The sequence below is a fragment of the Pituophis catenifer genome, unplaced genomic scaffold (assembly GCF_029215685.1).
Source record: "Pituophis catenifer annectens isolate HBS135680 unplaced genomic scaffold, rPitCat1.0.hap2 SCAF_3, whole genome shotgun sequence".
In the NCBI taxonomy this organism is placed as follows: domain Eukaryota; kingdom Metazoa; phylum Chordata; class Lepidosauria; order Squamata; family Colubridae; genus Pituophis; species Pituophis catenifer.
Window position 1 is genome coordinate 26,120,188 of NW_027256883.1, and position 53,739 is coordinate 26,173,926.

The window sequence follows — 53,739 nt, forward strand, 5'->3', positions numbered from 1 at the left end:
ATTATTCCATCATTTTGAATGGTCTTGCACAACTTATTCTTGGAATCATTTGGGTGGATTTGGTTCTTCCTGAAACTCAGGATATGATGGTAACTTCTAAAAGCTCCTCAATCATGTCCACTTCTGAGAATTGTACTTCAACATAGCTTAAGGCCTCCATGTAGGAGAAAGCTGAACTCCTATCTCACACTGGGATTACATTAGGCTTGTGTGTGGTTTGTTTCCTTTTGATTTAATATGAAGCAAACCATTGTGGATTGAAAGCCATCCTTTCTGACACAGATAAAACCTATCTGCCACTTTCAGAAGTTTCCACAAAATTTTAATTTTTAATGTGACAAGAAAAAAATATTTAAATATGTGTATAATCTCTATTTAATACTTCAAATTTTATTTACACATACATGTAAATTAAATTAAATCAAATTTAGATTTTTTACTTTACCCTGCACTTTTTTAGTATATGAATTACTTATTCTTTAATCACTTACTTACTTAATTAATTAATTAATAGTATTTAGAATACAAATCAGCGGTTTGAATCCTTAGTGCCGCATAACGGGGTGAGCTCCCGTTACTTGTCCCAGCTTCTGCCAACCTATCAGTTCGAAAGCACGTGAAAAATGCAAGTAGAAAAATAGGGACCACCTTTGGTGGGAAGGTAACAGCGCGCCTCCATGCGCCTTTAAACATGCCAGCCACATGACCACGGAGACATCTTCGAACCGCGCTGGCTCTTCGGCTTTGAAATGAAGATGAGCACCACCCCCTAGAGTCGGGAACGACTAGCACATATGCGCGACGGGAACCTTTACCTTACTTTTACATTTAATTTTTGGAATGTTGTCAGCTGCATATCATTCAAAGATCAATTGCCTGCCATTCAGAGATCCATGCACTATGCATTATACTATGGATAAACAGGACACTATGACAAGATTTTCACATAACACAATGCCATTTAAAATAAATTGACTGCATTCATACATCATACTGAGACAAAACCCAAACAAATATTGCTGATTAGTTTAATGGTTTGTTTTCAATTATTTCTATCAGCATGGGTTGGGCCCAAGCTTAGCTTATATTTAGAATGGGATGAACAGCTATGTATGATAATTGTTTGATGTTCAGACAATTGTTTTAAATTATATGCCTTTTTGTTTGAGGTCATTTGATACATTTGGGGTCCTATTTTGAGTAGAGGACTGAGCCAAGACTCTTTTGGCTTATTATTTATTTACTGCACTTTGTTGCATTTATATCTCTTGGCAAAAGCTAACATGGCACTTCCAGAAAACTTCCTGAAATCAGTGGTGCACTTAGTTTGTAAGCAATGACAGCCCCCGCTTCCACCAAATCTCTCAGAGAGCCAGAAGCGATTAGAAATCTGGAGTAATATGAACATGTTAGTATTTTTAGGACATTTGCCTCAGTATCTTTCCTATTTATTTCTTTGTTTTGGTCACAGACCAGCACAAAACTACTGGAATGTTGGAAGAAATGTCCATCTGGGTTCACTTCCAAGTGGGGAGAAAGACACTGGAAAGATGGAGGCTGTTTGGAAAGATGGTTTAATGGTGGACAGAACCACATGGTTTGAGGTCCTGGGCAATTGAGCACATGGGTTAGAGAGAGGGGGCAACCCCCAGTGGTGGGTTGCCCCCGGTTCAGACCAGTTCGCAAGAACCGGTAGTAAAACCAGCGGGAGGCTCCGCCCACTGACCTGGATGTCATCATAGGTGATCTGCACATGCGCGGGCACAATGCGAACCAGTAGTAAAGGTAAGTAGAACCCATCCTTGATTTATACCCTTTCTTGGGCTTTGAACTTGTTTCCTGTTCCTGTGGCAAGGGCAGGGGTGAAATGCTCCAAGTTCGGACCGGATCGCCTGATCCGGTAGCGATGGCGGCGGGTGGTTCAGAGAACCAGTAGCAAAAATCCCTGTGCCCCCTCCCATGCCCAGTTGTACCACGTGATTATCAGAGCCTTTTTTTTTACTTTTAAAAGCATTTTTTCTACAACGTCTTCGGCCAAAAAAATGCTTTTAAAAGGAAAAAAAAAAACCCTCTGATGATTGTACGTCTCAGCTGGGATCGTCAGAGGCTTTTAAAAGCATTTTTTCTGCAACCTCTTCAGCCGAAGAGGTTATAGAAAAAATGCTTTTAAAAGTTTTTTTTAAAAAAAGTTGGCCACGCCCACCCAGTCACATTACCCACCACCACCACCACCAAGCCATGCCCACATAACTGGTAGTAACAAATTTTACATTTCACCACTGGGCAAGGGCATGTATTCTGATTGGTTGTCAGGCTCTCATGGGGCCATCCAGGGGTAACCTTGTAGGCTGTCTTGAGTCCCAGGCTTGGTTGAACCTTGCTAGGTGATGTAATCTTCCCAGGTGCTGTGTGGTGAGATGGGTAGAGGGCTAATCCTATTACGTCCTGAGGGTGAAGGTCTTTTGTTTTGTAGATAAGCTGGCCCAGCCTATTGTCTTGTAGATAGGTTGGCACCAATCTTTCTGGGGCTATTAACAAAGATGGGGGCTGCTTTCCAAGAGCATGTTTCTCCTTTTCTCATCTAAGGAGGTATAATATTCTGCCTTTTTAATATTTCCTAGGATATTTCATTCTTCTAGGAGAAGGGTGGGTGCTAACTTTCTATAGTAATAACATAACATTCACTGTACAACAGAAATTAAAAAAAAAACCACATAGGTCAAATAAAATAAAAATAAAACTATTAACACAAAAATTACCAGGTATAGGGATTCAAACCCAGGAGATATGTATAAAATTAAAATCAATAGTCTGAATGCTACAGATAACTGATAACTATAAAGGCATAGAAGTACTATAAAGGATTTATAAAATACTGAGAGGATGTGAAGCTATGCTAACTGACATTGAATCTAAAAGTTTCTAAAGACCTACTTTCTTATTTAAAGAGACACATTATAGCCACAAATTGGCCGGTAATTGCATATAATGCATTTTATTGCTTTTAGTTTTTTAATGATTCTCTGCAAAAGTGATAATTTCCAAGAAACATGACTATTTAAATGAGGAATCTTTTCAGACTACCAAGAATTATTCAGCAATACTGCTAACTGAGCCCTGTTCGTGCAACGCCCGTATATTTCTGACCTCACTGAGTGTTTCTCATTTGTCTTCTCCTTGCCCATAATTACTGTATTTCCTTCCTCATTTAGACCATGTATCTCTGAAGGGCTTATATTTGGCCATCGTTAAGCTCTGCATCCAAGACTCAATGCTGCCTGAACTTATTGTAAAGGAGACAATACAGTGGTGAAATCCAATTTTTTTTACTACCGGTTCTGTGGGCGTGGCTTGGTGAGTGTGGTGTAGCTTGGTGGGCGTGGCTTGGTGGGCATGGCAGGGGAAGGATACTGCAAAATCCCCATTCCCACCCTACTCCAGGGGAAGGAGACTGCAAAATCCCCATTCCCTCCCCACTCCTGGGAGAAGGATATTGCAAAATCTCCATTCCCACACCACTCTGGGGCCAGCCAGAGGTGGTATTTGCCGGTTCTCCGAACTACTAAAAATTCCGCTACCGGTTCTCCGAACTGCTCAAAATTTCCACTACTAATTCCCAGAACCTGTCAGAATCTGCTGGATTTCACCCCTGAGACAATACATGTAATCATCTACATTCTACCGTCAGCGGCCTGTGCGGATTGTAGCTGATTCTGACAGCGAGGAGGCTGGTGTGGTGTTGCGCCAGCAGCCTGTGCAGCTGACACCCAAGTCAGACAATGAGGAGCCTGGAGAAGATGTGGTGCCAGAGGCAGAGATTCAGCCAGGGCCTTCAGAACCTCCAGAAGCTCCTTTAAGTGAAGAGGACGAAGAGGAGAAGCCTCTTCTCGATGCACGGGTGCGCAGAGCTGCCAAAAGCAGGAGTGGCTCCTCAGGAGGAGGTCTCCTCGAGAGTAAGGCTTGGGGCTAATTGGCCACTCCCTTAGCCTATTTAAGGAGGAACGCCGACTGAAGCAATTTGTAGGGAACAACTTTAGTTCATTCTCCTTCGGGTCTGGATCTCTGCCAACCTTAGTAAGATTGTGATTACTTTATCTTTGTTTTCTTGTAGGCTGTTAAGGAAGTTTATTAACAGCCTTTGTTTGGAAAAGACTGAGTTATTTTAGTAAATTTAAGTTTTGTACAAACTTTGTGTGTGCTGTGTTCTTTGGGGTCCGTAGCTGGGGCAGAACACCATGGTTATCATACCTATTAATCAATAATCAATAATTTCCTATCACTTTAAACTGTGATTTGTTAAATCATCTCATGATTGTCATTGTTCATCTCATGGGATGCAGAAGACATGCCTTCTCTTTTATTATACCTCCCCTTTGGAGCAGCAGCATCCTGAAGTCCATATGTCCTGGTGGCCTACAAGAGACTCTTAAAGACCTGACTGTGTCCACTGGCACATGGCTGGAATGATCTGCCATTTAAGACTGTATCTATTTCCCACTTTCCTTCCTATGGCTCTTTTTCAAAAACTCATTGTTCTTATTTTATTTTAGCCTTCTGCAAGCCTCCTAGAGTCATAGGTGATATAACTGATATCATAAATAAATAAATAGTCAAATGAATGCTACTTTATTTATCTGTATATTTATATACTGTCTCTTTGAAAGACTCTGGTGCCTCACCATAAAACATTAAACCACGAGAACATTAAAACATTCTCAAACAAAAACACATTGACCTCTAAGCTAAATGTAAAATGGTACTTCCTAGATGCATTTCCTTCCAGTGATGTTTCTTTATTCTCCATCCCAAAGTGCCACTGGAAAAGCATGGTCTTAACTGCTCTCTAAAATTATAATAAGGAAGGATCTGCTACTGAACATAGTGTTTGTGGATTCCCTCCCCCTTCACATCTTGTGTGAGGGAATTCTCAGTCTGGCCTCTTACCCAGCGTGAAGGTGGCAGGAAGAATTTACTTGGGTCAGATGGTCCTGAAGATAACAAAGAATCTAAGTCATAAAGAGGTTTACACAGTGGTGGGTTATTCGGACCGGTTCACAAGAACCGGTAGTAAAATCGGTGGGAGGTTCCGCCCAACGACCCGGACGTCATCAGGAAGCACAGAAGTGTGTGTGTGTGCGCGTGAAGCAAGCGCACACATGGGCAGCCCCATTGCAAACCGGTAGTAAAGGTAAGTAGAACCCACCCCTGGGTTTACGGAACTATGTAATTAATAGCACTTTGACATGGAGGTTTACCCGCATCCATTGTGACCCTCACAGAATTGATGTTATTCTGTGGTACTGGAATGATTTATTAGCAAGTGGGCAGGTATATTTTGAACCGTTTGTAGCTTCCGAGCTGACTTTAAAGACAGTTCTGTTACATTTCAGCTGACTATGTTCATACATAATGCTAATCCATAAATCAGTTTCTGAAACATCCCCCCATCTCAAAAAATAATAATAATTAAGTTCCTTCAATATGTTAAGCCAAAACCAGCAAGCAAAACCCAGGACATTTTTTTGGTAATATAATGTGTGTAGATTAAATTATGATATTTTTGCTAGCTGACAAGATTGTGGACAGCCTCACACCCTGGGCTTCGGTGTCATGCATGCAGTAATAATCACATCAGTCTGGGATCAACTTGCCCATCACTACATATCCACTCCATAATTGTCTCATGATTTAGTGCAGAATATGGGGGCTGGCTCAGAGCTGGCTTTGAACTAGTACTTAACAGTGCCAACATTTTAAAGCGGGTGCAGACACAGTATGATAGCCCTAATCCATGTTGCCCACAGCAAGTGTTACTGTGGAAAACAATCAAACCTGTCAGCAATCTCCCCCCCAAGGCCCCCCTCATTTCCTGCAGAATTTTCTTCCCACACAAAGGACTTTATCCCTTTTCACTCTTAATTATAGCCCTCTAGCTAAATCTACTGATACATTCAGGAACACTTTCTGGTTTCCTCTCCTCCCCCCACCCCCTTTACAGAACTATGTGCTTTATCTTTTCTAATGAGATTTGTTTTGGCATATTCTCATAATACTAGTGTACTACTGGGTGTAAATATAAAAGCACAATTGATTCGATTGTTTATCGTGAAAGTGAGAAAATTAGTGAAAAGATGTAAGAGGTTCTAAATATGGCACAGGCCATTTTTTGTTAGCATCAAGAGAGGGTCTTGGGAGAAATAACTGGGATATGGAATAAGGGGGCAAGAATTAAAAAAAATAGAAAGTAAAATTACTGCAGGAAAAGAAACTACAAATCCTATGTGAAAAAGCAATAGAAGACAGATTAACCACCCAGTGGAATTAATAGAAAGTGGTCATAGGAAAAGCTTCTTAAAGAATTATGTTAGGAAATGCCATAAGAGTGTGCTGATTTATGTTAATGGAAAATATGAAAAAGGATGCTGTGTGGAACGAGAGAGTTAAAGAGACTGGCAATGAGAAAAAAAAATTGCTGTTAAGAGAGAGATTATTGCAAAAAATGAGGATAAAAGGAAAAATATTGCATAAATTGTAGAGGAAGTTACAAAGAGTGAAATCAGGAAGAGCAAAAGACTTTTATTATTTTAAAAGGCAGAGAAAAATACAGAACAGTTTTGACTGAAATAAAAAAGTGTTTTTGTAAGTGGATAAACATGCCTTAATAAGGAGCTTCCAGCAGCTCAAATGGAATTGAAAGTAAAAGTGATTAAATTATTTATGATGAAATTGAATGAACAAATGTTGGCGAAGTATTTTAGAAATTATAAGGGAACAATTGTGATACATGAAAAGGTTGAAATGAATGCTATAAATGTTGTCCAAAAATGGATGAAAAGGAAATTATGGATACTGAAATGTTGAACAAAAAAAAAGGCTATAGGAGTAGATGGTGTAACTGAAGAAATGTTAACATAAATTGTGGCTTTATTAATTTTTAACATGTGTGAAGGCTGCACTTCTACCTGAAGACTTCATAAATGTATCTTTACTGTTTTCCACAGAAAAGGAAATATAGCAAAGTGCATGCAAAAAATAGAGATTTGTTTCTTAACAAATTAGTTAAGCTTAATTAGAAGATATTTGACAGAATTCTGATTGAAAAGGTATAAGAGTTAACAGTCAGCAAATGTTAGAAAGTGCAACATGTATAGCAGAAGTACAGACCAGATTTTTACTTTTCAAGTCACCGAGAAAGGTATGAATGTCAGAAAGATTACTATTTGGTGATTTGCAGAAAGAACATAATGAAATGGGTAGGCAGGAAACATGATGGTTGTAGACTGTCATGTAATAGAATTCTTTCCCAAAACAGCTCATAGCAACAAAGATTAAGCAATTACCTAGTCTAGCAGTTGAACAGTCTTATGACTTTCACAGCGTGAAGCCAAAATTAAACAATCCTTGTTAGAGTTTAGTATGATATATAACTAAACCAATTTGTCTTTTGCACATTTGCAAACTAAACATGTTTTCAAAATTCATGGACATTTCAAGTAAATGTTATTCCTTTTGTCGGATATGTGAATGAATCACTCTTAGATTCCTCAGGGCTTCTTTTTAATCACCACTAAGGCATATGAATGTATCTAGAAAATAAGCCACTTATTTTAGTTGTTTCGATATTTAGGGCAAAGGATATTCAAAAGGATGCACTTCAGGATAATGGATGACTTCACCTGCACACTCTATGGATTTACTTAAATTTTTGTTTACTACAAACTGCAACATAAGCTTATGAGTCTGAATGGCAGAAATGATGCATGGTTTTTTTTAAACAAAGCACAAGACTTGATTGAGGTGAAATAAATGAGTAGATCTTAGTTAACTGATGCAATGCTTTGAGACAATATCAGCGGAACTTAAAATTGTTCTTTTACCAGATGATCATACATATTTGTGTCTGATTATGGATAACCCACATGTATCTGGGAAGTTTGTTCTTACACAAGATATGACATAATAGTTTTACTATCTTTTAGTTTTGATCCAATATTGTGTGCCATCAACTCATTTTTGTCTCCTAGTGACCAAATAGATATTTGAATAAGTGTTTCAATTTTTGGCTTATACCCAAAGCAGGAGTGGATAAGTTTGTCCTTTATATACTGTATTTCTATTAATATTTGATTAATTTATACAATGGCCAGTGCAATGTATTCACAAGTTATTACAAGTTGAAGGATTTCCTGTGCCCTACCCATTTTTAATTAAATGCCTTGCATTGGGCTTTTTCATGAATAATTTCCTCTTATTATATTGCCATAGAAAGGTGAATGCCAGGAAGATATATACCAGTGTATCTTCCCTTTTTCTAGATTCCTACTAACAATTTTTCCTGTGAAATTACTCCAATTTAAGTAGTGTCTAATAGTAAAAAACAAAACAAAAACCATAGTGCTTTATCCTTATTTTTATTTAGCTGCTGTGAAGGAATCAGGGGTTTATACTGTGGCAACTGAAACAAGGTGTTTTCCTTTTAAGGTTTTACATGTTTGTATGATACTATATTGAGTCATATTTTAGTTGAGTCAGGAGAAACTCAACTACCAGGGCACCCCGTTTTACTAGAATTATCTTAGTTGCTTTAAAGTCCCACTAATTTTGTAGTAGCGCTCTGGCTCACAATCCCTCTCCCCACTTTTTTATTTTAATATTTTTAAAAATTTTGATAAAACTTACAATGGTTTAGTTCAGCAAATTTTACCTATTTGGTTATTAAAAAATGATACATAAAAATGTTATTCCAGCTACATCTTAATCTTTGCGAAATAGCCTAAATAGTCAAGAAGTGATGGATGTGCGAGTAAAATCTTGATTGTGATATAAATCCCTGTTAATATTACAACCCTATTATAATAAGACATCAGAACTGCAATATTGTTCAAAATTTTATGTTTTCATCTTTTCTCTTTTAGCACTCAACTTTTTTTCCTTTTAACTAATTTGCAAAAATAGTCTGAAATATTACGAATCCAACAAATTATTTCAATTGTGTAATAAACCTATCACGTTTTCCATTAAATCCTTTGTTTACTATGGCAGTCTTCTATGATCTAAAATAGTGAATCTAATCAATGCCACTTTGTTCTCAATGTTTCTTAATATTTTTGGTTTGATGGTACATAAGTATTTGCCAACCATGATAATTTCTTTCCATATAGCTCATAATATATTTACTAGTTAAAAAAACATTTGGAAAATCATGAGGTTACAATGGTTTTTAGAATAAACTCTCTTGGACTTAATAACTGCTACTTTTGAGTAGACATATGGTAGAATTGCACTGCCACAATGCAGTCCCGTTATCCAAAAATAAGTTATACAATGGATGCTTGGTATTGCAAACAAATCTTTGAGGGCCTGTAAGTATTTTTGTAAAACATACCAGTCTGATTACAAACATGAGTGAATGTTTACTTATTTTGCTATGTTTTATTTGTTCCCTTACAGCTTTTCTGCAATGCAGAAAAGGATTTTACTTTCTTCTTTCTCTTTAGAATGTTTTTTTAAATGAATTTATATTGTTCTTGAGTTTCTAAAATATTGTCTGGCTTGTAATATCCTGTTGTTACACTATTGCTTTGTCTTGATGATATCATTTGGGATTTCTTTCATTCTTTAGAAATACGAATTTGACTTAACTGCTGATTTCTATTTCAAAGTGTGAGCATGCATTCTGGATGATTTTTACATTATTTACTCAAAAGTCTCTTATCTTGCTATTTCCCCCTCATGTACATCATCAGCTCTAAAACAGTACATATTCATGGAATCAGTTAATTCCTATGCTAAACAACTGCTTTTAAGATACTTGCAGTGAAGTGAAAATTAAAATCCAACCATAATATAATAAATATAAAAAAATATAATAAATATAAATATAAAATATAATAAATAGAAATATAATAAATAAATAAATAATACATTAGTCCTATAGTTTTTGTTTTTCCATGTATATGATTTTTCATTTATTAAGGAAAAAAGATCTCAATAGCCTTTATCTGTTTTTTTTAAAAAATATTTGTTTGTTTGTTATCAAATCTGATACTGTGGCCCAAGTAAAATCCTAAAGGAACAAACTTTCAGAACAATTCTGAAATATGTTTTGCTTACTTATGGAATAAAATTCAGAAGAATAAAAAGTGAGGTATAATATGACATGCTATCAAAAACTTAAAAATAGATAGGTTGGATAGTGTTGCAAGTAATTCAACTGACTGTTAGGTGGCAGCAAAGAAAGAGTTTTCTATATTTGTTTCTGCCCTCTGATGGTTGTCTGGATTAATGCAACCAGTTTGCCCTGGGTAAGAAATACATATTGCCTCATTGAAGTGTATCAATAATCAATCATTCTACATTTCAGAGGACACAGAGTCCATAAAATAGTCAATGCTATTTCTTGCTATTGCTGGTAATGTTGTGTTTTACAAGGAAGCTACATATTTAACTAACATCAACATTTCTCAAAATCTATCAAAACAACAGTAAGAGGAGTAAGGCATAATGGAGGAAAAGTTCTTTTTAAAAAATAAGCTAGTATAGTAAGAACAAAAACACAACCTTTGAGTGTTATATATTAATTCTAAGCTGGCTACACAAGATAGTTTGCCATCTTTAGAATCTCCTAAACTGCCTTTACTGTCCTAGTGAAAGAAATATCTTTCACTAGTCACTAGATGATAATACCTTTATCATCTTATTCCATAAAAACAACATTAACAACTAAATTTTGGGGGATTATCCGGATGACTCATTTACAATTAACTTTGAGCTGAACCACCATTTTAATTGAACTAGAGCCAAGACAGAAATTGCTTTGCCAAAGAAGAGGAAATCGGTTACCAGAAAGAAGACACATATTTCCACATAGTTTGCAAATGTTTATTCTGTATAGATGAAAATTGAGAAATAAATATAACTTAAATTTAATACATCTTATCAGTGGTGGGTTTCAAAATTTTTTACTACCGGTTCTGTGGGTGTGGCTTGGTGGGTGTGGCAGGGGAAGGATACTGTAAAATCTCCATTCCCACCCCACTCCAGGGAAAGGATACTACAAAATCCACATTTCCTCCCAATCAGCTGGGACTCAGGAAGCAGAGAATAGATGGGGGTGGGGCCAGTCAGAGGTGGTATTTACCGGTTCTCTGAGCTACTCAAAATTTCTGCTACCGGTTCTCCAGAACTGGTGAGAACCTGCCTGAAACCCACCTCTGCATCTCACTGTTGTGGCTGGAGACTGTGACTAGATGATCTTGGTGCTTCCTTAGTTTGCTGCCTATGCTTTTAAATAGACTTCAGACAGGACTCAAAATAGAAAATGCTGTCAAATAAAGGACAGTTCTCTAAAGACTTGCAAGCAGAGGTGTGCCTTTAGGAAAGTAGAACGTATGGTTGAAGGGCCAAGGCAATGAAAAATGAACAAAGGAATCTTTAACTCTGTGCTTATCAGTAGGAATAAAAACAGAAACTTTGGCAGAGAATTCAGCAAACCTTATTTGTTATGCAACTGATAGTTGAGGCAGTACTAGAGTTCTGCTGGATATCAGATAAGAAACTGCTGATCTGCTACTTTTGTTATTTTAATTTATTTATATGAAGAAATTTGATGCTGCCCTGCCAATACAGAATTTGATAGGTTGGTCTACAAATTGGTCTACAAAGTCAGCACAAATCCTACTGAGACTTTATTTCCAGATAAAGAATCAGATGTTTATCCCATTAGGTCTTTTGTATAGTTTATTCATAAATCAGAGGATCCAAATGTGTTTTCAAATTTTCAGTTCCCAGTACTGGGTATTTAGACTTGAATAGTATTCAGACTCTTGTTTTGAAAGTTTCTATAACATGTTCCAAAACTGATAAATTACTAGTATAACAATATAATTAATAACTAAATAAAATACAGCTATTTCAAGTGTTAAGAGGTGGTTTATAGATTATAATTAGCTCATTTTTTTTCTTGTTCTCATCCAGGTGGGTGAGAAGAAATGATAAACAAAATAATTCATTCAAGCTAACTTGAAAGGTAAGAAAGAAAAGAGAATTATTTCAAATTTTAAGTTTTTACTAAGAGACAGGATGGTCCTTGGTATTCAGGATATCTAATCACTATGTTAACCTGCAATTGTAAAGATACTACAGGATTTGTTTATTTGTGAATACCATGTTTCCCCGAAAATAAGACCCTGTCTTATATTTTTTTGGAACCCTGAAATAAGCGCTTGGCCTTATTGCCATGCACTCAAAAGCCCGTTTGGGCTTATTATCAGAGGATGTCTTATTTGGGGGGGAAACAGGGTACAATTATATAAGCTCACACTATAAATATATTAACGTAATACAGATCAAGGCCAAAATTGTGATAAAGTATAAAGTATATATATGTATATTTTAAAAAGCTGAACAAATTCTAACGTGGGCTAAGCAGACAGGTGTGTTAGGCTGCATCTCTACTTGCATTTCACCAGAAACTGGCCTGTCAAACTTTTTTCTGTCATTTCCCCATGATCTTGCCTTCCTCTCCACCCAACCCATGAATTACAGCAGTTAGCAGTTGAATTCTGGGAGTTGAAGTCCGCCTATCTTAAAAGTTGCTACGGTTGAGAAACACTGGATTCAAAGTAATATTTTCCACAGATGCCCTCCAGAAGGGCTGCTGCTCCATGCTGCCTAAAATCGTTTAGGTTTTGTCATTCCCTGGAAGAAGATCAGGCTACCAGCCCTTCCTGGGATCTAAGGAAATCAAAAAGGAAGAGCAAAAGGGCCCAGCAAATTTCAAGCTGCCAGGCGGTTGTTTTTTTTCCACCCTGGAGCAAATGTTACCACAACTTACTAGCGGGAACGACCCCAAGGGCTCCGCTTCGGGGCCAGCTGCTCCTTTGCGGCCCCTCTTCCTTTCCTGGGCCAAACGTTAAACGCATAAGGTATATTTATGGGAGCGGAGACAAGACTAGCCTCGGCCTCTGGAAGGCACTTTCTTCTCTGATCTTCGCAAGGAGGGCTTTGCTTCTTGTCCAGCCGGTCGGGGCAGCGAGAAGGGAAATGCAACCCGGCCGTGTTCTGCGAGGAAGTCGCTCTCCCCGAGTCCCCTTCCTCCGGAGGAGCAACGCGGGGCTGCCTGGATCCCCAAGTCCTCCCCCTGGACGCGCCGCCTCGCAGGGAGAAGGCAAACTTTAAGAGGAAATGCCGCCCGCGCTGCCTCCCCTGCACACCAGGCCTCCTCTTTCCTCCTCGCCGCCGCCGCCGCCGGCGGACAGACACCGGGTTCAACCCCCAGGCGGCCCCGCCTCGTCTGTGAGCTCAGCGGAGGAGCGAGGCGGAAATCTCCCTCTCTGCGGGCCAAGCCCAGCCCTTCCTTGCCTGGGGCCTGGCAAGCCTCTCCTTTCCCCCTCCTCTTCCTCCCCCTTCCCCGCCGCTCCCCCCTCTCTCCTCACACGCTCGCTTTTCTTCTCCCCTCAAAGGCGCTTCCTGCGCGGCGCGGGGCGGCCGAGGAGGGCCCAGCCGTTTGGGGTTTGCCTCCGCCGACTTCAAGGTACCGGGAAGGGCGGCGGGAGGGATTGTGGCGACGGCTTCGGGGGCTCCAGGAGCCCGTGTCCGGAGCTGGCAGTGGTGGTGTTGTGGGGGGGGGGGGTGAGGAGTCCCGCGGAAGCCGCCTGGCAGGCAGCGAAGGCGGGAGGGCTTGCTCGAGCCAACGGGCGGCGGCGGCGGCTGGAAAGGAGGGACGTTTCGCTTTCGGGGCTCCCGCTCGGCTCGGCTCCCGGGCGCGGAGAGGGCTTAGGCGGCGGCGGCGGCTCCTCACATTGCTGGGGAGTGAAGTCATCGTGGCCATTGTCTCCCCTGAGCTGCCCGCTGGGCGGCCAGAGGGGGGACCAGCCGCGAACCGTGGGGCCCGCCTTGTTCGCCGAAGCCGCCGGGCAGATTCCCCCCCTCAGACCGTCCCGAAGAGGTTCGTCCCTCAGGCTGTGCCCCGACTCTCCGCCCAGAGCATGCGAGGGGGTCTCTTCGGGGAAAGCGAGTAGTCCCTGCGGATCGCAGGAGCACCCCGATAAGTTTTCCGGGAAAGAACTTCTCAGCAATCGACGCCCTCTTTTCCCGGCCGAGTCTCTGAGGCACCTCTCGCTTGCAGGAGGAGGAGGGCGGCGTAAAGCAGCGCCACCTTAACCAAAGCCTCTGAGTAACTGGGAAAGAAAGCCGCGCTTCCTACAAAATAGAAAGGTAACCCAGGCCAAAGAAGGAAGTCCATTCCCAAGTGACAGGGGAAACGTTTTCCACATTCAGCCTCAATTATTACTTTTTTTTTTTTTTGGGTGGGGTGGGGGGTCGAGGTACAATAATCATTTATGTCTAGAAAGGCGGTATGACTTCTCCTTCCCCTAAAAATACAATTTACTTGAAAGGAATTCAGGTACTTTCCCAATTTAAAAAAAAAAAAGGTGTATAACCGTCGTTGTAATTCCTTTGGAAAACTAACCTCTAAGGGGCATGCTTAAGTAACGATATTTTCCTGGAGTTGTACACTAATGCTTTAATTGGTAGTAAAGGAATACCAAATATTGAATTGGAAATATTTGGTATTCAAAAGACAGATTAGACCAGCCCTTGAAATAGTTGACATTTTACCATGCTATTTGAATATTTTTTAACAGGTTTGGACGATAGTGGTTTCAAATTGCCTTACAGAGACAGGCTAGCCGGCTAGCACAGGTTGAAAAGGCAAAAGAGAGATATAAGTGGATGCAATGTGGGAATTTTAATGCTTCTATTTACACCTAAAGTAAATGTTTTTTAAAGCTTAGGTCAAATAAAAAAGCTGTTTCTGAAGTACACAGGATGTCAGCATAAAATAAGGTGGAATTTTCCTTTCCTTTTCATTAGTCAACAGCTGTTGGCTGTTGACTGTTCTGCTTAATGGAATTATTGTTAGCTTCTGTGTTAGAAACACAAGTTTAAGGAAGTACCTTCAGTGATCTGATTAGAATATTGCTGCTGGAGAAGCAAGAGTAAGTGAGAATATCCACATAATAGTATTGTATAATATAACCTATTGTTGGCAGATCAGCCTTACCACCTTAAAATGTAGGTTTTGGTATATTACGTCAATTCCTCAACACAGGTCATCTTGATAGTCACTGAGAAGACAGTAAAAAAAGTGAGTAAAAAGTCAGATGGTTGTTCAGAACTAGCAATGTAGGAGTGACGGTTAATCTTAAATAGTTTTATTTCTGTCATTCTTTTTAAAACTGACATAAAGCATTGTTGAAAAATAGAAGTGGAAAGCCTGCTCAAACCAATTTACTAATATGAATAGTTGATTGGGAAACTTGTGGTTGGTTTAGAAACAACCTTGCAATAGTGATTGTTGCAAGATTGTTATATTAGAACTGAAGCCAAGTGCACCTCATTTCTTTATTTCAGTTCCCTGTGGAATTCATATGCTTATATAGTTTAAGAGTACACAGGAGTAAACATTCTATCATGCATAATTTCTGTCTCAAACCACAAACTAGTTATTTACACTTGTCCTAATATGGCAATACAGTAATTAAATCAGAATTAGCATATTCATAGTATCAATTCTACACCTCAGAATCTTGTTGGTAGTGGCATGCATAGTTAGATGGACTTAAAAAAAACTATGTAAAAGGGGGTAAATTGTTAACACAAATGCTCTTGAATGTTAACATTCTTGGAAAATTGGCTTTTTGTTCTTACCACAGTGATATTTGTAGTGAGATTTAAGAAATGAAAGGGGGAAAAACACTGCCTTAAATACTTTGTATTTAAGTCATTGTGGTCAGAATTCCCTACATAGCCTGGAAGGAAATGTAAGCAAGAAATTCTTAAGGTGGATGTTTCTGTGCTTTGTCTTTGAAACTACATTATCCAGAACTACAATACAAAACACTTATGAAAAGAAATTAAAATATTGAAATTGTGATTGTTTGAATTGGAAGCAGTTATCTGAGCACATGTTATCTCTTTTTCAAGACATATGCATTTTATTTTAAATACATATTATCTTCTACTCGCACAACAAATCTGCTTGCACATTTATTAATTTAAAGACTTTTCCTTTAAATTAGTGATTATGGCTAACTGTGCAACATGACTGCCCCTGCTCTAATGCTTATCTAAAAGACATGACAAAGTTAAATGAATGGAAAAGGAGGGGGAAAATGAAGCTCAGACACCAGTGTTTATTTATTCTGTCAACATATGGACATAGTAGGTAGCTTGTTAGAATTACTGTCCATAGGTAATAGTTGGTGGAGAACCAAAGCAGGGTGTTTGCAATATGGAGAAGATGGAATAGTCTTTCTCTTTTCCTTCATTTTGCAGCCAATCAGGTGATTGGCAAATATGAGAGGAAGTGTAGAAAGATACAGCATATTTTATTTATTTATTTATTATTTATTTATTTTATTGAATTTCTATACCGCCCTACTCCCGAAGGACTCAGGGCGGTGCACAGCCATGAAATAAAACACATAGATATACAAAATTTAAAATCGAATAAAATGAATTAAATAAGTTTGGCTGAATTAATACCCATAATTTAAGATACCCATATTTTAAAATACATTAAAAATTTAAAATTTAAATTTTAAGATATTTTCTTATCTTTTTCTGATGTGACATGTGATTGTACTGTCCACAAGTGTTTATCGCCTTCTTTCTCTGAATTGTTTAGCTTTCCATGGCTGTTGACAGGTATTTGCTTGGTTGGAGGAAAATGGCCAAGTTTGCAGAAAGTTAGGATTATTTTTAGGCCTCATTTTCAAACTTCCATTCTCCAAAATATTGTGAGCACAATTGGTATTTTTATTAAATGCCAAGAAAAAAGAAGAAAAGTTTTACTAGTGTTTATCTGAATATCAGTTATGACTTTTCCATATTTCCAGTGTGCACTTGTGGCCTTGTTTTTACTATATTGTCTAATAGAGAATTATTCAAAACTTGAATGCTTGAATTCTATTCAGTAAGCTTGAACTGGACTAATAAAGATTTGGTTCAGTATTGCTTGGATTTTTTTCCTCATCTGAGGAGATATTTTCACTTTTTGTGCAATTTGTAGTCTGTGCTGGGAAAATTAATAAGGTATAGAATTAAAAAATCAAACTCTTGACAGATCTAGTAACTTGACAGTTTTGTATGTCTTAAAGCAGGGGTGTCGTCTTAAAGCAGGGGTGTCAAATCCATGTTGTCAGGGCAGCGTCACGTGACGTATTGTGACTTTTTCCCCCTTCGCTAAACGGTGTGGGCATGGCCAGCACATGACGCAGCCCAGGCCGTGAGTTTGACAGCCCTGTCTTAAAGCAATCCAAACATTTTTGCATAATAATAGAGGGGAACTTCTATTTTACTTCTTTGTCTTCGTTTCAGATTCAAGATTAGTTTTCATGTTAACTTGATAAGGCATAACCAACTAATTTATTACATGGCTGCACTACAAATTTGAGCATGATCTTTGAGATTCTATTGCTGGCTGGCACATGGAGGCTTATTTCATTCATTAAGGTAATGTCTTGATTTAATTATATTAATTACACTTCATTTTCATCAATTTAGAAATCTGATATTTTCTGTTTTGAAATAAAGGATATACTGTATGTCAGGGGTGTCAAATTGGTGGCCCGTGGACCGGATGCCTCATCACAACTTTTTTCATAAAGGGAAAAAAGTTGCGATCCATCACGTGATGGCAATGTGACACAGCGAGTTTGACACCCGTGATATATGTTGAGTAAACAAATTATATTTAACATGTAATTTTTCTTAAATGTGACACATTCATGTTTAAAATCTCTGTGAAAGTTGTTTCTTCTGTTATTTTTAATTTTTCAAGGTCTCTTATAATATACTAATTCATTATTATAGAATAAATGTTAGTTTTAACACAATTTAGAGAATAAAAGATAAATTGTTAACAAAATTTTACCAACCACCTTATGTTCTCATAATCTCTGTGTAGAAGCATAATGGAGATTTCCAATTTACAGTCTAAATGATCAAGAAGAAACTCTGGTGCTTTGAGCAAGCACCCTTCTAATTCTTAAGTCCTGTACTCAAGCTTTCATTATATCCCACAAGAACCATGCTTGGTCATTTCATGCATTCTGTCTATAGCACAAAGTGAAACAGTTTTAGCATATTTATAGCCAAGAAGTAGACCTGTCAAGACATAGCCTACTGTTTTTTTCAGTCCTACCGAAATCTTAATGAGTCCGGTTATAGCATTACAGGTAATTCTTGTTTAACAACATAATTGGGATCAGCATCTTAGTCGTTGAGCAAAGCAGTCATTAACATCATTGCTTCGCAACAACCACAATCCCAGGACTTTGGATAGTGAAGTAGATGGCTGGAAACTGCTGCCTGTCAGGGGATTTCATCCTGAAATGTTCCTGCAACTCTGCACAGAGGGGAAATCCTTATTGGGGCTGCAGGAACGAGCTGAAATCTTCAGAACTTCAGCTTTGATCCTGCAGCCCAACAAAGAATTTCCTCTGCACGCAAGATTTCAACTCCATTTTGTAGCTTGTAGAAAGATTTCAGGTCCCCTCCACTTGCAACCTTCCCTGCCGGTTTCTCCGTTGACTTTCTGGGAAAGCCACAGAGAAGATTGCAAATGGCGATCAAATGATTGCAAGGTGTTTGGGGATTGCAGATGTGAGCCAGTTGCCAAGAGCCCAAAATGTCATGTCATGTCAGGCTGGTGGAGTGACATTTTACACAATCTGTTTCAGTGGCCATTGTAACTTAAAACAATTGTTAAACAATCCAGTAGTGAAATCCAAATTTTTTTACTGCTGACTTGATGGGCGTGGTGTGGCTTGGTGGGCATGACTTGGTGGGCATGGCAGGGAAAGGATACTGCAAAATCTCCATTCCCATCCCACTCCAGGGGAAGGATATTGCAAAATCTCCATTTCCTTCCCACTCCTGGGGGAAGGATATTGCAAAACCTCCATTCCCACCCCACTCTGGGGCCAGCTAGACGTCGTATTTGTCAGTTCTCTGAACTGCTCAAAATTTCCGCTACCGGTTCTCCAGAACCTGTCAGAACCTGCTGAATTTCACCCCTGAATTAGTCCCAAGTCAAGAACTGCCTGTATAGGATTTGCAAGAGTTGTATAAGTCAATCAGAATAGAGCTGGAAGAGAACTTGGAGGTCTTCTAGTCCAACCCCCTGCTATAAGTAGGTATAAGTAGGAGAACCTATATCAGTGATGGCTAACCTTTTTGCCGTCGCATGCCAAAAGCGGGGGAGCACGGGTGTGTGTGTTACATGTGTGTGTGCCTACATCCATAATTCGATGCGCCCCGTGCATGCGTGTGTGACCCTCCCCGCGCTCCCCCCACTTTTGGCACGCGATGGCACAGTGGGCCTGGTAGGCCCGTTTTTCACCCTCCCCGGGCTCCAGAGGCTTTCTTGGAGCCTGAGGAGGGCAAAAACAGCCTTCCCCACCTCCTCCCGAGGCCCTCTGGAGGCCGGAAATGGCCCATTTTCCGACTTCCAGTGGGACCGGTAGGGCAGTTTTTTGCTCTCCTCAGGTTCCAGAGGCATTCTAGGAGTCTGGGGAGGGCGAAAACGGCCTTCCCCACCCCCTGGAGGCCCTCTGGAGGCCGGAAGCGACCCATTTGCCGAGTTCCAGTGGGCCTGGAAGGCCTGAAAATCAGCTGGCCAGCACGCACATGCGCACCGGAACTGAGCTAGGGCAACGCTCACATGCCCACCGGTATGGGTCCGTGTGCCACCTGTGGCACGCGTGCCATAGGTTTGCCATCACGTATATATACCATTTCAAACAAGTGGCTGTCCAGTCTTTTCTTAAAAACCTCCAATAATGAAGCACCTATAACTTCTGAAAGCAAACTGTTCCACTGGTTAATTGTTCTCACAGTTAGGAAGTTTCTTCTTAATTCCAGGTTGCTTCTCTCCTTGATTAGTTTCTATCCATTGTTTCTTGTCTTGTCTTCTGGCGCTTTGGAAAATAAGTTGACCCCCTCTTCTTCGTGGCAGTCCTTCTGATACTGGAATACTATCATGTCACCCCTAGTTCTTCTTTTCTATAGACTAACCATACCCAATTCCTACTACCATTCTTCATATTTTTTGTCTTCAGGTCTTTAATAATCGTAGTTGCTCTTCTTTGCATTTTTTCCAAAGTCTCAACATTTTTTTTGTAATGTGGTGACCAAAATTGGATGTCATTTGTGTTATTAACTGAAATAGTGTATATGTGTGTGATGTGCGTGTTTGTAAAAATATGTAAAAATAAATTTGAATATATCTTTTAGAAGATATTAGATTAGGTTCCCAGTTGTGAGATACAAAAACATAACTTTTTGATCATTCTAAACTGGAATTCTCTTATAGCAGTTGGTGCTTATACTCAGTAATTTAGAAAGAAGGTAAAGCATGTATTCTTATTTTTTTATATAAAATTAAGCCAGGGTTCAAATCCATCATAAAAGTAAAATATTTAACATTAAATAGTTTGGATTTTGTTAGAAATATTTTATTATTGCATATTTTATCAGTTGAATTTAGGCAGTCAACATTTTCTTTATATGTTGCTTTCCCATAATTGTGCCCAAAGCAGAATAATCCATTGCAATATTTAAATATTTGTATTGTAACAGTAGCTTAGCAAAAGTTAGGGCTGGGAGACCTACAAGTTGATCGTAAGACTACATTTTGATACAAATTTGTAGTTTTACAACTGGAAATACTAATGACGGGTTGAATACCACTTTTTGAATAGTGGTGGGTAGGATAGTTTTAAATAAGAAACATTGACATTTTTATCTTTGCATTAGGAAAACCATAAAAATATATTAGACTAGGTTTTATGATTTTTAAAAAGGAATAACAAAATGCAGAGAATATCTTTTCAAAAAATGAAATCTCTGAATAATGCTTGATAGGGATCCCAAAATTATTAAGAATTAAGCTTCATAAGCATATATCTTTAACTCTGTTGTTGAAGGCTATAAGATAAAGGCATTTTTGTAAAATAAGTTAAACACTTAATCATTGATTTATTGTGGAGATTTATAAACTGCTTACTCACCAAACAAATTAACCCATAGTTCTGATTTTTTAAAAATTTTGTTTTAGAAATTTATAAGACTGCCCATCTCTATAACACTGGGTAGCACAATAATGAAAATAAATACAGTCAGGTCCAGAAATATTGGGACATCGACACAATTCTAACATCTTTGGCTCTATACACCACCACAATGGAGTTGGAATGAAACAAACACCATGTGCGTTAACTGCAGACTGTCAGCTTTAATTTGAGGGTATGTACATCCAACTCAGGTGAACGGTGTAGGACTTACAGCAGTTTGCATATGTGCCTCCCACTTGTTAAGGGACCAAAAGTAATGGGACAGAATAATAATCATAAATCAAACTTTCCCTTCTTAATACTTGGTTGCAAATCCTTTGCAGTCAATCACAGCCTGAAGTCTGGAACACATAGACATCACCAGACGCTGGGTTTCATCCCTGGTGATGCTCTGCCAGGCCTCTACTGCAACTGTCTTCAGTTCCTGCTTGTTCTTGGGGCATTTTCCCTTCAGTTTTGTCTTCAGCAAGTGAAATGCATGCTCAATGGGATTCAGGTCAGGTGATTGACTTGGCCATTGCATAACATTCCACTTCTGTCCCTTCAAAAACTCTTTGGTTGCTTTTGCAGTATGCTTTGGGTCATTGTCCATCTGCACTGTGAAGCGCTGTCCAATGAGTTCTGCAACATTTGGCTGAATGTGAGCAGATAATATTGCCCGAAACACTTCAGAATTCATCCTGCTGCTTTTGTCAGCAGTCACATCATCAATAAATACAAGAGAACCAGTTCCATTGGCAGCCATACATGCCCACACCATGACACTACCACCACCATGCTTCACTGATGAGGTGGTATACTTAGGATCATGAGCAATTCCTTTCCTTCTCCATACTCTTCTCTTCCCATCACTCTGGTACAAGTTGATCTTGGTCTCATCTGTCCATAGGATCTTGTTCCAGAACTGTGAAGGCTTTGTTAGATGTTGTTCGGCAAACTCTAAACTGGCCTTCCTGTTTTTGAGGCTCACCAATGGTTTACATCTTGTGGTGAACCCTCTGTATTCACTCTGGTGAAGTCTTCTCTTGATTGTTGACTTTGACACACATACACCTACCTCCTGGAGAGTATTCTTGATCTGGCCAACTGTTGTGAAGGGTGTTTTCTTCACCAGGGAAAGAATTCTTCGGTCATCCACCACACTTGTTTTCCGTGGTCTCCCAGGTCTTTTGGTGTTGCTGAGCTCACCGGTGCATTCCTTCTTTTTGAGAATGTTTCAAACAGTTGTTTTGGCCATGCCTAATGTTCTTGCTATCTCTCTGATGGGTTTGTTTAGTTTCTTCAGCCTAATGATGGCTTGCTTCACTGATAGTGACAGCTCTTTGGATCTCATCTTGAGAGTTGACAGCAACAGATTCCAAATGCAAATAGCACACTTGAAATGAACTCTGGGCCTTTTATCTGCACATTGTAATTGGGATAATGAGGGAATATCACACACCTGGCCATGGAACAGCTGAGATGCCAATTGTCCCATTACTTTTGGTCCCTTAACAAGTGGGAGGCACATATACAAACTGCTGTAAGTCCTACACCGTTCACCTGAGTTGGATGTACATACCCTCAAATTAAAGCTGACAGTCTGCAGTTAACGCACATTGTGTTTGTTTGTTTCATTCCAACTCCATTGTAGTGGTGTATAGAGCCAAAGATGTTAGAATTGTGTCGATGTCCCAATATTTCTGGACCTGACTGTATGTGGCCTAGTTTAAAAAAACCCAAATGCCAGAAAGAGAGAAAAAACATTAAAACTAGTCCAAGGCCTGCCACCCACTTTAACCCAAGGCCTTTGGAGAGAATCAGATTTTCAGAGCTCTTTTGGACTTGGCCAAATAGGGGCCAGATGTATCTCGGAGGGAATGATGTTCTGAAGGGCAGGTACTTTAACAGAGAAGGCATCCTTCCTAGGCCCATCAGATGATTCTGTTTAATGAATGGCACCTGGAGCATGCCAGTTCTGTCCGTGTAAAAAATGTAATAAAACAATTCCATATAAAATAGAGTACTATCCAAAATATCTTCTCTTACTATCAACTATTGAGAACCTTCCATTCTAAAAGCCCTACAAAAAAGAACTGTTCTTGTCACATCTAAATGAAGTAAGCAGATATCTTGACTTTAATAGGCAGACTCTGTGAGCATGAACAGTAGAGATAATGAGAAAGCTGTCCTCTAGGTTCTTGTTTCCTTCATGTTTTGGGTAAATACCCACAATCCCTTTTCTGGCTTAGACCATGTCAGGTAGGCAGATTCCACTGATACGACATCTTTCAAAAAGGTAACAAGAACCAAAGTAATGACAACCTGTATAGGTAGCCAGCAACATCTTGAATAGAACCTGGTGGCGCAATCGTTAGAATGCAGTATTGCAGCCTAAAACTACTGGGTCCTCAAACTTTTTAAACGGGGCCAATTCATGGTCCCTCAGACTTTGGGGGACTAGACTGGCTGGGTGGGCGTGGCTAGATCATCATGTGACTGGGTGGGCATCACTAGGTCATATGACTAGGTGGGTGTGGCCAGTTTAACAGTCCATTAAACAATGCACACAAATTAAACTTTAATTTGTTTTGCTTTTGTTTGCATGTTGCTCTTTGGTTGACTTTTCTTTTTACTAGATCATTTTTTCAGTTGTTTAGGAGTCTAGTGATCCACTTCAGAAAACTCAGTTTTGCAGCAATTTTTCTCAGCTCTAAGGAGCTTACAATCAAGTCTGTGTGTGTGTGTGTGTGTGTCTTGTCTCTCTCTTTCTGTCTCTCTCTTTCCTTCCTTCCTTCTCTCTCTCTCTCTCTCTCTCTCTCTCTCTCTCTCTCTCTCTCTCTCTCTCTCTCTCCCTCTCTTTCTTCTGGAGGTGAGGGAAGTGAAAAACAGGCAGTTTTCACCCATTTTTTGGCCTCCTGGGGCATCTGTGCACCCCATTATCACCTCCCACATCTACAGCAGCATTCTGCAGGCCAAAAACAGGCAAAAACGACCCAATTTTTGGCCAAAAATGGGCCATTTCTGCCCATTTCTTTGGCTCCTGGGGTTTCTGTGCACCCCATTTTTCACCTTCCCCACCTCCAGCAGCATTCTGCAAGCAAAAACAGACAAAACCGGCCCATTTTTTGGCAAAAAACAGGCCATTTTTGCCCATTTTTTGGCCTCCTGGGGCGTCTGTGTGCCCCATTTTTTATTTCCCCCACCTCCAGCAGCATTCTGCAGGCAAAAATTATTGGCCTTGCCTTTCAGTTCCAGCTTGCAGGGCTCGTGAAGGTTAAGTCCTGCGCTCGGCTGAAGGGTGGGTGGGGCGATGTGGGTAGGGCAGCCTTGTGGTCCTGCGCGGGCCAGATTAATGGCATGCGGCCCGCGAGCCGTAGTTTGAGGACCCATGCTATATATAAATTTTAAGTGGTAGTGCTAATATACTCCCTCCAAAGCAAGAATTATTCTACTGAATTGATTAATGCAAGCCAGTAGGTGAGCAGCTTCATTTTGTGCCATTTGCAGTTTCTGGGTTATCTTCAAGGGCAGTCCTATATTGAATGAATTGCATTAATCTAGCTGACCCAATAGCATGAGTCGCTGTCTTTTTCACGACAAGGGACTGAGTCACTGTCTTTGTCATCTTCTGCTCCAGGACAGATTTGAAATGGCTGAGCAACTGAAGCTGCCAAGCATCTTCTGGGCATGGCTTCCTCTTGCTATTCTAGCAAGATCTGTAAATCTGAAAGGACCCCCAGATCAAAGTTCTCTTCGAGAGGAGTGCAGCCCTATTAACAGTAATAAATAGAACTCCCATGCAGCTGGGTTGCTTTTCTCTTAATAACATATCTATTTTACTGAGGTTCTGTATGATTCTATTCCACCCACCAGTCCCTCACAATTTCCAGGGCACCGGTTTAAGATTTCTATTGCATTTTCTGTTCAGACTGAGATTGAGTTGTAATACTAATACATGTAATCCTTGTTTAGCAACCACAATTGGAATCGGAACTTGATTGTTAAGCAAAGTGAAACCACAACTATGCTTATGATCTTAATTCAGCTTACCTTCATTTTAGAGACCCGTGAAGGTTGTACATGTGGGCATTGGTCACAAAGTTTCTTTTTCATCACTCCTGTAACTGTAAATGGTTGTTCAAGGCAGTCACTAAATAAGGACTACTTGCATTATTCAGAGATTGATAATACCTAACCCAAAACAATAGATGAACTTGCCCAGAAACTTCAGGTAGAGGTTAGATAGAATACAGGAGAAATCTCCACCCTTGGAGATTCCACACTGAAGTGCCCAAGGGCTTGATTCTCTTATAAATTCCCATTGGAACTACCAGCTCAAGAAAGAGCAGAATATTGCCCCAGTCCCTAGTTTCAAAACAATCCAAATGGAGCCATGATAGATAGTATCACATGCTGTTGAGAGATCTCGCAAATCTACAAGAGTTAGGGGTTCCCATCCAAGTTCTGTCTCATTCATCCATAAATAAAACCAGTATCGTTTCTATCTCATGCCTCAGTCTATATCCTGAATAAAAAGGATGAAGATGGCTGTCCAGGACCTCTTCAGTTATTTAGGGGTTTGTTTGGTTTTTTTTGTTAATTATATGATTTATAAGCTACCTAACTCCCCAAAAATCTGAGCATTTTACAGTAGCATAATCCAAAGAGTTTCTCAAACTTTACTTTAAAAACTATTTGAAAATTGTTTAGCGGGATTTATCATTTCCTGAAGAGCTGTGTACCATTACCTCCTTCAAGACTGACAATATCAACCCTTTTTTTCAAAGTTGTATTTGTCATTTTCTCTATCCATGTGCCTGGAGCATGCCTTCTTAATTGATCCATCCCCTTATAAAGGTTGGTGGAGGCTATGAAACTTAGGATGATGAGACTGTGATAAAGGACTAATGTTAAAATGCTCAGTTTCAGTTAAACCTTCTGATTATTCTAAAGCAAAGACAAGATGTTATTTCTGTGTGTTCTTTGTGAATCGTACCTGTGCTGAAAATAGGAGAAACCTGCGTTGGCTATAAATTCCTGCACTACTCCACATCCCATCCCCGGAGTAGGGAGGTCAAAATACCGCAGAACCAAAGCCTGGGGCATTCTACTACCAACATGATGATGATGATGACCACCACCACTGTTTTTCTAAGATTATATCCCACTCAATATTCAACTGATTTTGAGCAGTTTGCACTCCTATCGTACATAAACAAAATCATCAAAATAAATGTTTAACTATAAACAATATAAGTAATATATTGTATATGCTGAGGAATAATAACTGTATATAAACATATATTCTTAAATAAAAGAAATCACTGTTATAATCTCCCTCGAAGGCTTGTTAAAGTAGCCAGGTTTTAATAGGTCTCTTGAATCCTAATAATATCAGGGCAAGTTGAACTTTTAGGGTTGAGGAGCTTGGGAAGGGAGTTTGCCAAGGAGGAAAGATATACTAACAATACCCATTTTTATGCATGTATAAGATCTCATATCTGGTAACTTGCTGAGCCGAAGATCTCATTACAAAATATCACTACTCCTCACCTGGCTTGGTGTTGAAGAGTGATGATCTATCTGAAATCCTGCCATGAAGATTTTAGGGAGAGGAACCTTTCCATCCTCATCCAAATTTCAATGATACGTGCCAGGCCTACTGTTTCCATAAACAGTTAATGGAGAGAAAGAATCTATGTGGGAAATAAAATACTTTGTAAAATATTACAAACATAAAATTTAGGACTAAGGAAACCTGTAATATTATATTACCATAAATAAATTTATGTTGTGCTACTATAGAGGTAGAAATGGAAGGTGGGACTAAGCGGCTGCTTTAACTTAACAGTGGATTTGGAATTGGATTGTTCTGTAAGTGATATCAGTGGTCTCTTAATTTGATATATAAATAAATAGACTTGATCTTCTAGGCCTGTACCTGTTTTCTTAATAAGGAGTCTAGGCTACCTTAGCATTAGAAGGCCACTTCCACATTTTGAAAGCTATGATAAGTTTCAAGGACTTTGTATGTTCTTCAAATCCCCATGTTTAGGCTTTATTTCACACTTCACTTAGTAGATCTACATTGTGATTTTGATGCCATCTGTTAAGCAAGCTTATGAAATGGCCTTTGCTGGGATTCTTCTTGCAAAAGCTATACATGGTCTTGTAACCTCCCCAGCACATCTGTGCTAGAAGCTTGCTACCTGCTTGAGGCTGCCTAATCTTCTGGCTTTCTCTTGAGCCATATATGTAGTGGGGGTGCATATTCTGTTTTGAAAACTCTATAGAGCTGGTCCAGGTCAGCTACCAACTCAACTCTGAAGAAGTTATGTCAACGTCTGCTACTCGGGTATTCATCAAAACATACAGTTTGACCATGGATATTTAAATATAAAGGTTTCTGCCTTGTATTTGCAGCTATGCTATCAACATTTCTTTATAGAACCCACACTGTCATTGACTGCCTCAACAGCCACCATTTCTCCAGTGGCAGGAATTCATTTTAATTGTGTTGCTTCCGGTATGACCAGCGTAAGAAATTATTGGGATTACAGTACATATCTCATTTATTTTTCTTTTGATCATAAAATATGTGAGTCTCCTTCTATATATGCTACAAAGGTTGCTTGGGCTGACAAAGCTGAAATGGTACCAATAACCTTCTGTCCTAGATGAGAACGTTATTTTTCTGTGGCTAGTTTGAGTGAATTTGCGAAGATGACGTAGATTGTTCTTTCACTAACTTGCTCAGTTTTTTCCTGAAACTACATTGCTCCAAATATTCCTCACTGCAGAATTCTAGAGCAGGAGTTTAAAGACTAAACTGAAACAAATCTATAGTAGACTATTTGAAACTATTCTAATTATTGATTTAGCTGCATTTGACTGTAAATAACTCATAGATCAGTTGTCTATATTCTTTTTAATAATCAACACTTTCCTTATAAAAGTAATTTCTTTTTATGTCTGAATCACATGCTTTCCAATCCATGTGTTTTAGGTTTAATAGTTATAGTCTGAGCCATTTCCTGTTTTTCTGCTGTTTTGCTGCCAGGAGTAGAAACTGGCCGGTCAGCCATTTTTAAAGACTTTGCAAGTAATATAGCACTGTTAATTGTGAACAGAATTTCTAATGATTGTTTTGTCTTTCAATTTTGAAATGTTGCTTAAAATGGGATTCAATTGAAGTCCAAACAAATAATCTGAAAAGTAGAATAAAGTAGATGAGAGCAAAGAAATCTTGTTGTTCAAGTATTCTTTTAACCTCTGAAATGCCTATTTCTTTGTTAGTATTATTAAACTTCAGAATTTTTACTTCTCCGGCAGCCTCAAGTTCAATAGCTTTTGTTATGATGAATGTGCAGAATTTGTAGCTTGCTCTTTCCTTTACATGGTAATCACACCTGGTAGACTACAGTAGATGAGAACAAGACCATCTTCCACCTATTTTTTTTCTATGCACAGAAAAGATAAACATGTACTTTTACAGCAGTAACCTGTGTCATATAATAATTGAGCTACACTATTATTAATGTTAGCAATTTGATAAGAACTAACAAATCAGCAATACAAAAAAGCACAAATAAAAACAAAACATTATTTAAACAAGCCACAATAATAGCATAATGAAGAAGCAGATTCTTTGACTATACAAGCCAGTGGAAGAGGTTATACGTCAAAGTTCACTAGAGGTCTTCAAACAAGTTGGATAATCATCTCTCAGAGATGCTTAGTGTCTTATTCTCCAATCATGGGGTTAGATTAGATAGCCTCTAAGGAACATTCTAATTCTATAATTCTGTAAGACTAATATTAAAATCAAAGACAGAATCAAATTAGTAGGAATAGAGCAGCCCTGACTTCCCTCACAAGAAAATTTCATAAATGAAATACTTGCTTCATTCTTTTTTTAAAAAAACTTATTGCTTTATAATAGGTGGGTGTTGAGAGTTTCTTAAATTGCAATTTAATTATCCAAGGTCTTTTTAAAAAATTACTATCCGGCAGAAGAGCTTGCAAAAGCTTTCTAAATTTGTATGTATTGTAATTCAGGGGTATTCGAATATCAAATAACCTGAGTTCATATTAGCCAAAGGATTATCATGTACTACTGAAATATGCTTACCCTGAGAACTGTGTTTCTTTGGTCTATACTGCTGCACAAGTAGAGGTTTAGCTAGTCATAGAATTATATTGCGTATGATGCTTTCAGGCTGTTTACCTAGGTACTCTTTTATAAGTGGATATATAAGCTGTTCAGTTGAACTGCTCAAAGGATTTTCCAATTATTTAAAAGAATCTGAGATATGTAAAAAAATTATTCAAAGAGTTGCACATAATATAATTGTCTTTAGATTTTTTAAGAGAAAGGATATCACCATTTTAAATTTTAAAATCACTTTAGCAAATATACTGAAGTAGAATACTGTAAAAAAGAATCATAAGTTAATTGCATTCTGTAAATCACAGCCCCTGGCTGCAATTCAAAACATATTTTCAGTTTGGAACAAATTTGGATAATTTGGCAGGAGAGAAAGAAATTCTTTTGGCTTCCAGGCTTAAAATAAATGACCAATAGCCCTGTCTGTAATAGACATGTTCTCTCATGTTGAATCTGGTTCCTTAATTAGTTTCTAACTGCACAAGATTGATCTATTATTGCTTTTTTAATTTTTTGGCTATAGTATAACTTAGGAAGGATCTATTATCATAGCCTCCTCCCTTTATTTCTGAACTTCAATTACTACTACTGTAACAAATGACCTATTTGGAAATTTGACTTTTTAAAGGAACTTATTAATGCAAGGAAACATTTTCTGTCATTTTTAGTTGCAAGAAATAAAGGTTAATTACTGTTTTAGATTAGAAGCATATTGTGTCTTTCTCAGAATTTCTAAATTACTTTCCTTTCTCCATATGTAGAAAGTTAAACTAAATGTTTGTTCCTCACAAATTCATAGCTGTACATTTTTGATTTTGGTTTGGTTTGGAAGAAATAATAGAAGAAATCAGTAGTTTAATTTTTTTCTCTATATGATAGACATTTTAGATGTCACTATTAAGTTGATTTCCTGTTCATTTCTTTTTCCTTATAATGATAGCTTTGACCTGAAAAGCCACAAGCAGAAACTAAAAATTACTGTGTGTAAGTTTGTGGAAAATCTTTCAAGAAAGCAGCACCTAGCATTCTTATACTGTCAAAAACCCTACTCAATGCAGGGCACAATTTCTGGAATTCTTTCCATCCTCTTTATCAAATGCATCTGTATTTTATTCTGTTTCTGTTTTCTGGCTTGCACCAAGCTTGGTCCCATTGTGTTCAGTTTTGGAGAGAAAGCTGTGGCAACCCACTTTCATTCTGTTACCAAGAATACTGTATTGGTGCTGTTACTCAGAACTGAAATCTTGAAAGATGTCTTTAACTTTAGACATATCACCAGAACACTAGATTTTATTTTTTTTATTTTAATTGGTGCTGTAAATATTTCCCATTTGTAAAGTTTAAAAAATGTCTGTCTGGATTTTTCTTCTTCTAATAGTATCAATTTTAGGATTGGCAATTCACTGGTTAAAAATCCTAGAAAGTGAGAACAAACCTTTCTTACAAAATAGATTAATACCTACATATGTTGCCCCATGACTATCGTTTTTTTTCTTTTAAAATGACAACTGGGAATCTGGAAATTTCATTTACTTGCTCTCTTGCTAATTGACAGACATGCAACAGGTGGATGAAGCAAATAAGGTGGGGTGGAGGATTAGGTAATTGTAAAATGAATAAGCAGACTAATATCAAGCCTTTGCAAATAACAATGGATCTAAATGAATGGGGCATCAATTTTTATGTGTCTCTTCTATCTCTTCCAGAATTGCTGAGGAGCATTTTGGGGTCGATTACATATTGTGAAGAATTTGCTGAATGAACAAGATCTGACCATGCATAACAAGACTTAAGTTACCTTTCCTTCTGTGACTTAAATATGCTGCTTTTCAATAGTGCTTTTGTCTTTAAAATGGTCATAGCTGCATGTATTCTTTGATCCATTTCTGATGAATGTTGCAGCCATGAGTTTACATCGGCAAATGGGATCTGATAGGGACCTGCAATCTACTGCCTCCTCTGTAAGCTTGCCTTCCATTAAAAAGGCACCAAAGAAAAGAAGAATTTCACTGGGATCTCTTTTTCGAAGGAAAAGGGATACGAAACATAAAGCCAAGGATATAAATGGCGGCGTCGATGGGATTGCAAGTATTGAAACTATACACTCAGAAATATGCCCAGACAAGAACTCTATTTTATCTGCCTATATGTCATCAGACAGTGGAACAGCCATCTGTAGTAAGCAGACGGGAGATTTCATAGAATGTCCCTTGTGCCTTTTGCGGCACTCTAAGGAGAGGTTTCCGGAAATAATGACTTGTCACCATAGATCTTGTGTGGATTGCTTGCGTCAGTATCTCCGGATAGAAATCTCAGAGAGCAGAGTTAATATCAGCTGTCCAGAATGCTCTGAGAGATTTAATCCCCATGACATTCGATTAATTTTAAATGATGACATCTTGATGGAAAAATATGAAGAGTTTATGCTTAGACGGTGGCTTGTTGCAGACCCTGATTGTAGGTGGTGCCCGGCTCCAGACTGTGGGTAAGTGATGCATTTTTGTACCCAGAGCTCTATTTTATCCTTTCTTGATTATTAAATTGCTTGTATATAATGTCTTGCTTACCAGAATGTTCTGATTTTGTACTGTATTTCAGGTTTTTGATTCTTCCTTTTGACATTCAAAAATAACTTGCTGTTACTTTAATAGCAGAAAGATTAGAGAAATGAGAAACAGATTCCACTTCTCCTATCTTCTCATGCTAGCACTTCACACTGCAGAATATTAAAGGAAGTTGTCAAGTTTTAATGCAGCCTCTAAAGTAGGTAGCTTTCCACGCAGATTATTTACTTGCTGCGTTCTGGAAGAAGGTCTTTGTACGTTAAGCTCATAGAAAGAGATTTCCCTCTCCTGTACTTCATATCCTGAATAGGTGGCCCCACTCTTCTGTACCAACCCACCCTCTCATCTGTGTGGAATTCTAGCTTATCCTTTAGTGCTTAAACATTTTTAACTTCACATTTTTTATTTTTTAATAGCAAAGTTAAGAGTTTTTAGAATATAAATTGTGAAAGTTGGTATAATTATAATTGGCAACAAAAATGTTCATATTACAAGAGGCAACTGTTAGATCAGAGTAAAATTTTAAGAGAGCAAAATCCACTTTTTGCTTAATGTCAGAGGAATGTATTTAAATATTAAACATGGTTTCATATTGTTGCAACTCTTTTAAATACTAAATAGCGAAGAAAATAATAAACTGTACATTTTGAGACTGAATAGGGCAATTAAATTTGGAAGGCTTTATAGTTTACATTCATATCCATGCTGCCTATATTTTGTATAACATGTTTCTCTTAGGATAATTATACTTGTTTCAAAATATTGCAGATAACTGCAATTATGTGTTTTTATCATTTATGTATGGTTCTAATACCACATATGAATTTATTAATTCATAGAATTCCGTTCACATGCACACAACTATAAAAGAACTTGATAATTTGTTCTAAAGTATTGTGGTTCTTTAATACTTTATTTTGATATAACATTTAAGGCAAAATCCTACTATTGCATATAAAATATAATCACTACCACATTTCAGATAAGATATTTATATATCACATAATGTTGGCTTGTTAGTATGTTTTACAATATAATATTTTCATAGAACTTTTGATTAAAGTTCAACCAGTAATAATCCAATTATGACTGTGTGAGAGAGACAGCAAATTTTTTTCTGAATTCTCAGTTTTTATTTTTTTTAGCATATGGCATCTACAGAAGTCATGCAGTCACTAATATACAAATATACTGGATTGTCAGTAACAAGGCTGAAGTTGCTTGCAGACAGTTCTTGATTTATAATTGGATTTATAACTGCAACTGGAATCTGTTGCTTAGCAATCCATAAAGCATGACCACATTGCTTAGCGATAACCATTCCTGAAGTCCTGCTTGCAGTTTTTCACTGAATCCCCTGGTTATTAGGTGAGGCAACTTCCAGCCAGCTTCCCACAAAAATAATGAGGAAGCTGGCAGCAAGTCCCAGGCCTTCCAGTAGACAAATGGCTGCTGCTGAGTGGGGGAAGGAGCATAGGGGTGCAAGGAGAGGCACAAGTAATGCAGTGCAATGAGGGATGGGGAGGAAGGTGAGAGGAAGGGTCAGGGTGGATGTGATGGGGTGCACAAGAGGTGCGGCTTGAGTTGGTAAGATGTGAAGTGTGCAAGAGACGCGAGTCAAAGAAGATATAAGTGGGTGAATGAGAGGCACCAGGGCATGAGAAGTGCCACGTGAGTTGGTGAAGGTGTGAGGAGTATGCAAGAGATGCTGTGTAGGTCAGAGTGGGTGCAAGGGAGGTGCAATGAGCATCAGAAAGGGTGTATGTAGGAGTGCTTGGCTGGGACAAGCAGAAGGGCTATGGGAGGGTATGTGGATGGGAAAGATTGTCCCAGTGACTTTCTGGGGAAACCAATAGATTGTGATCATAGACAAGGCCCTTGTCAATTGGTCATAAGTGCAAACAAATTATCAAGCTTCCAGATTGCAGTTATGTGACTGGAAGGGTGTTTGGGAATTGAAACTCCAAGGACTGATCGTTGCCACCATTCATTCATTCAGTACTTGTATCTTGGAATGGTACTGACCATGGGTGTGTAACTTCAAGAACAGGTTGTAAGTTTTTTGGGGGCCCATCATAACTTCAGTCGTTAAGCAAAAACTATATTTCAATTTATTTTATTTGAAACAATAATTTCAATCTTGCAGAACAGCACAATGATGTTTGCTGAATTAGAGTCGAGACCCAAAATAGCAATAGCACTTAGATTTATTTACTGCTTCACAATGCGTTATAGCCCTCTCTAAGTGGTTTATAGTGTCAGCATATTGCCCCTAACAAACTAGGGCCCCAAAAATATATCCTATGAGATTAACTAGAGCTCTATAAATGTTATTGTGTTTTTACTTTTATAAAGGATGATGTTTCATAATAGCAACTCAGCTATTTAAATTGGCAGTCTGTAGAACTGAGAAAGTGGCAGCATATGACAGTACCTGATTGACTTAGGCTGTTTTCAGTAAAGTTAAAATTAAAAAAAACTAGTTAATACTTTGATAAGAGTAAAAATTCCAGGCTTAGAGTAAACTAGGAATTTTTTGCGGGGGGAATCTTAGAAGAAGGCAATTCCTGACTATTTCTACATTGTTGCCAAGAAAACATGGATCTATCCACATAATTGCCAGACGTCTAGAATAATTTGAGGGACGCTTTATCTTAGTACAGAGAATAAATACTCTTCCATCTATTTTTGAATATTTAAGGTATGCAGTCATTGCTTTTGGCTGTGCAAGCTGTCCAAAACTTATGTGTGGGCGTGAAGGCTGTGGAACTGAATTTTGCTACCACTGTAAGCAGATTTGGCATCCTAACCAGACTTGTGATGCTGCTCGTCAGGAAAGAGCCCAAAGTCTACGTTTACGAACAATTCGTTCTTCATCCATTAGCTATAGTCAGGAGTCTGGAGCTGCAGGTATTTATTGTTTCAATCTAAATGTTAGAAATATTTTTACATTACATCTTGAGTTGCTAGATTACTCATCAGTTACTGATACTGAAAAAAGGAAGATACAAATCTTTTCTTCTGTATGTTGATATTAGTGCAAAATTGTACAGTTGTGTAGAATGTACTGAAACAATGTGCTGCTAGTATTTGGCATGGTGGATATAATTAGCTTATGCAATCAATGAAAAGATCTGACAACTGATAGAACTTTTGGTTTGAAATGTCTGGTAACAGATCACACACTGGCTGAGTTCAGATGTTAGGATAAAACAAATATTTGCTTAGTTTTGACTTGATCCAGCATGAAGGTTTATAAAACATACTTTCTGATTCAGAACAAGATTGGAAAGTTTATGTTGGCTCCCAAAGCACCCCCTAAATTTTGCACAGCATATTAGTAACCATATTCAGAAGGTGGGACAATGACAAAGATTCTACTTGAGAGAAGGTTTTGAGCCTTAAAATGTGTGCCTTAAATATCTGGAAGGCTTAAGGCATTGGCTTTGTCCTTCAAACTTACCAGAAGCTGAACAGAAAGCCACTTTATACTGGAGGGATATGGATATCAGCCCATTCTTTTTGCACTCTTCATTTATTATGTCATATGAATCTAGAAAATTATGGTTTCTTAATGTCCAAACTTAGGTTTTTGTTATGGGGGCGTGAGTTGTTTAAACTATACGAATATTGATTTAACTGGAATTTGAAGAGATAGAGTCTCTTACAGCTGAGATAGAGAACCACTGACATGCAAACTTCTAACCTAGGCCCTTGATCTGTTTATATTCCCGCCTCTTGGAACATGAAAAAAGGGAGTAGTTACTTTGTATATAACTCAGCAAAAGTTCCTTATGAAGAAAAAGGAAATAAGCCATTGAGAGAATCTTTTGCTCTTTTCCCTATGAAGAAAATAAGTACTCTGAAAGATGGGAAATAACCTGAACTGAAAAGAATGCTCTTCCTTCTAATATCACTATTAATTGATATCATATGGACTGATTAAATATAGAATGGGAAGCACTTTTAAAATTATTTTAAAGAGGTTTTTTATGCTTGCATTATCATTTTGCAACTTGAGCTATATTATCTATGATAGTCTGCATTTTATGCTTTTACATTGGATATTGAAAAAAATCTCATCAGAGTAGTTTTGAATTAAATGATTGAGTATTTTAAAGCTGAATAATTTGTAAAGTTCTGTGTAATGTTTACGTTAGAGTTTTACTTAAGTATATTTAATTATCTTTCTGTATTGGGTGTTTGTTGGATCTCAGATGTGATATATTTTTAATTTTTATTTTTCTTGCGATCAGTGTTGCTATTGTACTTCTTTATTTTAAACAGCTGATGACATAAAGCCATGCCCTCGCTGTGCTGCTTATATCATAAAGATGAACGATGGAAGTTGCAATCACATGACATGTGCTGTCTGTGGTTGTGAATTCTGTTGGTTATGTATGAAGGAGATCTCAGACTTGCATTACTTAAGGTATGTATGGGAAATAGTAGGAAATAAACATGCAAAGCTAGTTCAAAACTGCTGTTTTTCTGGAGTTAGATAAAGCATTTATTTAGAAAACTTTTATGGCTGCCCATAACTCCAGGAGAAATGGAAGGTCACCTCAATCCCCACAATGGATGCAATGGCTGCAAACACTGATGGAGTTGGCTGAGATGGCTAAATTGATTGTTTTGATTAAAGAAAAAAACACAAATACCTTTATTTCTATTTGGAAACCACTTCTGGATTTTGTGCTTGAGGTGGGAAAAAAATGAAACTGATTTTGGGTTTTACCGATTAGATAGATTTGTTGTTATAGAAATGGCCAGTTTATATTATTATGAAAAAGGTAGATGCCTTATTTTACTGCACCAAAGGAGTCAGAAGTCAATGCCTTTTTGTTCTTTTTCGCTTGCTTTCCTCCACTATCCACTCCCCTTTTTCCTTCCCTAATTTCCCTAATATTTACTTTTTTATTCTCTTTGTATGTCATATTACAAATTAATAAAAAAACTATATTAAAGATTAAAGAAAAATATATAACTCCAGGCAGCTAACAATCAATTTACAGATTCCCTCCCATAGCAACCCCATTAAAATAAATCAGTACCGAAGGGGAAAAAAAGAGGCAACACATTTATTTAAAACATTTGTACAGTTGTCCATTTTATATCAGATTGACAGAAAGATACATGTATATTGGGTTCTTCTAATAGCTTCTCCCTAATGCCTGGAGGGAAAAGCCAGGTTTTAACAGCCTGCAGGAAGGTGCAAAAGGGCAGGGCCCTCTGAATCTCTTAATCCATTTTGCATGGGCATTTAGTGAAATGAAGTATGTGGTTTTTGAGGATTTTGTATGTATTAAAGGACTGTATAGTATGATGAGCAAATGCAGAGAGACCCATCTATTTATAGCAGAACATACGGAAATAACTTCCTGCAGGGGAATACTGTATGTCACAGTACTTTCCCTTTGAATTCCTGTTCTGCATGTTCAGAGAAATCTTTTGCAAATTAATCATTCTTCTTGTTAACAGACTATGCCAATGTTGAGATCATGCGGTAGAGCCAGTTTGGTCTACTGGCTGAGGCAGGGGAATAGAAACTGTGAGGATATGACCTATGTTTCTATCTTAATTTGCACAAAGCCAGCTGGATGATCTTGAGCCAGTGATTCATTCTCAACCTTAAGAAGAAGGCAATGGCAAACCACTTCCAGAAATTGTACCTAAAAAACTGCAAGAGCTAGTCCAGGCGATTGCCAGGAGTAAACACTGACCCAGGGCCCTTCTCCCCACCCTAACTGATCCACCAACAAACAGTATTAGAAATCTTGAGGATTAGTTGAGAACATGCCACTTGTTTATTGGTTAAATTTTAGAAGAGTCAAATCTCAACTGACTATTCAGGTTTAAAGAGATTTTTATTTAGTTAGATTGCAAGCCAGCTTGCCTAATATTGGGTGAGAGTGTTGTAAATTATAATCCCTGTGTCTTTGGGCACCAGATAGAGGAAGGCTATGAGACTAAGAAATGTGTCTTTGGGCTGAATTTTGTTACTCTGATGTACCTGACAAAAAGATATGATTTGATGTCCATATTTTAAAATGCTATTTGCTGAGACTGTATATATCAAGATGATATTGGATATTGACATGTTAGTATATGGGTTAGTAATAGTCTAAGTTAAAGGATTTGATTACTGAAGATTTTTCACTGCTTAATCTTACGTATGGAAAATTCACAGTCCATCAGGCTGTACATTCTGGGGGAAAAAACCATGGAGTCGGAAGAAGAAAATTCTTTGGCAACTTGGAACACTTGTAGGTGCACCTGTAGGAATTGCCTTAATAGCAGGCATTGCTATTCCAGCAATGATTATTGGAATTCCTGTATATGTGGGACGTAAGGTAAGATAACTGAATTGCTTTTGAAATCTACATGTTTTTCAATGGAACTTGCTTGTTATTATAGCATACTCTGTTTATTAAAGTATTTTTTTCATATAAGTTTTTACTTGTTCTTTGTCTTCTTTTTTAAATATATTTTTCCTCTGGAGTATCAACCTGATGAGGTTATAGTAGACATTGAAGCAATACAAGGATGAGAGTTATTAACGATTCTAGCCAATTATTCTATAGCTGTCAATTCAATTTCCAAGTGCAATTGAACATTCTGATTTTGACTTTTGAAAACAAAAAATAGTGATACAGTATTTTACTTTAAAAACCACATTTATTCTTCACTGTCTATCATCCAGATGAAATTTTATTGAGGCTCCAAACATTATGAAATATGAAAAGTATTTATCATGGATGAATTCTTTTCCAATGGTGGTTCCAAACCTTGCTGTTTCTTATCTAGGGACACTTATCATACCATCTCATTGCCCTTCTGATAACATGCATTTTTTTTTTATTTTAATGGGATTCATGTTATGACTATGCTGTGACATAACTTCATAGCTTAGCGTTAAAAAAAAATTTCTTGCAGTAAAAACTGTAGAAGTCAGTCACTTGCAAACTTGTCAATTTTCATGGAGGACCAAGTGACATCCTTAGCTACCAATACAAAATGATTCCCATAAAGTTCTCTCTGGTCACAAAATGTTTTCTGTCAGGCTCTTCCTAGTCCTTTTCCCACAAAGAAAAGTGATTTCCCAAGAAATTATTGATAAATATGGGATTTGAACCAGATACCAACCATATAGTTGAACATGCATGGCATAGTGTTTCATAACTATAATCAAAGAAGACCATTTACATCTATGAATATAAATTTCTGGCTTGGGACAGGAATCCATATTAAAGGAATTTACCATCCATTTCTGACCAGTGATTCTAGTATTGTTGGGAAACTGCCAGCAGTCAAAGAGGAGAAATCAATCAGGGAATTAGCCTTGAGTCAAGAGACCTAGAGAGAAGAAACTAACCAAAGACTGTAAACCCAGATTAACAGAGTTGGAAGGGACCTTGTAGGTCATCTAGTCCAACCCCCCACCCAAGCAGGAGACCCTACACCATTTCTGACAAATGGTAATCCAATCTCTTCTTGAAAGTCTCAAGTAATGAAGCTCCCACAACTTCCGAAGGCAAGCTATTTCATTTGTTGATTGTTCTCACTGTCAGAACATTTCTCCTTATTTCCAGATTGAATCTCTCCTTGATTAGTTTCCATCCATTATTCCTCGTCTGGCCTTCAGGTGCTTTGGAAAATAGCTTGACCTGTTCCTCTCTGTGGCAGCCCCCTAGATATTGGAACACTGCTATCATGTCTCCCCTTCTCTGGTCCTTCTTTTCACTAAACTAGCCATGCCCAATTCCTGTAACCGGTCTTCATATGTTTTAGTCTCCAGTCCCCTAATTATCCTGGTTGCTCTTCTCTGCACTTTTTCTAGAGTCTCAACATCTTTTTCATAGTGTGATGCCCAAGATTGGATGCAGTGCTCTAGGTGCGGTCTTACTAAGTCTTTCTAGAGTGGTATTAGTACCTCACTTGATCTTGATTATCCCTCTGTTAATGTAATTTACGATTACATTGGCTTTTTTGGCTGCGGCTGTACACTGCTGGCTCATATTTATCTAGTCCACTAAGACTCCAAGATCCCTCTCACAGTTACTGCTATTAAGCCTGGTTTCACCCAGTCTATATATGTACTTTTGGTTTTTTTTTCCTAAGTGTAGACTTTACTTTTCTCTACACTGAATTTCATTTTGTTAGATAGGGCCTAGTGTTCGTCTGTCAAGATCCATCTGGATCTTGAGCCTATCATCTAGAGTGTTAGCTATTCCTGCCACCTTAGTATCATCTGCAAATTTGGTAAGTTCCCTTTCTTATTCCCTCATCTAAGTTGTTTATGAAGATATTGAAGAGTACTGGGCCTAAGACGGAATCTTGTGGTACCCCACTATTTCCCTCCATGTAGATTTAGACCCATTAAGGACTACTCGTTGAGTATGGTTTGTCAGCCAGTTGCAAATCCATTTGATGGTGATGCTATCTATCCCACTTTTTTCTAGTTTACCAAGAAGTAGGTTGTGGTCTACTTTGTCGAATGCCTTGCTGATGTCTAAGTATATTATGTCCACAGTATTTTGCTGGTCTACTAATTTAGTCATTATGTTGAAGAATGAAATAAGATTAGTTTGGCATGATCTTGCTTTTAACAAACCCGTGCTGACTGCTAGTTATTACTTTACTTGTTTCTAGATGTTGGCAGATCTGGTTTTTTTATTATCTTTTCCAGTATCTTCCTGGATATTGATGTTGGGCTGATTGGTTGATAGTAGAGGAAAGGTTTAAACAGGAAAGGAAAAGAAATCCAAACAGATTTTTTTACATTGTTTGCTCATCTTGTTTGATTATACCAATGAAATCTTTAAATGCATTAATTTAAAATGGCAAGTAAATAGATAAAGATAATATTGATCACTCCTGTATATCATTTCTTCTACCAGTTATTAAATGGAATTTGCTCTAAAATATCTTCATTTTTCCTCTTTCTTATAAAGATTCATAATCGCTATGAAGGCAAAGACATGTCAAAGCATAAGAGGAACTTAGCCATTGCAGGTGGTGTAACCTTATCTGTAATTGTTTCACCAGTTGTAGCTGCAGTCACTGTGGGTAAGTATAGTTTCTGACAAAGTCTAGGAATATCTTTTTTTCTTGAATACAGTAATTTATATTAACATCATTATATTTTACTAAAAAATTACTAAAAAAATATTATTGATGAGTAATCTAGCAGTGAGACTATTTTTTAAAGTTTGTGCTTGAATAGTTTGAAAAATGTAATTCTTCCTCCAAAGTTTGCTTGTTTGTTTAATTATATTTGCTAATCACCACTGTCAGCAGACACTTTGCGTGGCTAAGCAACCAGCAATAAATGCCAGAGGAAAAGCAGCATCCTAACTGTGGTTACTCAGCATTAATAAGAACAAAAGACACAGTAGAATAAAATGGTTCCTTGCAGAATGAAAGGGGTGAAGAACCTAATTATGGCTGTGCAGGGGGAAGATCTTCCAAAATTGTGGGGAATTCCAAAAAAGCTCCACATGGGTGATGGACACTTAACAGAATCTCCTCAGAAGTTCAGATCAGACAAGCAGAATTCATTTTAGGAAGATAATGTCTAGTTGTATCCCAGTGCTCTGCTGTGTAGGGCTAAAAGTTACCCCATAATAGCAAGGTTATTTTACTAGCATTCTGGCTTCTCTATTATATGCACTTCTAAAGGTAGCTTTAGTAGTCCACTTGAATGGTGATTGTGGTATGAATTACCATTGCCAAGTCTTCTTTCTTTAGGTAGGGATGTAACTATTATGCCATCGAGAACAAGGCCAAGACCCTCTTGGTCACAGTGTCCACCTACATTTTAAGCAGTAGCTGCAAGTCCAAGAAAAACTCAGACAATCACTTCTTTCAAAGGAAGCATTAATCTTTCAAGAATAACTGCCAGTGCCAAAGTTTTCAGGTGACCCACAGGAACTCCATCTTACTGGTTCACCTCATCCTAACAGCCTCTAATTATTGATTTAGGATTTCTGTGGCATCTCCATCTGACTATGCTTCGCCCAAAATTGATGAATGATTTGTTTTAGTAATTTCATACAGATGTTAAATAATTTGGGGTAGAACATATAGTACCCTACGCTAGAATGATCAAGAACATTCTCCCCTATGACTGCCATTTGAAACTGCCCACATTGATAGGAATGGAACCACTAAAAAATAGTACTCAATTCTTACAGGTGATCTAGAGGGAAACTAAATAATGCTGCATGCTGCTGAAGAATCTATTAGTAACATGGAGAAAGGGAACATCCCTCATCAAAGTCCTAACAGAGATATTTTCCTAATGTGATTGATCCCATTTCTATCTCATGCCTGGACCTGAACCTGCTTGGAATAAATCTGTTTCCCCTAGAATCTTTTGTAATTGCTTCCCCACCAGCTTCCCTCAAAAGAGAAGTCTGGAGACAATGCAAAGCCTTCTCCAAGAGACAGTGCTACCAGGCAGTATAGTATCTAAGTAGCACTAACTATCTCTTGAATCCAGAAAATCCAGAATCTTCTTGAGGGATACGGTCAGTCACGAAAGCTTTAACAGACGAAGCTTTAACACACCCTGCTTGGCAGCTTGAAGAAGCCAGGAGGGCCATAGATATTTCAGGACCCATTCTACAGGAAACTTTTCCACTTAATCATGTTCCACAAGATCAAATCCTAAGGAATTACTTTGGTCATCTTAGAGGACTCTGCCCAATGGGATCAAAACCAGAGAGGGTATAAGCTACTTCATCTGCAAGGAAACCTGTAAATTAATTCCAAGAGTCTTCAGGCATTTTGCTCCACCCATCCTTCCCAAGAAGGATCTGGGTAATTACGAATAAAATTGGTATGCAAGAATTTATGGCCACAATAAATATAGAAAGCCCTGGGAGCTCCAACATCAGTCCAAGATGGTACGCATAACCAGCCCTAGCTTATCTGTGCAACTAAGTTTCATGCATAGTTACTTATAATCAGTCATAATCTTCCACCTAGATTTCACTGGAGTTGGGCGGCCAATAAATTTAAATAAAATAAAATCTTCCCCAACCTCAGCATTGTGACTGAGGCCCAGAAGAGCACATGGCTCATTCCCAACTCTGGCTAATCAGGTCTCACTATCACACATTAAGTCTGCATTTGATGGTGTCCATAGCATGGGGGCATGAGATCTTATTTTGCATAGATCCAGCATTTATCAACAGCAGTCTAAGACCTAAGAGCCCATCTGTTCTGCCAGCAGAGCGCAGGTTTGGGGTCACTGGTCTAGAAGGAAGGTGTGCAAGTTTGGTAGAATCCGCTTTGGAAAACTAGAGTCTTGTAGTGTTTCAATCTAAATCTATATCTGTATCCTTATTAATATAATCCCAAAAGCCATGATAAAAGGTTGTGCATGCAGACCTTATTGCTCTTGAAATGAATAGAGAACCAGAAGACCTCAGTGTAAATATGAATTCTTGAGACCAGGATAAGTTTGCAGAATTTGGTTGACTGTCTTTTTATATCCATGATGAAAATTATATATCTATGATAAGAATTACCTTTTTGTTCTATTGTTCTATCTTTGCTAAATAGTGGAGTTAAAAAATACACAGTGATCACTAAAAAAAAAAAGACAGGTGTGCTAATCCCAGTATTATACATTGTTTCCCTTATAGGTATTGGAGTCCCAATTATGCTGGCCTATGTGTATGGAGTAGTTCCCATTTCTCTCTGCCGAAGTGGAGGTTGTGGCGTATCAGCTGGCAATGGGAAGGGTGTCAGAATAGAATTTGATGATGAAAATGATATAACTGTGAGTGGAACAAATGCAGCAGCAGGTAAGAAAGAAAACCTTTATTTAGTTATCATATTTGCCTGGCTGCCTGTCTACAAAAGCATTTTTGGAGAAGCATAGAGGCCTTTTTGGAGAGAGGTAGAATAGAATAGAATAATAGAGCTGAAAGGGACCTTGGAGGTCTTCTAGTCCAACCCCCTGCCCAGACAGGAAACCCTACACCAATTCAGAAATGTAGAAAACATTTTCAATTGGAAATATTTCAATCTTAAAATAGTTTTTTGATATCATAGGAAGTATTCTTATGCTGTTGTTACCCTACCAAAAAAGAGCACACCTTGAAATGAGGACTTTTAAATTTGAAATATTTTGCATATTTCTGTTTTTGATAGTTGCTGCCCTAGGTTTAGCCAGTTACAAGCTTCTATAGACCATAATCCACAGATAGCCAAGTTGTTTCATATATACATACACAGTTCAGAATATATTTGAAAGAAGTAATATTCCCTATTGGTCAAATATAGTTAATATCCAGACATGTTTTTTTTATTTGCAGTGTGTGCTATGTTCTGTAGTGATTTGCATAATCCTACACTTCCCAGAAAAAAAATCAATTAGTAGCAGCCTTAAAGGATACCTTCTTTTATTGATGATATCTTAAACTTTCCCTGTATTAATTTATCAAGGCAGTAAATAGATGAAATCATTTTCTAGATACTGTTTCTTCTCTTAATGTTCTAATGCCATTGATTCAATATTAGTGTCACTTGCCATGCTGTGATTTTGATTTGGTAATTTTTTATTGAAAATGGTGGATAAAATAATGTTAACTAGTGAAATGTTAGTTTCCTAACAGAAAATAGAAATGATCCAAATTGTAATCTAGTTTTAGAGAACAACTTTATTATTTCTCAGTACCAATTCTGGAATAACAATAGAATTAGAAAATATTAAGGATCATTATTCTGTGGTTGGCATTCTTCTTTTTCAGGAGAAAATCCAATTCTGTTTAGGAAATTATTTTATACAATTTCCTCATTACACTAGCCTAGACCTACAATCAAAAGATGACAGCATTTTTTCTTACTATCGTAATTGTATCAATCTAAGACCAACATCCCCTCATCAGTTCTTGAAGAATTGAAAAAAAAAACTACAATTTTTATTACTGGAGCTTCCATAAAAGCAAAGCCTTCTATAATATGAAACTTTAGTAAAAGATATATTCCCTTTTCCATTTTAGACACTACATCAGTAGCAGAGGCACGTCACAATCCTAGTATAGGGGAAGAAAGTGTTGGATTGACTGGAAGCCTAAGTGCAAGTGGCAGCCATATGGACAGAATAGGAGCCATTCGAGACAATCTGAGTGAGACAGCCAGCACCATGGCTTTGGCTGGAGCTAGCATAACAGGAAGTCTGTCAGGAAGTGCAATGGTCAACTGCTTCAACCGGTAAGATAATGCATTCCAAGTGTTAAAATCTAATTGACTGTTTGTTATATAAACTATAATAAACAATGAAGTAAATGTTTAAGCTGATTGTTGTAAATTCTAACATCTATCTTTTGAATACTTGTGGATACATTCTGAAAACTGTGATTAAATTTAGTTGGATTAAAGAAGAACTCCAATTCCAATGACGGTGATATGTATGGAGAGATAGGAATTCTAGCATATATGGCTTTTATATTTACTATTGGATTATGGTTTAGGGCAGAGTTCCCCAACCTTTTCAGCTTTGTGAACTGGCAGAGAGGGGAAAGGGGATGGTTCCATGTGCTCAGTGGGCACATGCACCCTCCGCACCTACACATTCTTGTTCGCTGCTTGCATGTGTGCGCTCGCCCGCCACTTTGGCTCAGTTCTGAAAGGCCTGGTAGCTGACCATGGTCTGGGGGTTGGGGATCCCTTGTTTAGGGAAAACACACTTGCATGAAAATGAGATTGTTGTAAATGGAAAAACTTGTGATATGTTACCACACTAGAAATTAACTGCTTATATTATTTGGAAGGTAACAATTTAATTCTGGCTATTTCTCATATGTATTATTTTTTTTTAGGATTTACTACTGTAATTTATTAAGGGATATTTTACTTTTTTATTAATTTTACTAATTTGCTGTGAGAATTCTTCACTGGGTGGCTGGTAAACATTTAAAAGATTTCAATATATGTCACATTGAAAAATGCAAGTTACTTATTGAGCTAATACTGAATTTTCACTAAGGTTGGAAGTCCAGGCAGATGTGCAGAAGGAGAGATGCAGTTTGAGTGGCGAATCTGGCACTGTTAGCTTAGGAACAGTGAGTGACAATGCCAGCACCAAAGCAATGGCTGGGTCCATTATAAATTCCTATGTTCCATTGGACAGGTAAGTTTGAACTATGTTGGTCTATGTCAAGTCCAGAGTATATTTTGTTTTTTAATTTAATTTAATGGATGAGCTTCTGGCATCTGTATATCTAGGAAGACATTTTGCCTACTCTAATAGCATGCAGAAGTTTAGGTATCTCAGATCATATTGTATGGAAATTTCAACTGTGTCAACCTCTGAAGCCAAAGTGTGATTTGAAAGTCAAAACCTCTCCTAGTTTTGTCTTGGTCTGATCAGATTTATAATATACAATCCACATAGTTTCTGTAAAAGAAATATTAAAAGTAATATTGATGAATCATCCTCTTAGCAAGATAGGACATCTTTTTTCAAACTTTGCATTAATTGTTGCATAAGCGTTTTACAATGCTGTTTATAACTGAATTTAACCGGGATGAGTTTGCAGGTGTTCTATCATAAAACAGAACTGTTATCCTTTTTTCTTACTTAGAGATGGTAGCAGTATGGAGGTACAAGTAGACATTGAATCGAAACCTGCAAAATTCAGACACAACAGTGGGAGCAGCAGCGTGGATGATGGTTGTGCAGCAGTCCGCAGTAACGCTGGTAGTTCTTCCGCCTGCTTGTCTGATAACAAATCAAGTGTCCCCAAGTGGTCCAAAGAATCATCAGCAGGGAAAAAATGCAAAGGTAAACTCAGAAAAAAGAATAGCACGAAGATAAATGAAACCAGAGAGGACATGGATGCTCAGTTGTTGGAGCAGCAAAGCACCAACTCCAGTGAATTTGACTCTCCCTCTCTCAGTGATAGTGTCCCGTCTGTAGCTGACTCTCACTCCAGTCATTTTTCCGAGTTTAGTTGTTCTGATCTGGAGAGTATGAAAACCTCGTGCAGCCATGGTTCCAGCGATTATCACACCCGTTTTAATACTGTGAGCATTCTGCCAGAGGTCGAAAATGACCTCTTAGAAAACTCTCCTCACCAAGGGGGCAGCTTGCTCTTTATGCCAATTGCTCCAAACTCAGAGGTTCCCCAGCTGAGTTACATTGCTGAAGAATGCACCTGCAAGGGGACTTCCAATAGTGCAGGTGTGAATACTGGTGAAACATTGAAAGAAAGAAACAACAACCATTCACCCCAGGTTATGGAGTTAAACACTTCACTTCAGACGGAGATTTAAACCTGTTATGTGCTGCAGAAATGTATTTACCACTAAAGAGCCTTGTCAGGCCACTTTAAGAAGCAAGGCTTCAATGCAACTTACATTTGGATATATGTCTATTAAGGCTTGCGTGGAACTATGTGAAGTGACATGAAGATTATAACAAGTGCATTACAATAAAACATTATATTGATGTTTTGTATTTTTGCCATAACTTTGCTGAAAGTCTGTATTTGGTGAACTTGAATGGGGAAAATTGGCCACTTGTAGGCTTCGTATAAAACCTCAGTATGGATTTCAGGTATACAGCAGGAAAACCAACCTCTGGTCAAAATGAGTTGCTGTAACCATACCAAAAAAAAAAAAGTTCTGATAATTGTATGTGGAGAAGAATATCATTATGTTAAGTGATGTTGACACACATTCTTTAAGCAAGGTTATGACATATAGCATAACTAAATTAAAAAGAAATTGGTACTTGATATACAATAGGTAGCAAAGTGACGTCTCCTTATCAGAAAGTGGGGGTAATTTAATTATATTTCCAATTGACAGCAAAATAGAAGGTTTACGATATAAGGTGTATAAAGTTTTTGTACAATGTAAGAGCAATTAATTTGTTATCATAGTAGAGAACCTGATACAGTCACCTTCACCAGGGGACTTCAGTTATGCTGTTTAATTCTTGGTGCCTTTGGAAAAGACTGGGTTTATAAGTGCCTGGTCTGATGATTTCACTGTTAAGTTTTCCAGAATGTTGTCAGTTGCCGCCACCTTGGAATCTAGAGGAAAACTGCAGCGAATCAGCTAACTGTGGTAGATTAATAGGATTCATAATACTGAAGTATTAGCCTACCAAAGATTCACTCAGGCTTTTAGCAGATAACTTTTCTGACATCATTTTGCAAATCACATGCACAGGAGTAAAAAAAAGCACAGTGCAGAGCTTGCACATCTTTAAAAATGGCCTCTAAAAATGGCTGGCTTGCAGGGAGGGGTGTGCCACATGTCCTGCTTATGGTACAGCTGAACACGAGTTGAAGCTCACTTAAGCGCCTGCACTGTTAAATGTTTGCCACACGAGTCATAATGATGTATGCTCTCTGCCCCTCCTACAAGAGAGAGAGAGGAAAAAGATTTGGATTTTGGCATAGAAGCCTTCAGTAATTTGGTTTTGTGTGTGTATGTGTGAATGAGGCATTTTTTTTGTAAGTATTGCCATTATGGTGCTACTGAAAATACATGAGAAGAAGGTTGTTATGGGCCGCAGCCATCTTCTCTGGCCTCCTTGATTATTTTCTTTAATCAGCTTATAACACTAGTGTCAGATACATTATTTGGTAATGCTTGTTATGATATTTGTATATTTGCTATTTTTTGTTTGCTCAATGGAGTGTGTAAACTACATACCTGAAATAAATGTCTGAGTACTATTTCACTGTCTTCTGTCCTTAGAACAAAGGGCTTTTTACAATGCATGGAACACTTGTAGACTTCGAATTTATGTTGCATTATTCTGAATTACATTCTCTCCTCCAGAAGTCTTTCACATCTGCTTTATTGGTGTCAGAGAAGCAGTACAAGAACCAGGCTTCATATTGGGGAAGGACCATCATACATAAGCTTTACAAAGCAAAAGAGCTCCAGTTTCCAGTTCTTTCCAGTTAAAATTGTCCAGTATTAATGATGTGAAGATGCCTTAATAGATGTAATCACTGCTTGGTTTGCCAAACTGAATTGATCAATGCATCTACTTGTTTATAAACTATCTTCCTATGTATGAGTCTAAGAGGTGGAATTAATTGAATGTAGACTTGCCATTCTATGTACATCACCAGCCTTTTCTTTGTGTAATTGAATTGAAATTTTGCTGCAGGGAGGAGACGATCTTCACTGATTGACCATATTTCCAGATCTATTCTGTTATAAAAGGTCGTCCAGTCTTATTTTATCTTATGTCTTATATTTGGTTGTCTTGAATTGGACAGTAATATTTTTCAGAAGTTTCTTTGCTGTGATGAAAAGTTATCAGTCATATAATTTAATAGTATAAAATGCTAAGTTTAACTTTTTAAATATCCTACCTAAATAAATTTCTGAAACAACATAACATTCATTAGAATGAACACTATATTTTGTATCTCAATATACTAGGCTGCTGTCACATGTAATTTTATGCAAGTTTCATTTAGAATTCAGGCTTAATTATTATTTCTCTGTAACATCTCCCATATCCGAAGAAATAACTGAATCAAATATTGAGAATTAAGAGCTATTTCAACAAGAAAGAAAAGTAAGTTCCAGCTGTATGTATAATATTCTTTAATTTGCATATGGAAGTAATTTACTCCATGCAACTAATTTAAATCAAATTAAGAAATAGCAAAAACAATTGTTACACTTACAGGAAGTATCATTGGAATCACTAAAGGATGGACAAAAAGGCATTATTTCTTTCTCTACCTAGCTGAAAGGGAGGTGTTCAAAATCCTTCCTATTCTAAGAAGGAAACTCCTCCCTTACATTCATGGATACTGAGTTAAGTTAGGAGGACAGTCCTCGTTTAGTGATCACAGTTGGGATTGGAACCGTAGTTGCTAAATGAAATGGGAGCTAAGTGAAACTGCATTTGTGCTTATGAACTTACTTCAGCTTTACAGATCTGCAAAAGATGTAAACATGAGTCATCTCAAAATTACTTTTTTATCAGTTTGTAACCAAATAGTTGCTAAATGAGGCAGTTGCTCAATGAAGATTACCCATTGTTTAATTTTAACGTATAAAATTACCAGCAAAAAAGCATCAGAAAAATGGAAGAACAATATATAAAAATAATAAAACAGAAAGATTGAATAATGTAGATTTTTTAATGTCTGCACTGATGAATTCTCTCTCCTTCTGCAGGATCAGACTGATAGGTCTATCATTGAGTGATCAGAATGGTATTTCCTGGTAAGTTCTACTGTTTTCAATCACCAAAGATGGAATTGTCAGGGAAGGAATATTCTGCAATAGCACTCCTAGAGAGAGTCAGTAGAGATTAATGATGGATCTCTAGTAGACTCCCAAGGCACAAAACTTTCTTAGAAATCTTATACTAAAGAGGCAGATTTGCTTACTTGCAAATTTCTAGGGAAATCAAGAAGCTCCAGCTGAATATATGACACTCCCAATCCATCTAGTTGGCTCCCAATCCAAATCTGAGATTTTGTACAAGAGAATACAATTGCATCTTGCCGTACCACTATGCAGTCCCTACTTCTATTATGGCTGTGGACAGCTCTGTACCAAGCCTCTAAGTTGATTTAATACATATTGATAAATTATTTGGATGGAGGAGTTAAAAAAATATCACATTTGCAGATGAAATAAAGATACCAAACCCCTTAAGGAAACACAAGATTCAAAAGAACTTTTGACAAGCTGGAACAATGGCTAGAATCCAACAAGATGAATTTCAACTGGCAAACAATTTTGTGTTTGGAGAAAAAAAAAAGACAAGAATATGGAATGGCAGAAACCATACTGGGCAACAGTATATAGTATACAACAAGGGATCTCGGTTTCCTCATGGATCACAAGCTGAACATGAACCAATAGAATGATGCAGCTTCCCAAAAGGGAAATGAAATCTAAGCTTGCCTCTTAGTGAAGTATAATATAAAGATCAAGACAAGCCATTGTTCTTTTCAATTTGTGTTACTCCCTGCTTAAAATAGTGACCAGTTTAGAACACTGAAATTTAGAATGCACATTAACAAACTAGAACATGTGTGAATTACAAGCAAACAGATTTCGTATGGACATAAGGTTTTATTTATGGATGATGGAATAGACTTTGTGGAAGGTGGTAGGATGTTTCACTGGAAGCATTGAATGGAGGATGGATGATCTTATCTCTTGGACATGCTGTAGTAGTGGATTCCTATACAGGGAAGGACTTTGGACTCAATAATTGCCTCCAAGATTCCTTCCAAACATTCTAGCATTAGTACAGTGATGGATGTGAAGGTGCAAGTTGTGTGACCATCCTCTAAATGGATTTTTCTCTTAGTGTAAGCTTCATGAGAATTAGGCTTCTGGTGTCTCTTGTGATTCCTTCCTTTTTTCCTCATTGAATACAAAGGCCGAGGGTGAAAAGGATTGCAGGTAGACAGAGGTAGCAAAAGGGCAGGATCCACTACTTGAGCTTCTGGATTTGACTTCCTTGCCTTTCTTCCTGTGTGCTCTGGAGCAGCTGTTGTTCCCTGTTAAGTGGCTTAATATTGAGTATACTACTACTGTTTGAAATTGCCTTATTTGTGGAGAAAGAGGAAGGTGAAATTTCTCATGTTTTGTGTGAGTAGATGTGCCCAAGAAGAACTTATTCAATGGAAGCCATCAAGCTGGATTGTATCTACACTCCAAAGGGCTCTTCCCCAGCCCTGAGCAATTCTCATATTGCCATTCTGGTGGAGAGGAAGAAGCAGAATCCATCTCATATGCTTGCCACTCCTATGCTCTCTTGCTAACCTCTGCAAAGAATCCTGTTTGTCAGATGGCTGCCATTATTGATACGACTCAGTGTTAACCTGGATGTTTGAGGGTCCCCTCTATTGATGTTGCCCAATGTTCATATAGGTTGCTGGAAAGTCACTGCAGCTGGTACCTTGACCATTATTTTGCTTTGGTGTCTGGAAGCAGTTGCTGGATTGCTCAACTGGGGCTGTTCAGTTTCGGTCCTCTTGCATGCTACTTGCAACACCATTCATGTGCTTGCGATTGACAGAGTCTGCATTCCTGGGCCTTCTGAACCAACCTTCTGCTGGTTCTTTGGCATTTATGTTTCTGCGCATCACCCACATATTTTGCAAGTTGCCTGGGCTTGCTCACATGGCTTCTGCAATTTTTCTGGCTGCCAGAATATCTATCTCCTGGATATGTATTTGTGCTCTTTGACCACAGTTTCCCCCCCCCCCTCTGGTCCTCAAAGTATGGCCAGGAAGAAAACTGTTGCTTCTTTTAGGAGGCAGAAATGGATATGGGGCAGAAAATAGGTGTTTAATGCACAATCCAACTAAAAAAAGATGCCATTAATGCTTTTCCATTGGCTTCTTTTGGTGACCAAGAATTGATTGGTTACTAAGGCTTGGTGTGTAATTAGACACATCTTGCTTTGCACAGTGCCTCCTGGTGTTCAAATAATATCCTGTCCTGATTGGGTAGGTTCACTTCACAGCAAACATAAGAAGCCACAATCATTTGTCAATCAGAAGCAGGCAATACCTAGCTGTCTAGGAACACTCCCTCACTTGAGGTTGTAGTTAATTTAGCGTCTATGGACTATAAAATCACGTTTGTGCTAAATGACTATTGTCACCCGGTAATATATACACTTCGTATGTTACTGTTAAGTACTGTTAAGGGAATTAATATGTAAACTTTTCATGCTTCATATAGCACATTCTTATCATTTTAAAAGTATTTAATATTTTTATGTGACAATCTGATATAATTTGAGAAAACCTTTTAGATACTAAGAAGAAAGTCTTATTTTGAATATATTGCAGATGGAAACTGACCAATTACTTCATTACCTCTCACCCAATTTCAACAAAGTTCCCTCCTCAGAGTTCTACAACTTCTCTCTTCAATACAAAACAAATACATAGTCTTCTTTTATCAGATAAGAAAGTCAATACAGTACATCATTTGCAAAGTTTGGAAGACAGCCATAAATATTGGTAAAGAACTGGCTTCCTTTTGACAAATTTTCACCCATTTGTTATTTATTAGGCTATTATTTATTCCTAGTTTTTGATCTCTAAGTTGATATCATTAAATGTATATACCTTTTTATTAAAACAAGCTTATACTTTTATGTGACTGCAGGATCCAAGCTAGGAAAGAAGCTGCTGCCATAATTGGAAAAAGCTTGTGTATGTTCTTCGTTCTTACTCTACCTCTGATGAAATGGAAGGAGACGTGACTTTGTGCTAGAAAGCATTGAGCCTGAATTTGTAGCTCTTGATGTGGATGTTTTAAGCAATTATTTCCATCCCATGCTTTTCAAAGCTATACATTAAAACTGCTGTTCTGAAAATATCTTGGAATGGTAAAGTCATGTTTTTAGAACAAGTACAGGTTTGGCTCCTAAACTTTTCTTGCTTCAATGCTGTATTTGAGCAGCCAGTATTTATATTTTACATTATCTAAAGAATCGTGTGGTTTGTGGTTGGGATGTGCCTACTTTGAAAACAATTGGGAAGATAGATCTCATGTGAGCACAGCAACATTCTGTGATTCATTAACAGAGCCCCTCTACCTTTCAGCTTCTGCAGCTTCTTTGAGGAGTCACATCAACTTTAATGAATCAACTCCTTAAAGCAGTGTTTCTCAACTTCAAGATGCATGGACTCCAACTCTCAGAATTTGCCACCTAGCATGCTGGGGAGACTTCTGGGAGCTGGAATCCATGCAACTTAAAGATGATGGTTGAGAAATGCTGCATTTTTAAAAATGTGAAATGCTAAAATTTGGATATTCTGATATGTGAGATGATTCATACTGTAAACTATAAGGAAAATATAGTACTCTCTCCCCTTCTCCAGCATTCACAGAAAATAAGCAC

General features: G+C 37.9%; 1 protein-coding gene across 5 annotated transcripts; it reads left to right on the forward strand.

Annotated features, from left to right (window-relative positions):
* The first annotated feature begins 13,281 nt into the window (after positions 1 to 13,281).
* Positions 13,282 to 53,090, forward strand: RNF19A (ring finger protein 19A, RBR E3 ubiquitin protein ligase). Of its 5 annotated transcripts, XM_070940431.1 has the most exons (13): positions 13,419 to 13,534; positions 17,386 to 17,520; positions 30,999 to 31,777; positions 34,558 to 34,766; positions 36,144 to 36,288; positions 38,047 to 38,209; positions 40,811 to 40,925; positions 43,511 to 43,672; positions 44,873 to 45,083; positions 45,859 to 46,002; positions 46,457 to 46,656; positions 50,034 to 50,081; positions 53,001 to 53,090. In XM_070940431.1, the coding sequence occupies exons 3-12, from the start codon at positions 31,182 to 31,184 to the stop codon at positions 50,042 to 50,044; spliced, it is 1,956 nt and encodes a 651-aa protein (XP_070796532.1). In that variant the 5' UTR covers positions 13,419 to 13,534; positions 17,386 to 17,520; positions 30,999 to 31,181; the 3' UTR covers positions 50,045 to 50,081; positions 53,001 to 53,090. The 5 variants fall into 5 exon arrangements, with proteins under 5 accessions (XP_070796529.1, XP_070796532.1, XP_070796531.1 ...); XM_070940428.1 differs by lacking the exons at positions 50,034 to 50,081; positions 53,001 to 53,090 and adding an exon at positions 13,282 to 13,296 and having other exon boundaries at positions 13,464 to 13,534; positions 46,457 to 48,562; XM_070940430.1 differs by lacking the exons at positions 50,034 to 50,081; positions 53,001 to 53,090 and adding an exon at positions 48,669 to 48,919.
* The last annotated feature ends 649 nt before the right edge of the window (positions 53,091 to 53,739 follow it).

Excerpts from the sequence above, each read along its gene's own strand:
- RNF19A (XM_070940428.1), top strand. The coding sequence starts at position 31,182 with ATGAATGTTGCAGCCATGAGTTTACATCGGCAAATGGGATCTGATAGG. Across the intron at positions 43,673-44,872 it reads TGGAACAAATGCAGCAGCAG|ACACTACATCAGTAGCAGAG; the intron begins GTAAGAAAGAAA and ends TTTCCATTTTAG. Across the intron at positions 45,084-45,858 it reads ATGGTCAACTGCTTCAACCG|GTTGGAAGTCCAGGCAGATG; the intron begins GTAAGATAATGC and ends ATTTTCACTAAG.